The sequence below is a fragment of the Choloepus didactylus genome, chromosome 5 (assembly GCF_015220235.1).
Source record: "Choloepus didactylus isolate mChoDid1 chromosome 5, mChoDid1.pri, whole genome shotgun sequence".
NCBI classification, from domain to species: domain Eukaryota; kingdom Metazoa; phylum Chordata; class Mammalia; order Pilosa; family Megalonychidae; genus Choloepus; species Choloepus didactylus.
The window spans coordinates 165772219-165844307 of NC_051311.1; the positions used below are offsets into that span (position 1 = coordinate 165772219).

The 72089-nt window shown below is 42.1% G+C and overlaps 1 protein-coding gene across 4 annotated transcripts; it reads right to left on the bottom strand.

Moving 5' to 3' along the window:
* Window positions 1-1539: 1539 nt before the first annotated feature.
* Window positions 1540-49145, bottom strand: LOC119534666 (up-regulator of cell proliferation-like). Of its 4 annotated transcripts, none has more exons than XM_037837273.1 (6): window positions 48802-49145; window positions 14925-14951; window positions 14549-14619; window positions 7629-7679; window positions 7365-7403; window positions 1540-5673 (listed from the first exon to the last, which is right to left on the bottom strand). In XM_037837273.1, exons 1-6 carry the CDS (start codon window positions 48813-48815, stop codon window positions 3086-3088), a joined length of 2790 nt encoding a protein of 929 aa, XP_037693201.1. In that variant the 5' UTR covers window positions 48816-49145; the 3' UTR covers window positions 1540-3085. The 4 variants fall into 4 exon arrangements, with proteins under 4 accessions (XP_037693201.1, XP_037693204.1, XP_037693203.1 ...); XM_037837276.1 differs by having other exon boundaries at window positions 14925-14946; window positions 48802-48900; XM_037837275.1 differs by lacking the exon at window positions 48802-49145 and adding an exon at window positions 46606-46827 and having other exon boundaries at window positions 14925-14946.
* Between the last annotated feature and the right edge of the window lie 22944 nt (window positions 49146-72089).

Here is a 72089-nt window from a genome sequence, read left to right on the forward strand (position 1 = left end):
CAGCCCAATTTCCATCTGAGCAAGGGGAGCTGGACAGTTCACTCCCTAAGCAGCATGGACTTAGGCATCATGATGCACCCATCTCTGTCCAGGCGCCAGGAGCTGTTGGCATTGGGAACCTACGGACATGGGACTGTCCTGGATTCAGTTCCAAAGTCAGAGGAAGGCAAAGGATCAATTCTGGACTGGCCAGCAAGGCTGATAGCTAAACAGACCTGGGCAGTCAAGCCAAAGGGCAGAAGTCCACAGAATGGGGCAGCAGGGACCATTACAAAGATGTCCTAGTGCCTTAGCCCAGCCATAAAAGAATAACGGCAATGATAAAGGGGGGACAAGGGTCTAAGCTGATTGGTCTGATTACTCATTACTTCAGAGAATACTGTCAACAGAGGAGACTGGTAAGAGATAAGTGAAGGTCCTTTATGCCTTGAGAGGTTGGCAATGCAGGTCAGGACCCAAAGAAGTCCTAAAGTCATCCTGGTTAGCAGATGGTTTTTTTGTTTGTTTTTTTTGTTTTTGTTTTTTTGAGACGTCAGAACAGCCTGGTCGTGAACTGTTCCTGCATGCTGAGATCATGGATGCCTTAACCTTCTGACCCAGAGGCCTCACCAGCTAAGATGCAATTCTGTTCCACCGTCTGACTCCAAGGGGACCTCCCCAGCCATGCACGTGCCCTCTTTCCTGGGTGACTTTATCCTGATGGTGCATGTTGTCAGGCATCCACTCAAGCAGCACCCAGCTGAAACAGCACCTAGAGGAGGAACACTCAGCAACAAGCCAAGAGTCCAGGCAAGAAGCCTTTAGATTACGCTAGCAAGAAAGTTAAGTGGAAGCCAAGCCGAAAGCTGTCTTTCTGATTCAGCAGGTCTTCGGGTATCTCTTGCCAAGGTCCTAACTTGTTTCAGAGTATGGGGCTATCTGGCTTGTGAGGAAGAGACACTGGACAAGGCAAACCCTAGAAGGTAGAAGAGGACAGAACCCTGAAGCTCTTGCCAGACACTGGAGACAATCATATAAAAGTGAATCAGCTATGGATGGCGCCCCTTGAAGACCACCGTTTTTAGGGGAGATCAGCCAAAGGCAGGACCCCTATGGCCAGAGGAAGGTGACAAACAGCCTAGGAGCTGGCTTCGAGAGCCACCTTAGAGGGGTCCTGCCTTCCGAATCCAAGAAGTGGTGAGGAGGGGTGGCATCTGCAAAGAGAAGAGTGGTGAGCTTGGAAGCTTGAGGAAGTGGCTGCAGCCATTTGGGGAACATGGGGTTTCAGGGCAGAGGCAGCATGCTGGCCTTTAAAGTGGTGTCTAAAATGTAGCAAGTGGGAAGAGATGGAGGGCCAAGGAGGTGGGAAGTGTGCGACTTCTATGGGGGAATAACAAGAAGTTCTTTTTGGCTGGATCAGGACTCAGCAAACCATGGTCTGTGGACCACCCCTGGCGCACACTGGCCTGCAAACTAAGAGTGCTTTTTACACGTTTAAATAGTTGAAAAAAAAAACCAGAATAATATTTCATGACACGTGAACATTATATGAGATTCCAATTTCAGTGTCCATAAATGAAGTTTTATTGGAACACAGCCACGTCCATCGGTTTACGTGTTGTCTGTGGTCGCTTTCGCACTGCAACACAGACCGGACAACCCGTGAGCCTAAATATTTATTATCTGGCCCTTTACAGTTGGCCTGCTCCTGGGCTAGATGATGGTTATAGAAATAAATATTGACGTAGGAGCATCAAGCCACTTTGGCGGATGACACCGAGTAACTCTAGCATGACAAGAAAAATTGTACCAAAGTATTCAAACCATTTCCTTCAGATCTGAGTCCAGCTTGGTTTGTTTTAATTAGGGAAAATGTCCAGAGGCCCAGACTTTCCAACGTCCCGGTGAGGAGGCCTGCCAGGAGCAGTCCTGAAATCTGAAAACTACAGAGTAGGGAGTGGTCATGTATTTCTGTCTATGCGTTGTTTCAGTATGGATCTGTAATTGTGCATAAAAAAATATTCCCCGTCTGGTGCCCCACTGTACCGTCAATCATATCCTGTTCTAACTGATCCTACTACACCTTTTCTTGGCATTGTGCTTCCCTCCTCGTCCCACTGAGCCTGCCTCTGTGATGCAAGAGTGAGTGCAGCTTCGGTCTCCCAGGAGAGAAGAGGGGACCGGTGCAGCGTGACTCCTTCTCTGCAGAGTCCCCCCCTTCTGACACTCTATGAGGCAGGTGCTGGTGCCCTCCTTGAGGAACAGGAAAACTAAGGCACAGAGAGGTGGGAAGACCCCATGGCTGCCACCTGTGCATCCATTCATTCCATTCACTCACCAAATATTTATTAAGCGCCCACAGTGCCAGGTGTGGTCCTGGGTGCTGGGGGGTACAATGGTGGGTAATGTGCAGTCAGTCCCTGCCCTCAAGGAGCTCACAGTCTAGGGGGACAGACATGTAAACAGATAAATCACAACGCGCCATGTTGAGTGTTGTCCTAGAGGTAAAAACAAAGTGCTGTGGGCATGACAGCGGGAGCAGCTAACTCTTCCCGGGGTGGGGGCTGGGGGCGGCTTCACCGCTCAGCCAATAAATACTGTGCCAGGACTGCATCACCCAGACGCCTCAGGAGCTGGCAGGAGCCCCTGGACTTCCCCAGGACAGCCTCACCGCCTCCACCCTGGGCATCCTCCAACCACCTCGGCGTGGGGAGATGGAGGACAGTGACACACCACAGGGGTCAGTGGGAGACGCGACTCAGAGGGGCCTGAGAGGGGCTAAAAACCAGGGAACAAATCAGCGCTCCTGTGTCTTCCCCCCACCCCCCAGCCCCAGGCACTGGGGGTTTCCAAACGTCTCTCACTGGGAGCCTTTTACACCCCCGATAGCATCTCTGAACCCATTTAAGAGGCTGTTTCTCTTTTTAACACTGTTCAGCAGACCCGGAAATCCCGATCACTCACTTGTCTCCCCTTCCACGCTGGACCAGGCACCAGCCCCTCGTTCGGCTGCACCATCCCTGCCCCGCGGAAGGTCCCCAGGTGGGCACGCCCAGTCCCCCGCTCATAGCGGGTTTCCTGCAGCTGAACCACTTCTCTGCAGCGCTCACAGCCGTCTCACCAGCTCGATGAGCTGCTGGATGTTCTTGTTCTGGTTGGAGAGACCGTTCCTGATGTTCTCAAGCAGGCACCTCTTGAGTTCGAAAATGGCTTCGCTGTAGCCCAGGCTCACGGAGGCCATGGGGGGCGTGCCCTGCCACAAGCCGGGGATGTGCCACACGTGCTGCTTCGTGGGGTCGCAGAAGGCCCCACTGGCCGGCGTCCGGGCGCTTGCCCCCTGCTTCTCCATGTGGGCTGCAGCTTTGCTCACCTCACTCAGCTGCTCCAGGAGCTGCCTCCTGTCTGTCAGCTTGGGGCTGGGGGCAGCCACGTCATGGAGGTTCTGGTACACGAACTGGTAGCTGGGCAGGTGCCCCGTTTTCTCCAGCCTCAAGAACGCGTGCAGGATCGCCAGCGGCACATCCCTCGTCTCGGCCAGGCTGACCACAGCGACGTTGCTCAGGCCCATGATCAGGGTGGCCAGGGACGTCTCCAGCTCAAAGCGCTCCCCGGCCGCGGGCGAGGCCCCGCCTATCAGCCCCCCAGAGTCTATCACCAGAATGTGGTCGCAGCCCAGGTCCTGGCCGAAGCCCTCGGCCACCCCAACGAGCTGCATGAAGGCCCCTCGGGGACGGCAGCTCCGGCCAGCGGCAAAGCGCAGGCCGAACATGGTGTTCAGGAGGGTGGATTTGCCGGTGCCGGGGGCTCCCAGGGCCGAGAGGACCACGAGGCGCGACCTCCTCTCCAGCCGCACGTGCAGCTCCTTCAGCAGCCCGGTGACCCAGCGGAGGGGGACGCTCAGCGCGCTCCCATCGACCAGCTCCAAGGGCAGGCCCCTCAGCAGCAGCTCCAGGGCCAAGCCAGGGAAGTGGGCAAAGCGCCTCTGGCCTGCCGGCAGCTTCCCGGCCTCCACGAGGTAGCTCTCGGCCTCGAAACACTGCCCCATCTCCCGCAGGAAATGCTCCACCCCCATGGGCTCTGGCCGCTCGGGGAAGTCCACGGCGGCGCAGTATTTCGGCCGCAGGGTGAGGCGGGTCTCTGGAGGCGGCCTTGGCCTCTGCTGGGCCACGCGTGCCAGCCCCAGCTCCATCCACCTCAGGAAGTACTGCTTCTCGCCCACGGAGGGGCTACTGACACCCGCAACGAACTCCTGCAGGGCCCCCGCCGGCGCCTGGCGGTTCTGCTGCAGCCGGAGCTCCAGCAGCCGGCCCCTGAGCTCGGCCCGCTGCCTCTCCGGAGGGTCCCCGGCCCACGGCAGCCGGCCCAGCTCCCTCTCCACTTGCGCCGCCTTCCGCCAAGGCTCTCCCTGCAGCCTCAGCTCCTCCCTTCTGTAGGCCTCGGGGTCTTTGACCTTCCTGGTGATTTTCTCCGCCCGCTCTTTCGCCTTCTGGCACTCTTCGCAGTCCTCGTCCACCTTCAGGCCCAGCCGGCGGGCAGCGCTGGCCATGTCCTCCACGGACACCCGCCTGCAGGGGGGCCTCATCGCGTGGCGCAGAATGGCCTGCACCCTGCGCACGAAGCGCTCGCCGTCCGTGCTGCTCACCTTCACCAGGACGTGCGAGTAGTCTATTTTCAGCACGGGGACCAGTTTGTTCAGGAACCTCAGGTTCGTGTTCCGTTTCCCACGGTAGGGGCTGAGGATGAAGTAGTATTTCGTGGCGGACTCCTTCATGGAGTAGAGCAGTTTGTATTCCTTCTTACTGATGTTGTCGGTCAGGATAAACACGGCGGAGGAGATTTCCGTCAGGAGCTTGAACTGCAGCCAGTGGGACCCGATGTCGCCCCTCAGGTTCAGGAAGGCCACGGGCTCCGGGAAAACGTCCGCGTCCTCCCTGCCGCCGGGGAAAAACCAGGAAATCTCGACCAGCCCATCCGCGATCTCCCGAGGGTTGGCGCCCAGGTTCAGATCCCGGTGCCAGAAGCAGTCGCGCTGCCTGGAGCCTGGGCTGAGCATGGCGTTGAGGAGCTGGGACTTGGAGTTGCTGCTGACATCCATGCGCACGAAGGCAAAAGTGGGCATTCTGCAGAGAACCACGCCGTCTTCTCGGAGGCCTCCCAGCCCCCGCGGGGGCTGCGACCACCACGTCCTCACGACGCCCCGCATGGCCCACAGCAGGAACGTGTGGTAGTGGTTCTCCGAGTCGGGCAAGACGAGAGGGAGTGCAAACTGGCAGAGGGACATTCTCAGGAGGATCTCCTGCTGCAGGAAGCTGTCTGAGGAAAGAAGAAGGGCGCAGAGGAGGTCCAAGGGGTTCACTGGTGTGTCGGGGGTCGGCAGCTCTGAGAAAGAGTAGATGTCAGCTGCGAGCTCCTCAGCCGTGTCCCAGTACACGGTCTCCTCCTCCATCCAGCTCTCCTTCTCCACGGCCCTGGCGTCCAGCTGCACGTCCAGCAGCATTGTGGTGTTTCTGGCCTCGGCGTTGAGGGCCTGCAGCTTTCTCAGGAAGTTCCAAGGCAGGTCCTTGGGTACCTGAGGGGCCCAGTTCTTCATGCTGTCAAAACTGATCTGCAGAGCATCCTGCAGGCTGAGTTTCTGGATCTGGTACATCTCTAGTCCCAAAAGTGACAGCATTTCTTGAAGTCTGCTTCTCTCCACTGCAGAAAGAAGTGAAGATGTAAATGCTTAACCTGTGTTCCTGGCGCACAGGGGCCCCACACAGAGGGAGGGTTCCTGATGGCCTCACACAGGGACACTCAGAGCGTGCCCAGGTCAGAGGTGGTCAGAGACAGGCCTGTGCCAACACCTGACTCTACCTGAGACCAAAGCAGGGACTTTTAACCCACACACCAGAGGTAAAACCAACCCCAGATGTGTGTGGCGATAAACAAGAAAAAAATGGAAACTGATCAGCCAGATTTAAGAACTGGGAGATTTCATGTGAAAATCTGGATTTCTGAGTTCTCTTGGGAAAAAAAAGCAAAAAACTGGCATATCCTAATTTAGATGGCTGGACTGAGCAGCCTGTACCTCCTACATTGCACACTCACTCTTGCACGAAGCTTTCTACGCTTCTGCCGCCCTAGACCCTGAGGCCCAGCAGAGGGCTCAAAATCAAAGCTAAACAACCATTTTGCCCATCTGACACCACAGTTTCAAACTCCTACTGTATTAAAAATACAGTAAAAAAAATTTTTTTCAGTGCAGGCTGTTCATAAGTCTGCACTCATTTGTGCAAATCTCCAAATATCACCCAAATACAATATAAAATCTTACAACTAGTAAATGTTCAGAATAGCACTTTTACTTCCAAAGGCATGATGCCACCATTCCCAGTTCTTGCCTGTGGCATTTTACCAATGCCATACTGTGTATAATTAGTACACGTTACCCGTTAATACACAGAATAAATAAATACAAATCTCTCTGAGCTCTGGGCTTTGCCCAGCTCCCTCCTCAAAAAGAGGTTGTAATATTTGTGATCTGCTACCTTGATGTGCACTTAAGTAAACCCCTGGATAAGCAAGGGCCAGAGAGCCATTTTCTGATCTTTCCCTGGAAAGTCGAGTGACTGATTCCCTGGCAGGGCCTCCATCAACTGTTTTTTCTTAAATTTGCTTCACCGAGGGAATCAGAGTTCCGAGGTCAGTGTGGCTGCTGTACAGCCTCTACAGAGTACCGAGTACCAGGGAACTTGGGGCAAAAACCAAAAAGAACTGCACAAGGAAAATCACAGAATCCTTTAAATGTATTCCTCAGGTTTCTGAGTTTTGCCTTAAAGAAACCAGGGCCATTGTTTTTTTTTTCATCCAGGCCTGGGACAACTGTTTTTATTTATCAAGAGCATGGAAGTGAAGGGCAATGAGGAAAAGGCACAGTACACAAAACTTGTCTCTATAGAGCCATGCCAGAGGTGTGACCCCAGGCAGGTGTTGGTGGCTCTGGGTCTGGGGCTCCTGGTCTGTCAAAGAAGCCGCTGAGCCAGGTGGATGGTTCCCAATCCTGGCTGGGTGTGAGAATCGCTTTCAGGAGCTTGGTAAAAGTAACAGCTTCCTGGATTTCACCTCCAGAGATGTTTATCATCATGTCTGGGTGGAGTCTGGTTACTCTTTGTTGTTAACAAGCTGCCCGGGGGTAGCGGCTGTGGTTTTCTGGCAATAGTATTAATTATACATAAAGGGTTAGTTTAGTGGCCTAGGACATCCTAAATTGGAGTGGTGTGCAGCCCCAGGTGATTTTCATGCATAGTCAGGTTTGGAAAACACCAGCCTAGATGATAACCCTTTTCAACAGAGCAGGAAGCTAGAACAGAGGTAGAAAATAATGAGAGAGAGCAAAAACGGCCTACCTGTTGGAAAGTCATTGTCCTGAGCCTCATTTGTACCATCTATGGAAAAAGCAGAGGAAAAATGAAGTGTGTCAATCAAACAATGTGCCTTTGATAATGAGCTGAATTCAGAACCCTTCCTCTTTTCTTACTAAGATAGCAAAGATAGGCAACTCCTCTCAAATGTTCAAACTACAAAATTCCAGTTATTTTTCACTTTACCCATTCCTTCTCTCTGCCCACAGTCCAATCTGTTGCCCCCCCCCACACACACACAGTTTCTACCTCCATAATGAAATTCACAGTCATCTCCTTCCATCTCTCTCCATTCCAAATCTGGAAGAAAAAAAAAACACACAAAAAAACCATATACACACATGCATTTAATTTCATCAGCAAGTTAGCACTTTTTAATCAAAAGGCTCAAAGGCTCAAGGGAAGCTTCAGTGGTGGAGTTTTACTTTTAGTGCTATTACTGGCTTCAGTTATTTTTTCCTATATATATTTTATTTTTTCAACCCAAAATATAACCAAACAAAGGAGTAACAGCTACCATATAGGATAGGGCTTTGCTCTAGGAGCTACCCCTTGTAGAATTTACTAAACTTTGTGAAAACAAAATATAAATAATTTGGTAAAACTTCTATAGATTAATCTTTGATTTTAGAAACTACTCAGAATTTAAGTTCATACAAATTCCCTGGCTCAATCTGAAGATTCACCATCTGCTATGAACATTATTTTTATTTTATCATAATGAGTTTTGTGATCACTTAAAATGATATTTATATCTAAGTTTGAACACAGTGGTGAGGGGGAGTTTGCAGAGTAGGAGAGGGGTTGTAACTTTACAAGTACAGTTTATTTGTCCAGAGTCTTTAATACACAATATTTTCATTACAGAATGTATAGTGTTATTCAAGTATTTACATTGAGGGTGAAAAGATCTTATAACTCCCATATATTTGCTTACTAATATATAAAAGACAGAACAGATGGCTGAGTATTGTGGGAAGGCAACTTCTCTGTATATCCATTTTTCTTGTTTTGACTTTTGATCCAGACAAAAGTATTACCCATTCCAAAATTTATAAATTTAAAAGTTTATAAATCAAGAAGAGATTCTGGTTCTAGCTAGAGCAATTAGGCAAGAAAAAGAAATAAAAGGCATCCAAATTGGAGAGGAAGAAGTAAAACTTTCACTATTTTCAGATGACATGATTCTATATGTAGTAAGTCCAGAAAAATCTACAGCAAAGCTACTAGAACTAGTCAATGAATACAGCAAAGTAGCAGGCTACAAGATCAACACGCAAAAATCTGTAGTGTTCCTATATACAAGTAATGTGCAACAAGAGGAGGAAATCAAGAAAAAAATCCCATTTACAATAGCAACCAAAAGAATCAAGTATTTAGGAATAAACTTAACCAAGGACACAAAAGACCTTTACATAGAAAACTATAAGAAACTGCTAAAAGAAATTGAACAAGACCTGAAAAAATGGAAGAACATACCATGTTCATGGATTGGAAGACTAAATATAGTTAAGATGGCAATTTTACCTAAACTGATTTACAGATTCAATGCAATACCAATTCAAATCCCAACAACTTACTTTACAGAAATAGAAAAACCAATAACTAAATTTATTTGGAAGGGTAAGATGCCCCGAATAGCCAAAAATGTCTTGAGAAAGAGGAGTGAAGTGGGAGGTCTCACACTACCTGACTTTGAAGCATATTACAAAGCTACACTGCTCAAAAGAGCATGGTACTGGCATAAGGACAGATATACTGACCAATGGAATCGAATTGAGTGTTCAGAAGTAGACCCTCACATCTATGGACAACTGATCTTTGATAAGGCAGTGAAGCCAAAGCAACTGGGAAAGAGCAGCCTGTTCAATAAATGGTGTTTGGAGAACTGGATATCCATTACCAAAAGAATGAAAGAGGATGTCCATCTCACACCTTATACCAAAATTAACTCAAAGTGGATCAAAGACCTAAACATTAGCACCAAGAGCATAAAACTCTTGGAAGAAAATGTAGGGCAATATCTTAAAGATCTTATGAAAGGAGGTGGTTTCTTAGACCTCACACCCAAGGCATGAGCAACCAAAGAACAAATAGACAAATGGGATCTCCTCAAAATTAAACACTTTTGTACATCAAAGGACGTTGTCAAAAAAGTAAAAAGGCAACCTACACAATGGGAGATGATATTTGGAAACCACATATCAGATAAGGGTTTAATATCCTGAATATATAAAGGAATCCTGCATCTCAATAACAAAAAGACAAAGAATCCAATAAAAAAATGGGCAAAAGACAGGAACAGACATTTTTCTGAAGAGGAAATACAAATGGCTCAAAAGCATATGAAAAAATGCTCAACTTCACTGGCTATTAAGGAAATGCAAATCAAAACCACAATGAGATATCACCTCACACCTACCAGAATGGCCATTATCCAAAAAACAGAAAATGACAAGTGCTGGAGAGGATGTGGAGAAAGAGGCACACTTATTCATTGTTGGTGGGAATGTAGAATGGTGCAGCCACTCTGGAAGACAGTATGGAGGTTCCTCAGGAAGCTAAATATAGATTTGCCATATGACCCAGCTATTCCATTGCTGGGTATATACTCAGAGGAACTGAAACTTAAGACACAAACAGACATTTGTAAACCGATGTTTATTGCAGCATTATTCACAATTGCCAAGAGATGGAAACAGCCCAAATGTCCATCAAAGGACGAGTGGATAAACAAACTGTGGTATATACACATGATGGAATATTATGCAGCTGTAAGACAGAACAAAGACATGGATCATGTAATAATGTGGATGAACCTTGACGACATTATGTTGAGTGAAGTTAGCCAGAAACAAAAGGACAGATTCTGTATGGTCTTACTAATATGAACAGACATTAATGAACAAACTTTGGGAGTTAAAAGCTGACAACACAGGTGACCAGGAGATAGAAAGAGGGCAGAGATCAGCCATTTGATGCTGAAGGACTACAGAATGTTTAGGATTGATTGCATAGATCCAGAAATAGACAGCATAATACTGTGTGATGGTAGCACAGTATTGTAAGTACACTGAACATAGATGTCTGCAAGTAAAGCTGAAAGAGGTGGGATAGGAGAATGTATGACACCAGAGGTAAAGATAGATGATAAAGACTGGGACTGTATAACGTGGCAAAACTGGAGTGGCCAATGACTGTTACTAAATATACAAATATAAAAATGTTTTTGCATGTGGGAAAGCAAATGAATGTCAACCATGTAGAAATTTGAAAAAGGGATGGTATTCAGGAAAAAACATAATCAAAGCAAACTGGAGTCTATGGTCAACAGTAACATTGTAATATACCTCCATTAAATGTAACAAAGGCAATACGCCAATGCTAAATGTATATGAGAAGGGGATATAGGGGAGTAATATGGGATTCTTGGTAGTGGTGTTATTTGCTGTCCTTAGTAGTATATTGTCTTGTATGACATGTTATTTTTCTTTTTATCATTTTTTCTTATTGCTAAAAAAAAAAACAATTTTTCTTGTAGTAATCAGTATGTTCAAATGCTGATTGTGGTGATAAATGTACAACTTTATGATGATACCATGAACAACTGATTGTACACTGTGGATAAATGTATGGTATGTGAATATAACTTTATAAAATTGTAGGAAAATATATATATAGGAGTAAAAGTGTTGGAGAAAACATGGTGAGAGGGATGATGCCTCACTAATATGGACTAACTACAATGTGTAAACTCAGAATTGAATCTTAGAACATAGCCTAACGTGGACACAATAATTGTAATAGTCCCAAGATTGTAAGCTCTTACAGCAGTTAACTCTATCCCTGAATTGTAAGGCCTATCTCTAAACTTTAAGATGCTGATCCCCTAGCATATGTTGTCACAAACATTGGGACTGGCAGTTTGATGTGCTGAGCCCTCAAGCATGGGACTTGCCCTTATGAAGCTCATTACCACAAAGGAAAGTCTAAAGTTGTATGTAATGGTGCCTAAGAGTCTCCCCCTGAGTACCTCTTTGTTGCTCAGATGTGGCCCTCTCTCTCTCTAACTGAGCCATCTCGACAGGTGAACTCGCTGCCCTCCCCCCTACGTGGGACCAGACTCCTAGGGTTGTAAATCTCCCTGGCAACGCAGAGTATGACTCCCGGGGATGAATGTGGACCCGGCATCGTGGGACTGAGAGTATCTTCTTGACCAAAAGGGGGATGCAAAATGAGACGAAATAGTTTCAGTGGCTGAGAGATTCCAAATGGAGTCGAGAGGTCACTCTGGTGGACATTCTTATGCACTATATAGATAACACCTCTTAGGCTTTAATGTATTGGAATAGCTAGAAGTAAATACCTGAAACTACCAAACTCCAACCCAGCAGTCTGGACTCCTGAAGACAATTATACAATAATGTGGATTACAAGGGGTGACAGTGTGATTGTGAAGACCGTGTGGATCACACCCCCTTTATCTAGTGTATGGATGAGTGGAGGAATGGGGATAAAAACTAAAGGACAAATGGGGTGGGATGGGGGGATGATTTGGGTGTTTTTTTTCACTTTTATTTTTTATCTTGTTCTGGTGATGAACGCATAACTATGTTATCATACTGTGGACAATGGATTGTATATCATGGATGATTGTATGGTGTGTGAATATATTTCAATAAAACTGAATTTAATAAAAAAAAAAAAAAAGAAGAGATTCTGCTATTTTCAGATTTAGCAATTCTCTCATGATTTCCATAGAATCAAGTAGTTAAACTTAACATTTCAGTCTTCTCTGATGGACAATGTCTCAGGGAGCCAGACATGTGAAGAGTAGGAAAAGGAAACGAGAAAAACAAGAGCGGGGAGGTGGGGTTTGGGAAAGTAAGAGAATGTTAGAAAAGACACAGGATTGTTTGCATTGCTCAAACTGCAGTGACAAGCAGGCAGAAGATTACTTTATTCCAAGTGGTGAAAAACCATCAGAAGACTTTTCCCAACGAATTCAATGCCTTATGAGAAGAGGAAATGGTTGAAGAGAATAGGAAAATCTAGGGATGCCAGAAAGGGGGTCCGAGTGGCTCTGAAGGAGGAGTTCTGACCTGGAAACAAGGAGTAAGCTTTAAACCCAGAGAGGACTGGGCCCTGCTTGGCCAGGGATGATTGGGATTTGGACAGATAACAGGTGGAGGAGGCAAGGATGGATAAAGCGACAAGAGTCAGGGCTACCAAACTAAGGAGACCCCAACTTGGTGAGGGAGCTGGCAGGCCAACAGTGGTCAAATAAGAGCTTGCAGTCTGGGAGGGGAGAAACCCATGTTCCACAGGCAGAGAATACTGGGAGCAAGACAAACAGCAGCCACTGGCAGGGTAGGGAATAAGTAGGAAAAGACGAAAGGACACAGTCAGCAAGAACTAGAGTGGAATCAGCTTGGTACCATCAGTCAAAGGCTCCAATTTACTTCCTTTGGGCAAGAATTGGTCTGAGGATTGGACAGGTTTGGGCCATGGCCAAGCGAGAGCACTGGGCTCAAGTGGAAAATAAGGGGGCAGCACTCAGGCCTGTCCCTACCCTAAAAATGAGCAGCCTACTGTTAAGATAAATCAAAGAGGGACAAATTAAAACTATTTTTGCCCACCAGATTGAATGACTACCCCCCCCCAATTGTTATAATGCCCAGTACTGAAGAGGTCCTATAATTTTTCACCAAATCTTGGAATACTTCTGATTAGGCAATAAATGGGCATTTAGGACACAATTTCACAACTTGGGGCTATTAGTGTTAAGAATGAGCGATGGATATCCACATACAAAAGAATGAAGTTGGGCCCCTACCTCACACCATATAGAAAAGTTAACTCAGAATGGATTAAAGACCTAAAAGCATAAAACTCTTAGGAGAAACGGGGAAATCTTCATGACCTTGGATTTGGCAATGTATTCTTAGCTATAATACCAAAAGCACAAGCAACAAAAGAAAAAATAGCTATGATGGACTTCATCAAAATTTAAAACTTTTGTGCATCTAAGGACATTACAAAAAAGAGCAAAAAGACAACCTACAGCATAGGAAAAAATATATACAAAGCATCAATTGCACAAATATATCCAGAATATGTCAAGAATTCTTGCAACTCAACAATGAAAAGACAAACAATCTAATTTAAAAATGGGTTAAGGACTTGAATAGACATTTTCCCAAATAAGAGCTATAAATGGCCAACAAGCACATGAAAAGATATTCAACATCAGTAGTTCTTAGGAAAATGCAACTCTAAACCAATTCACACCCATTAGGATGGCTATAGTCTCTCTCTCTCCAGCAATTCCATTCCTAGGTATACACTCAACAGAACTGAAAACAGGGGCTCAAACAAGTACATGTACAGGAATGTTCACAGCAACACTATTCATGATAGCCAAAGGTGGAAACAGCCCAAATGTCCATCAATAGATGAATGGTTAAACAAAATGTGGTCTGTCCATACACGGAATGTTATTTGATGTCTGGCTAATTTCATGCAACATGGTTTATCCATATTGTGGCATGTATCAGAACTTCATTCCTTTTTATGGCTGATTGGTATTCTACTGTGTATATACCATATTTTGTTTATCTATTCATCTTTTGGGAAGCAATAAATTAGTGAAAGATAGATCCAAAATGAGTTTCTAAGATAAATTAAGGTGTCTGGAGTGTGACCCCCACACCTCAAAGCTGAAATAAAAAGCATAAAAAAGCAATTACAGCCCCACCCCCAAATCCTCAGAGAAAGAAAAACCGGCCTCTGTAGAAAAGAAATAGAGAGACCACCAGTCCCAGTCTGCCCCCAAACAATTCCAGTTTAAACCTGTTGTCCCAACATAACTGTCCTTTCACTCTAAAGATGATTAAGCATGGCAGTTACAACACGCTCAAATTGGGGTGCTGGGTTCCTGATAAGTCGTGTGATAATCATCAGTTTAAAACTGAATCCTAACTTGAATATATAAAGGATGCTTAAAAGACCCTTAGATCGAATCTTCTTGTAAAAGGAAAAACAAAAGCCTTGAGCTTACACATTTGAAAGGCCCATGAGTTCCGGCCAAGTGTTGTGCTGATATCCCAAATCCCAACAGGACAGAAGAAACCCATCTGCTTCAAAGAGGACCCATCCGCCAACTTTACCTGCAATGGCCAGGGCTGTTCGTCTTTCTGATGCTTTTATTTCTGGGGCCACTTCTCCCAAATCTGAATGTCTGAAACGATTTCGGAAGAAAAGCATAGTTAAAATAATGAAATACCACTTCCACCTATCAAACCGGCTACATATGAAAATCTCTTGGGGAGCTTTTAAAAACTACAAACCCCGGGTCCCACCCCAGATCCACCAAATCAGAATCTCTGGGAGCTAGGCCTGGGTCTCATTGTTTTAAAAGTGCCCTCGATGATTCTAATGTGCAGCCATGGTTGAGAAACACTGGTCTAGAAAAGCCAGCTCTTTCACAGACTGCTGGCCAAAGCATAAAGACAGTCATTCAGAAAGACATAAAAATGTACATACCCTTTGGCCAGTAATTCCACTTCTATCCTAAGGAAATAATTAAGATTTAATTACAAAGATGTTGTTGCCAGCTTTACATATAATAGTGAAAAACTGGATGCCTTTTAAAAATCAAATACCAGCGATAGGGCCTCATGGTAAGTCTTAACTCTGTCCCACTACAAAATAGCCTGTGAATCTCTTTTGGTGGATATGGACAGATATTAATGATATGCTAATCAATGGGATGGAAAGTCAGGTTATAGAAAGAATATATAGTATGATTACAATTTAATAAAATGGTGTATATTTATCTCTATGTGTACAGAGATCTAGAAGCATGTCCATCAAAAGTTAACAGAGTGAGCAGGGAGGGGTGAAGGCGGGGCAAACTGCAAACAAATCCTGAGCTCTATTAAGCAGGTTTGATGATCATTATAGTGCAACTCTTAAACTATTTAAGGCATATTATAGGAATAAGCACATGAGTAAATGAGTTGATGATGCCAGGAGCCAGGGTTCTGTCTCCCTGTGGAAGAAAGGACACAGAAGTATGGAATGGAGGAAGTCAAGGAAAGGACAGGCTCCACAGAGGTAGATGAGAACTGGAGGCATGAGAGTGAACTCATGATTTCCAGATGCATGTTTATGTGCACATGTACGTATGTGGATGTGTGCAGGCGTAAGTGTGCACGCATGTATTTATATGGGTAACGCAAGCTTATGTTTCCCAGCTCTGTCCAGTGAAAGGGCCAAGAAGCAAAGAAACTACAGTAGCACCGAGTTCCCCGAGTGTCCTTTAACACCCTTTTCCATAAAATGGAACCAGGTCTCCTCAGAGAAATGGCTGATTTGAGACCTGGGGATAAGTACAGAATGAGCCTGAGCATCTTATTTCAGAAAGTAAGGAAGTGCAGAAAAAAAAGTGACACAGGAGCCAGTCTGAAGGGGCTCCCACTAGCCAAATCTGGGACCATTTGAGTACCCGAAGAATTAAATACAATACTTAGTCATAAACCATTGAAAAATGGGAATTAGTGAGTCCATATAGGCAATAAATAAATAAGAAAATGGGGGAGAAGGGAAGACTCTTGCTTACAACAAAATGCTAAATGAGGAGGGAAAGCTGTGGTTGGAATAGTGTCATTTTGCAACCATCATAAGTACTGATTCAGGCTAGAAACTTCTACCAATGCTAACTCCTAGAGGAAAACATTGATGAGGAGCAAGACATTTACTCAGTCTTAAAATGTTTGCCCATGTGGCTTACTAGGTGCAAGGGAGAGAGAAAAACAAAGAATAATTACACAAGGAGAACTCAGACAACACCTTAACTGGGTGGTCAAAATTAACGTCTCCACTGGGGATAGAAGGACATCACGGGCTTCCAGCTGTGTTATCTGAGTGAGGACACAGCATGACCCATGCGGTGTTCTGCAAACACAAAACCCTGCTTGGAGCAGGCCGACAAGCCCAAAGCAAAAACATTCCATTAGAGCAGGAGAACTGCACTATTCTAAAATGTCAATGTCACAAATGACAAAGACCGATGGAGGAAATGTTCCAAGTGAAAGGGTTCGAAAAAGAGACATGAAAACCAAAATGCAATACCTGTCCTTAGTCTGGGTCTTGAACTGGAGGACGAAATTTGGGGGTCACCGACAAAATTGAAATATGGGTGCTATCAATGTTAAATTTACTGACACAACTGTGCTGCAGTAATGTAAGAAAACGTCTCTATTCTTAGGAAATAGACACTGAAGGATTTAGGGATAAAGTGTCTTGATGTATGCAGCTTACACTCAAATGGTTCAGAAAAAAATTATGCATGTTGTATATATATGTGTGTGTATATTATACACACAAATGCACATATAGAGAGAGCAAGACAGTGTGACAGAAAATAAGTGAGAATGTAAATGAGGTAAAAGGTTAAGAATAGGAGATATTTTTATTTTTGTAACTTATCTATAAATGGATTCTAAATGAAAAGTTTAAAAAGTTAACAGTAGTTAGTTATGTCTGGACAGTATGATTTCAGTTTATTTTTGTCTTATTTGATTTTTTTAGTAGAAGACGTGTGTTAATTTCATAAAACCAATAGAGCAATTAAAATGATGCAAGTGGGGGTCAGGGCCAGGATGACACATATGGGGTGCTTCAAGAAGACTTGATAATTTGATGCCCCTTCAAACCAAGATTCTTCAGACACCAAACTTTGGTAAATCCCAGGTCCCAGGGACTGGCAGGTGGGGTCAGAGCTCAGCCCCCCCCAGAGCATCCTCAGCAAAACACGAGTTTTGCGTTAATCAAATCCAGTCTCCCAGAATGAATGTTTAAGGTCCCTTGCCTAGTCCTTGGGAATCGCATCCTCCTGCCTCACTCACTGTCTCAGAAAGGTTTCAGATAACCTACAATTACAGCTAGGAACTGGCAGGGGGAACCAGCCAAACTGCCGCCTGCCAACCTAGCCTTTGTTGGAGCACCCAGCCCTGCTGCTTTGCTGTAGCCCAGGCAGAGCTGGGTAAGGACAACTGACACCAACAGAGTGTCTAAGTAACCCCAGACACCAGCAGAAGGGTCTTTCTGCAAAGTGGTTTTTATTGAAAATTACTAGCATCACTAAATAAAAAAAATGGAAACTATTGAAAATTACCAAGATAATGCCTTTGTTTTTTTTCCATCACACATTTGAAAATTATGCAATATATCATCCCATCGTCTCCCTTTTTATCTATTCCTATTGCCCCAGTTCATTCCTGTTACCTGATATAGGGGACTGTATGCACTCCATTTTACCTCTCCAAAGCTTTCCAGTCTTTTTCTGGGGGCACATGCACTAGCCACATGCCCATTTTCTTAATTAGCACATTTTGACTCTACATACTGTTTAGCAACCTTCCTTGATCATTTAACTAATCATGTCCTCATATTCTTAACCACTTTTGAAAAATTCCATTGTTAATATCAGAGATCATTTCTTAAAGACCAAGATTCTCCGTGGCACTCAGAATATATGTTAAGGTGACCCCAAAATTATGGGGGAAAATGTAGCTCTCACAAAGTGAAACTAACAAGAATCTACACTTCCCGTGTGAGCTCTACCCTTTGCAAAAGTAACCTGACGCAGTCTCAGAGATCTGCTTAAGATCAACAAACAGACAAGTTAAAGTCCCCTCAAGATTCCAGGGTGCAGAGGCCCCTCCAGGGAGGGAGGTATCCGGGCAAGCAATTGTGAAAATATCTGTCCATAAGATGAAGGAAAGGATCGTTATAGGGAAAACCTGGCAGAGCTTATTTGCTCAACGCTTCAGGTGGTATGCTGGTTTGAAGCTGTTATGTACTCCAGAAATGGCCATATTCTTTTAATCCTTTCTTGTGAGAGCTGAACTATTGTGAGTGGGACCTTTTGATTAGGTTGTTTCAATTGAGATGTGACCCACTTCACTCAAGGTGGGTCTTAACCCTTTACTGAAGTCCTTTATGAGGATAAGAGAAACACCAAGGAAGCTTAGCGGAAAGCCCCCGGTGGAGCTGAGAGTGCCTCCGGAGCCATAATCTGAAAGCAACAAAACCCAGGAAAGAAGGATCAGAAGACGCCAGCCATGTGCCTTTGCATGTGACAGAGGTGTCCCAGATGCCATCAGCCTTTCTTCAGAGAAGGTATCGTCCTGTTGATGCCTTAATTGGGACATTTTCAAGGCCTTAAAACTGTAAATTTGTAAGCTAATACATTCCCATTGTACAAGCCAGTCCATTTCCGGTATATTGCATTCCGGCAGCTTTAGCAAACCAAAAACAGGTGGAAACCAGCTGGAATTTAACATTTAGAAGGTGGATCCTAATTTTGTTGTTTCCTCATCAGCTCCAAAATGGATTCAGTATCATCAATACCAGTCACTTCCCTAACCAGTTTTAGCTTGTGACCCCCATATCCACAGAAAAGGAGAGGCTGGTAATATTTTACTTGTTCCCTTTGAATATATTATTTTCTTTTCTATCAGGGTGTATTGTCAAGACCAGAGACTATGGAGACAGGAACTGAGTGGCCCGCATGGGAAACAACTCAGCCTGTGCCCAAGCTCCCAAATACTCAGAGACACTTCCCAACCCACACTTCTCTCCAGAGCCTGAGAATCCATCTGTCTGCCAGTTCCTCTCACTGAGTTAATAAGTGGACAGTCACTAATTAGCTCTCAGGAACAGGCACCATCCAGCCTGGGACCTGCCAGCCAGGGCCCCTCTTCTCCTGCATCACCACTGTGACAGGTTCGACATCTCCCTTTCTGGAAGATGGGCCCAGGCCACCCCAACCACGATGCCACCTGCCACACCGATTCTCTGTCCACAGGAGAGGGTGCACAGCAAGGTTTCCTTTGCTTGATTTATTTTCTTTTTTCTCCTTTTCTTTCTTTATTTTCTAACTGGCTGTGTCAGTTTGGATGTATTATGTCCCCCAAAACACCACATTCTTTGATGTAATCTTGTGTGGGCAGATGCATTTAGTGTTGATTAGATTGTAATTCTTTGATTGAGTGTTTCCATGGAGATGTGACCCACCCAACTATAGATGATGACTCTGATTGGGTAATTTCCATGGAGATGTGACCCCATCCATTCAGCATGGGCCTTGATTAGTTCACTAGAGCACTGTATAAGCTCAGGCAGAAGGAGCGAGCTTGCTACAGCCAAAAGGGACACTTTGAAGAATGCACAGAAGCTGAGAGAAGAGCTGCAGCATACAGAGACGTTTGGGAAATGGCCGTTGAAAGCAGACTTTTGCTCCAGAGAAATTAAGAGAGGACAAACACCCAAAGAGCAACTAAGAGTGACATTTTTGAGGAGCTGCAGCCTAGAGAGGAACATCCTGGGAGAAAGCCCTTTTGAAACCAGAACTCCAGAGCAGACGCCAGCCACGTGCCTTCCCAGCTAACAGGTTTTCTGGACGCCACTGGCCATCCTCCAGTGAAGGTACCCGATTGTTGATGCCTTATCCTGGACACTTTATGGCCTTAAAACTGTAACTCTGTAACCAAATAAACTCCCTTTATAAGAGCCGATCCATTTCTGGTGTTTTGCGAAAAGGCAGCATTAGCAATCCAGAACACTGGCCAACAGAGCTTTACTACTTAGACCAGGAGATTGTGATTCAGGAGACCTGGGGTGTTCAGTGCATAAGAAATTATCTGTGCCACTTGGGGTCAAATGTACCTCCTCCTTGCTCTTCCATTCACCCAACTCTGAAAATAGAAGGCACTTTCTGCCACTTCTGAGCCAGCCACTCCTTTGACAGTCTCCATCAATGTCCAAACAAATAGGGCAAGCACCATAATCAGGGCTGGGATTTTGTTTCACATTTATCACTACAGGGGATGGAACTGCAAACCCAAGTTTGTACATGGTCTTGGTCTTGGTCCACATTCTGGTGGGTGTGGACCCAATTGGAAATAAAATCTCTTCAAGATGTTACTTCAGGTCAGGTGTGGCCAAACGGAATCCAACTGGCCTTTAATCCAGATTACTGGAATCATTTATGAGCATAGTGAAAGTCAGATGGAGAGAGTAGCCACAAAGAGCAGCTAGAAACTGGGAGTCAACAGGACCCAGAAGAGAAAGGAGAAGATGCCACCGTGTGCATTATCATGTGATGGAAAAGCCAGCCAGAAGGTATCAACCCCAGGAGGAAGCACGCCTTCCAGCCCCTGAACTTGTGAGACAATAAATTCCTACAGTTAAGCCAGCCCACACTGTGGTATTTGTTTTAGCAGCTGGGAAACTGAAACAGTTTTTGGTAACAGAAAGAGGGGTGCTGCTATGACAAATACCTAAAAAAGTGTGGAAACGACTTTAAAATTGGACAATGGGTAAAGGCTGGAAGAATTGTGAGGTGCTTGATATTAAAAGTCTGGATTCCTTTGAAGAGATTGTTGGTAGAAATATGGATGTCGGAGGTCCTTCTGAGGAGGCCTTAGAAGGAAATGATGAATGTGCTATTGGAGATTAGAGGAAAGGTGATTCTTGTTTTAAAGTGGCTGGGAACTCAGCAAAAATTCTGTTCTGATATTGGATGAAAGGCAGAACTTGAAAACAATGAACTTGGACAGTTAGCTGAGGAGACTTCCAAGCTAAGTGTGGAGGGTGCAGCCTGATTTCTCCTTGCAGCTTATAGCGAAATGCAAGAGGAAAGAGATAAACTGAGGATTAAACTGTTAAGCAGAAGAAAACCAGCAATTAATAATTTGGAAAATTCTCAGTCTATCCTAACAGACGAGGGCCCAAAGCAGCTCTATCAGGGACCTCCCTGAGCTTCTGGGAAGTGAATCTCCAGAGAACAGGTTTTCAAGTGAGGGTTTACTTGAACAACCCTTTGCTAAAGACAGTGTGGCTAAATATGGATCCAGTCAGCCATTTCAGAGGAAGCCAGGTTTGGAAATGCAGTATCCAGGAAGGATCCGTGGAAGTCCTTCTGTCTGTGAACTGCACATAAAGTCAACAAGGTTTTTGCAAAATTTGTACGAACCAAAGTAATGACTGAAAGGGACAGAGCAGGGAAGAAATGAAAGAAGAATGATTTCAAGGACAGAACACGGTAGAGGCCTAGACTAAAGAGATCTGGGGCCATAAGAGGGGGCCCCCCCACCCACATGCATTTAACAGCAGGTCTGCCCCTGAGCTTGGAGGGGACAGGTCTTGCACCCCATTGTTTGGGGAGGGTGCTGCCACCCCAGTGCTCGGAGATGTTGGAGCCTATGCCCCGGTTATCAAGGAGACCCTGGCTACCATTCCGATGCTCGGAGAGGGGGGCTTCAACCAGTGTTTGGGGAGAGCAAGGGGGCTGAGCAAGTGCCTGGAAGGGGTGAGGCTGCCACTCCATCAGGATTGGAGGACAAAACATTGCTCCATAGATGACTGTCAGACCTTGAAATCTAATGGAGTTTGTCCTACCGGGTTTCAGAGTTGTTGGCACCCATGACCCCTGTTTTCCTTCTAATCTCTCCCTTTTGGAATGGGAAGGTTTATCCCATGCCTGTCCCACCACTGAATTTTGAAATTAAATAACTGTTTTCCAGGTCTGATGGGTCCACAGATGGAGAGGAATTTTGACCAAGGGTAGATCACATCTTTAATTGATTTTGATTAGCCTTTGTCCTTAGCATTGTTACTGAGATGACTTAAGGCTTTGGGGATAGTATGATGAAATGAATGTATTTTCTGTGTAATAATGCTATTCTAATAATTCATAGAAGACATATATGTACACTCAATGAATTTTTCTCTTTATTGCATACTGCTATTTTAAAAAAAATGTACAGTCTCATAACACACACAACATTTTTTTCTTGGTACTATAACAACAGTCTTGCACCTAAAGACTAAGCGGTTCCAGCTACTAAGCTAATAAAATTCAAGACATAATTAAGTTTACAAAGTTTAATGCTTTTTCTTTTTGGCATTAATTTAAAAAACCAAACAAACAAAAAATTTAAAGATACACACCCAAGAGAGAAAAGTGGCTACTTATACAAGCACCAATCTATAAAAGTATTTTTTTGGTTTTTCAACAATGGCACATGAATTACCTGCACACAGCGTTTTGGGGAAAAGAATCAAAAAATGTAAATGGCAAAGGAGGCCTACCAGGATGGCCATTTCCAAATGCAGATGAGTAAACAGGGCAGGTAGGGCGTGCTAAGCAAACTCGCTCCTTTATGTGACTCTTCCTCCACCCGTCCTGGAATAGAATGTATTTTGTCTGTGGGAAGAACATGTCTTTCTGAGGTTCAAAGGACACACTGTGGTGGATTGTGTATCCCAGTTTGGACATGTTCTTGGTCTTGGTGGGTGTGGACCCACGGTAAATAGGATTTCTTCAAGGTGTTACTTTAGTTAAGGTGTGGCCCAACTAAATCAGGCTGGGCTTTAATCCAGACCACCGAGTCCTTTATAAGCAGAGTGAAAGTCAGATGGAGAGAGAAGCCACTGGGAGCAGCCAGAAACTGGAAGTCAGTGGGACCCAGAATAAAATGGGGAAACTAAAACAATCACTGATTCCCAGCAACAAACTTAGTTCTCTCATGGGAACTGTGCCAAAAAACAAAAACAAAAATAACATGCTACAGGAAAACCATGCTGAATGGATAAGCACTACACAAATACAGGGTGGGATCACTAGCTGTATTATGGCCAACACTATATTATTAATTGCTTTGCGTCATAAAGACTCCCATTTTGAAGTTTAACTGCTGACAAGTTTTCAAGCTCCACCATCCCCACACCCCCTTCTGCCACACATGTACTAGGTAAGCTGACAAGGAAGGTCAGGGGCTCCCTCCTTTGGGGCCAGCAAGAAGTTTGAACCATGCAAGCCCCCACCCCTGCAATGGAGGCTTCACCCCAGTTGTACTTTCACCCCCAAAACACCCCCTGACCACCACAGAATGCCAAGCCAGCCACCTTGTCCAGCTCTCCCCCAAAAGACGTATTATGTAAGTAATAAACCATTTCAAACCCTCTTGGTGTGTATGTGGCATCATCAGTCTCAACATCTGAACCACATTTAGAGTGGAGAGGCATTGAAAGTACTTTGAAAAGTCTAAAATTCATTGTGCAGCATTGTGAGAAAATGTATGTGAAAGGGCTCCATCAAGTCACAACACTAGAACAAATAAATGTCAGCTATTATATAACACAGGCAATGTACAAGCACTGTGCAGCCTGGAGATTTACAATCTGTGCTGGTTTGAATCTATTATGTCCCCCACAAAAGCCACATTCTTTAATGCAATCTTGTGGGGGCAGACTTATTAGTCTTTTGATTAGGGTGGAAACTTTTGATTGAGTGTTTCCATGGAGATGTGACTCACCCAACTGTGAGTGAAACCATTGATTAAATTATTTCCGTGAAGGTTAGGATCCTGCCCATTCAGAGTGGGTCTTGATTAGTTCACTGGAGTACTTAAGAGAGCTGAAGAGCTGACAGAGATGCTGATGCTGACACTTGGAGATGCTTAGAGATGCAGACAGAAAGATTTTTGGAGATGAAGCCCAGAGTTTGCCCCGGAGAAGCTAAGAGAAGACCCCCAGATGCTTAGAGAGAAATGCCCTGGGAGAACAAGCAAAGATGTACAGGAACTGAGACAGAGAGAAGCTAAGACAGAAGCGCAGAGATATTTTGGAGAAAGCCTGGGAGCAAAGGACCAGCAGACGCCAGCCACGTGCCTTCTCAGTGGACAGAGATGTCCCGGATGCCACTGTCTTTCCTCAGTAAAGATATCCTCTTGTTGATGCCTTACTTTGGATACTTTTATGGCCTTAGAACTTAGGTTATTTGTAATCTAATAAATCCCCTTTATAAAAGCCAATCCATTTCTGGTATTTTGCATAAAGGCAGTATTAGCAAACCAGAACACAATCCAAAAAATTATACTGCTTAACGCGACCCCAATCAAGATGGTGGGGTGAGAAGCTTCAGGGCTCCATCCCCAAACAGAAGCTTTTGAACAATCAATAAGAACTGGCAGAAACATCTTTCTCAAAGTTCCAAAACAGTTAAAGGACTGCAGTAACAAGACAAGAGACAAATCAAGAAAAAGGCAATGGTAGGATCTTGTGGCATCCTGGCTGTCCCCCTCCCACCCCTCACTAGCTCAGCATGGAACCATTCCACTCTCCCAGTGAAGACCCCTGGTCCCAGTTCCAAAGGGCAGAGAGTAACCCTTGTGCGCATACTGGAAGCATATACATCTGATCCAGGGTCTCTGGTTGCAGCCTGAAGGACTGAACCAGAACACTTGTTGCAGATTCTCCATCCCAGAACTTGCCCTGCATGTAGAAGGCAGCTCAAGAGCTCTCCTTCAGATTGCTGTGGAAGAGCAGTCAAGTGCCTGGGAGAAGGGATTTCCGGCTGTAAGATAAACAACGCAGAGTCTGGGACTGTACGGAAACTGTTTCCTAGGGGAAGAGTGGACGTTCATATCCATGTAAATGGGGGAATTTTTCAGGCCACATATGCATGCCTGAGACAAGATGCATGCACAGAAAGGACAGGGAGGCCCTTATGCTTTGGTTTGGAGCTATTCTCTAAACTCACTGTATGGGTAAGCTCTGAAGGAAAGCACTTACACAGGTCAATCTGTAAAGCCTGGGAGAGGCTTGTACTTTTTTTTTTTATCTTCTTTTTGTTTATCTTTTATTAACTCCTGACAGTCAAAGGAAAGCTCTGTCATAATACTAGCTGGAATCAAGCTTAAGGAACAGACACCTCAAAGTCTAAATTACGCAAATAACACATTAAATTAAGATGTCCAGGTTTTGGCAAAAGATTACAAAACATACAAAGGAACAGTGATGGTGCCAGCAAAGAAGAAGATTAAAGCATCAGAAATCACCAGTGAGCAGGATCAGACCTGGGACATATTAAACAAAGGCTTTTTTTTTTTTTTTTTTTTTTTTTTTAATGCTTAACTTTTTTTAAAATTCAGTTTTATTGAGATATAGTCACATACCATACAGTCATCCATGGTATACAATTAACTGTTCACAGTACCATCATATAATTGTGCATTCATCACCCAAATCTATTTTTGAACATTTTCCTTACACCAGAAAGAATAAAAATAAGAATAAAAAATAACAGTAAAAAAGAACACCCAAATCATCCCCCCACCCCACCCTATTTTTCATTTAGTTTTTGTCACCATTTTTCTACTCATCCATCCACACACTGGATGAAGGGAGTGTGATCCACAAGGTTTTCACAATCACATTGCTAGACAAAGACTTTTAAAAAAAAGTCCAAAAGATGTTCAAAGAGCTCAAGGAAAATATGGACAAAGGACTAAAAGAAATCAGGAAAACAACAGATGAACACAAAGAGAATACCAATTGAGAGACAGAAATTATGAAAAGGAACCAAATAGAACTAAAGACTGTAGTAATAGAAATGGAATGTTCCCTAGAGGGCTTCAGCAGCAGACTGGAGCTGGCAGAAAGGCAGAAGAATCAGTGAAGATAAAGACAATTGAAATCATCCAGTCTGCAAAGCAGAAAGACAAAAAAAAAAAAAAAAGAAAAAGAAAAAAAAAAAGAAGAAAAGTGAACAGAGCCTGTATCATCTGTGGGACGCCATCAAGTGTACCAATATACAGATTGTGGTAGCCCCAGAAGGAGAAGAAAGAAAAGGAGGGGTGAAGAGAATATTCAAAGAAATAATGGCTGAAAACTTCCCAAATTTAACAAAAGACATGAATATACACATCCAAGATGCTCAATGAACTCCAAACAGAATAAAGCCATGTGAACACCATCACACATATTATAATAAAACCGGTGCATGCCAAAGATAAAGAGAGAATTCTGAAAGCTGCAAAAGAGAAGCAACATGTCACGTACAAGGGAGCGTCAATAAGAGTAAGTGCCAATTTCTCACTGGAAACCATGGAGGCAAGAAGGCAGGGGGATGACATATTAAGGTGCTGAAAGCAAAAAGTTGCCATTTAAGAATTCTACATCCAGCAAATTTGTTTTTCAAAAGTGAAGGATAGATTAAGACATTTCCCGATAAACAAATGCTGATAGAATTCATCACTACTAGACCGGCCCTACAAGAAATACATGTTGAAAAGAAAGAACACTAGACTGAAAAAAACTAGATTGAAGAACCAGATTGCAGAATAAAGATCTCTGGTAAAGAAAACAATATGGGTAAATATAAATACCAATAATATTATATTTTTGATTTGTAACTTCACTTTTTACTTCCTACAGGGACTAAAAGGCAAATGACCAAAATGTAATGGTAAAACAATGATTTTGGACTCAAAGTATAAAGAAGTAATTTATGGCAAGAGCTACATAAACGTGGGGGGGGAGGAGGTGGAAGGGTATAGGAACATAACATGCTGTGCAGTTAATATCAAAGCAAAGGAGACTGTTATAGACCCAGGAAGTTACATTTAAACCCCATGGTTACCACAAAGAAAATATCAGAGAATATGCAAACTCATAGAGACAGAAAGCAGAGTATAGGTTACCAGGGAGGGGAGCAGGGACAATCAGGAGTTAATGCAAACTGAGTGTAGTTTTCATTTGGGGTGAAGGGTAACTGATGATGAGGGCACTGCAACACTGTGAATGCTATGAATTCCAAGAATGGTATTCTTGGGAAGGGTTGGGATGGGAAGATTTATGTTGTATATATGTCCCACAATTAAAAAAAAAAAAAAAAGAAAAAAGAGAAACTGAAGAGATAATGACAATTAAATAAAAAACATGGCATTGGATGGGATCTAGGAATGGAGGAGAAAAGGCTCAAAGTGACATTACTGGGACATAAGAAAAAATTGGAATATAGAATGTAAGCTTTAGATCAAAGTTAAATTGCTGCTCTTTTTCACTCTAATTATTATTCTTGTTATTTTTGTGTGTGTGCTAATGAAGGTGTCAGGGATTGATTTAGGTGATGAATGTACAACTATGTAATGGTACTGTAAACAATCGAAAGTACAATTTGTTTTGTATGACTGCGTGGTATGTGAATATATCTCAATAAAATGATGATTTAAAAAAAAAAAAAAAAGTTAAATTGCTTGAATTTGATAACTGCAATTAAACTGATTACATAAGTGAAAATCCTTGTTCTTAGGAAATGCGCAAGGCTGTATTAAGTGCTCAAAGAGTATGACGTGTACAACCTGCTCTCAAATGTTCAAAAAATAGAAAGAAAGAACAATATGGCAAAGGTGGCAAAATGTTAAAAATCTGGGGGATGGGGATATGTTGGAGTTCTCTGTATGGGGTTTGTATTGTTTTTGCAACTGTCCTTTAAGTTTGAAAGTATTTCAAAATAAAAATTCAAAACAACAACAACAAAGGACATTACTAGGACATATCAAAAAATTGGAGCATGGACTGTAAACTTTATACCAATGCTAAATTTCTTGGACTTGATAACTGCACTTAAAGTGGTTATGTAAGTAAACGTCCTTGTTCAGAGGAAATGTACATAACAACATTAAGAGTTCAAGGAGTATATGTGCAATCTGCTCTCAAATGTTCAGAAAATAGAGACGGGTGGATGGATGGATGAATGGATAGAAGGAAGGAAGGAAGGAAGGGAAAAGGTGGCAAAATGTTAAAATGGGTGGTTCTGGGTATCTGGGGGATGGGATATGTTCGAGATCTCTGTGTGTGGTTTGTATTATTTTTGTAACTGTCCTGAAGTTTGAAAGTATTTCAAAATAAAAAAGTTTTTTTTTAAACTGTGCTGGAGGGTGCAGGGAGTGTGATGAAGAAATCCCAGTGAATGCCCCACTGCTGCTCTCTCACTTTTCTGCAACTAGAACTCCCCCGGGAGGGCAGGAGAGGCGCCTCCCTGAGCTGGCTGCCCCTGCTCTGTGCGCCTCGGGCAGTTGGTGATGCTCCCGGAAGGAGGGGCGGGAGTCAGCCACGTGGCCCCTGGGGGGAAGAGCCTTCCATGGGGAGGGAGCAAGCAGGGGCAGGAGGCAGGAGCACCCTCAGCAGGGAGACCAGAGTGGCTGCAGTGGAGCAGAAACAAGGCAGTAGGTGAGGTCACGCAAGACTGAGCTTTACGGGGCACAGAAGAGGCTCTGGCTTTTATTCTGGAGCAAGCAGGGTTCTGAGTAGAGGGTGGCACATCTGCCTCGTGTCACTGGTGGCTGGGCTGAGGACAGACAAGAGATGACAGAGGCTCAGGACTTGGGGGGGTGGGGCAGAGCAGCACCAGAGGTATGAAAGGTGGTTAGATTCTGAAGATGTTATCTGAAGGATTTCAACAGACTGGACACAGAGTGTGTGAGGAAGACAGGAGCCAAAGGAAACTCCAAGATTTTAGGCTTAAAAGAACTGCTACTGTCTGAGGGCTTGAGAGAATCACTGCATCTGGATGGAGGAGCTTGAAGGGCTTATGAAAATCAACCCTACACTATGCACTAGAAATACGACCATCTGCTGTTTTCATCAAGACACACAGTCTACAATTTCTACCTAGCAACAAGGTTTTAGCCACAACAAAGACGGAATCAACTTGCTACTTATCCACGGTACCAGAAAGAAATTATGGTGTCTAGAAATTATGGTCCCTGGAAAACCCAAAAGAATACATTGGAAGACCACTGCAAAAAACTAGAGAATTCAGTAAGCTGTGGAACATGAAAATTAAAATACAAAACTAGTTTCTGCCTATATAAATAGCAGGTTAGAAATGCAGAAGGAAAATGCCCACTTATAATAAAAACAGCAACAAAATATTTAAGAACAGATGTAATAAATGTGCAAGATCTATATGAAAAAAATTTAAATACTGAAGAATATAAAAGACTTGAACAAATGAAAAGGCACATGCTGTTTAAGAAAGTAAAGTTTAGTTAATATAACTTTTAAGTCCATTCTCCCCCTAAATCAATCTGTTAATGAATTTCAGCTAAAAAACAGATAAGCTGAGTCCATGGAAAAATATCTGTACAATAACAATTACAATTCTGAAAAAGAACAACAATTAAAGAGGACAAAACTTGCCAGATAATAGAACATTTTCAAGCTACAATAATTTAAGGTTTTAGTTACTGGTTCATGAATATACAGAAAATTCAGTAAAATGAGAGCCAAGAAATAGGTCCAAATATAATTGAAAATATAGTCTATGACCCAGGTGGCTTTGAACACCAAGGGATTATTCAATTACAACAACCTAGGAAAAAAAAAAAAATAAAGGTAGACTCCTACTACTCTTTCACCAAAATGAATACCAACTGGGTCCAAGACTTAAATGCAAAAAACAAAACAAAAAAATGTACTGAAAGAAAACATTAAAGCCTTTAAAAAATAGTCAAGAGGTGAATGACCAACTGAGGAAAACTATTTGCAACACCATGACAAAGGGCTCATTTTATTAAGCTATAAAGATCTCCAACAAATCCACAAGAAATGTAAAGAATCAAACCAGAAAAAAAAGTGATTAAAGGATACCTCTAAAATATATTTTGAGTTAAAACACACGCACACACAACAAGGTGGAAAACAGACAGATCAGTCTCCTACTCTGTGTTGCACACGCACTGGCTGATTCTGGCAGGATCCACAGACTCGGCTATGGTTTCTCCTCTCTAGAGGGGGAAAGGTAGGAGGCGCCTTAATTTTCATTTTAAGTCCCTTGTATACCTTTTGAAATTCGGACCATATGCACATATTGCTTATTTTAAAAATAGAGCAACTAACAATTTTATAAAAAGTTACAATACAGAGAATCTAAAACAGAGGTAAAAGGCTGCATCCGCACACAGGGTTGAAAGCGTTCCTGCACTGGGAGGTGACGCTAATGTAAGGCACTCAGCAGGCTCACTGTATCAAGCCGTGCTGCTGTCACTCCTTTTTAAAAGGAAAGTACTGCTTCTAATTTATTCCATTTTCAGGCATCTCTTGTAGAACCATCATCTGCTCTGTTAATACAGATTCTTACTCATGAGAACACCGGTGAAAATTCCTGTTTTAGCCTAATTCATGTGCTTGGCGATCAGAAGACAAAACTACACAACCCAACATAACCCAGCAGCTAAATTTAAAACTGCAATGATCCTGCTCAGTTGGGCCTCAGTTTTCTTGCCTGTAAGATAGGGATAACATCTTGCCTGTAACATAGGCTTGCCATAAAGACTGAATAACGTATTATATGCAAAAGCACTTAGAGCAGTGCCTGACAACATAGTATTAGGTGTTGACTATTATTAAATTATTATTGCTATTACTTCAAGACTTCTTGGAACTGGTCAGGGTCTAAATTTAAAACACACACACACACACCTCCAACATTCCCTAGAAATGTCCCGGCCCTGATCGTTCTGGGTAAGAAGTGCACTGCAGCACTGGGATGAGCTCTTCGGATATCCTTCTGTGGATAGCTCAAGTGCAGGCCTTCCCATCAGATGAAGCTTTAGCACACTGCTACCACAGGGAATAGCGAAGTTTGGTGAGCCCTTCTCTACAGAGCTAGGGAGGTTTCTGGCCTACTTCCCCCTCCTAGTTCTCCCATCATCTCATGTATGGAACACGGTGGAGTGGCCACTGGCTCAGCTTGGTAGACCATCCTAGATCCATGGGAGGAAAGAGCCACTGTCCTATTGACAAAGACATGTCCCTTCTGCAGAAGTCTCAGCAGATACTTGGTAGCTAAGGTTCCTGTTGGACTTCTCCAGGAAGCAAAGATATATATTGTTTGAGCTCATCAGCATTTCCTCCCCAATGTGTGGTTTACTGGGCCCCCTTCTGTCCTTTACCCAGCCTGGCCAGAGGAATCAATCTTTCACCTACAGTAAAGAGTGCCTGTGGGCACTGGGTGTCTGGTCCAAGCTAAGCCCTTCTAGGAAGGTGAAGTCCAGGCTCTCCCACCTTCCCCAATGATGGCATTGGAGGAACCTCCATAGATATGGAAGAGAAAAGGTTAAAACAGGGTTGGAAAGCATTCAATCAATATGGTGGTGTAAGATGCTCAAGGGTGTTGCTCCCCCACTCCCTGCCCCAGAATCCTTGAGCAACTAGCAAAGACTGGCAAAGCCACTTTCCTCAAAACTCCAGAAAACAGTTAAAGGGTTGCAGTGACTGTGCAAGTGCTGAATCAAGAGAAGGCAGCTTTAAAAATGGTTGGGAAACTCATGGCACCCTTGCTGGCCCCACCCTCAACCCCTGTGAATGGTATGGAATTAGCCTGTGCTCCTACTGTGGGTCCCTGGCCCTGTTCCAGAGGGAGCAGAGTAAACCCTTTGTGCATATTGGGATGCCTGTTGTCAATGCCAGTATAGCAGGTGACAGCATGAAAGACTGAACCAATACCCTCAATTATGGCTTACCCTCCTGGAACCTGCCCTGCAGGTAGAAGCAGCTTGCTGACAGCTAAAGCAGTGTAAGAAACAATTAAGAAACAATTAAGTCAAAGAGACCTGGGCAAAGGATTACCAGCTTTAAGACACATTAGAGCACCTGGGGGATGGGGGAAGGGACAACACGTTTATTTCATAGAGACTAGAGGGGGTATTCACGTTTCTGTAAATGGGCTTTTTAAGACCAGAAGGTCAAGCCCAGGTCGAGACTCAGCTCAGAAAAAGACAGAGGACCCTGCACTTCACTTTTACTTTCAGGCTGATCTTGATAGGAGGGTTAAACTCTGGAGAGCAACAGCCACAAAGCCAATATGCAGAGGCAGTGAAAGGTGTTTTTGCATGGGTGTGTTTGTTTTTGTTAGCTCCTGGCTTCAAGGAAATCTCTGTCAAAACACTAGCTAGAAACAAACTCAAGGAACAGGCAGCTCAGGGACTACATCCCAGAGTTAACATTTAAAAATATTAACATGTCCAGTGTGCAAAAAAATATAGCAAGACAGAGGAACATGAAATGATGGTCCTCCCAAATGAAGATAAAAATGCAGAAACCAACAACAAAGAACAAGACTTTGAACATACCAGATAAAGTTTTAAAAAATGATCTTCAATATGCCCAAGGAGAGAAAAGAAAACATGGAGAAAGAGTGAAAGGATATCAGGGAAATGATGAATGAATATTATGAGAATATCAATAAAGAGGAATTTTACAAAGAAATGAAACAAAAATAAATACTGCAGTGGAAGACCACAATAACTGAAATGAAAAATTCCCTAGAGGGCTTCAACAACAGACTGAAGCTAGCAGAAGAAAGGATCAGTGAAGTCAAAGTTAAGACAGTTCAAGTGATTTAGGATGAGGAGCACAAAGAAAAAGGATGGAAAAAAAATGGAACAGAGCCTAAGAGATTGTGGAACACCATCAAATGTACCAATAAACACAATATGGGTACTGCAGAAAAAGAAATAAAGAAAGGAGAAGAAAGAATATTCAAAGATATTATGGCTGAAAACTTACAAAAAGTAATGAAAGACATGAATATATACATTCAAGAAGCCCAAGTGTCCCTAAACAGGACAAACTATAAGAGAACATGCTCAGACACACAGTTGTCGAACTATAGAATACCAAGGATAAGAAATTCTGAAAGCTGCAACAGAAAAGCAATGTATTATGTACAAGGGAATCCCAGTAAGATTAAGTGCCAATTTCTCATCAGACACCATGGAAGCAAGAAGGCAGTGGGACAAAATATTTAAAGTTCTGAAAGAAAAAAAACTGCCAACCAAGAATTATTTAGGTTGGTATCAAATAAAATGTGATATAGATTTAGAATATTAAATTTTAAGCCCCATGGGAACCACAAAGAAATACCCCAAAAAAATACACAGAAGGAAATGGGAAGGGACAAAAAATAGTACACTACAAAAAATCAAACAAAAATGAAAGTAGGCATTAATGGAAGAACTAAGGTACATAAAAAAATTATAAGACTCACAAAGACCAAATAACAATTGGGGTGAAGAAAGTCCCTCATTATCAGCAGTTACTTTAAACGTAAATGGATTGAACTCTGCAATCAAATGACAGAGATAAACAAAATGGATACAAAAGCATGACCCAACTATATGCTATTTATAAGAGATTCACCTTAAATTCAAAGACACAAGTAGGTTGAAAATGGAAAGACGGAAAAAAAAAATACACCCTGCAAATAGTAACCTAAGAAAGCTGAGGTAACTATACTAATACGTACCTAACAGCAGAGCCCCAAAATATATGAATCAAATATTGGCAGATGTGAAGGGAGAAACAGACGGTTCTATATTAATATAGTAGACTTCAAGAAAACACTTTCAATAATGGATAGAACAATTAGACAGAATATAAATAAGGAAATAGAAGACTTGAACAATTTTATAAACCAACTAGACCTAACAGATATATATATATAGTACATTTCAACCAACAGCAACAGAATACACATTCTTCTCTAGTGCACATGGATCACTCTCCAGGATAGACCACATATTAGGTGACAAAACAGTTCTCAATAAATTTTAAAGTATTGAAACGATATAATGTATATACTCCAACCACAATGTAATGAAACTACAAATCAATAACAGAGGGAGAACAGGAAAATTCACAATTATGTAGAAACTAAACAAGACACCCTTAAACAACCAATGAACCAAAGAAAAAAATCACAAGGGAAGTATCTTGAGGTGAACAAAAATGAAAATGCAACATACCAAAGCTTATGGGATGCAGCAAAGACAGTGCTGACAGGGAAATTTATAGCTCTAACATTGCTTTTTTCTTACATTAAAAAAGAAGCAAGATCTCAAAACAGAGATCTAACCTCACAATAGATGACCTGCAAAAGAAAGAACTAAACACAACGTGAGCCAAAGGAAGTAAAACCAAAAAAAGATTTAAAAACCAAGAAAAGATTAAAACAGAGATAAATGAAAGATGAATAGAAAATAACAGAAAAATAATAGAATCAATGAAACCAAAAGTTAGTTCTTTGAAAAGATCAATAAAATCAAACAAAATCAACAAACCTTTAGCTAGACTGACAAGGAAAAAAAGAGAAGATATAAATAAATAAAATTGGAAATGAAAGGAGGGACATTACTGACCCCACTGAAATAAAAAGATCTATAGAAGGATATATGAAACAATGTAAACCAATAAATCAGATAACCTAGATGAAACAGACAAATTCTTAGAAACACAAAAACTACCTACACTGTCTTCAGAAGAAAAAGATCTCAACAAACCAATTACTAGTAAAGAGATTGAATCAGTAATCAAAAACCTCCCAAAAAGCAAAAGCCCAGGACCAGGGAAATTTACCAGACATTCCATGAAGATTTAACTTCAATTCTGCTTAAACTCTTCCTAAAAAATGAAGGGAAAAGAACACTCTCTAACTCCTTCTATGAGGTCAACATCACCCCTAACACCAAAATGAGATAAAGATATCGCAATAAAAAAAAATTATAGACCAATATAACTTACAAATACGGACGCAAAAATTCTCAACAAAATACTAGTGGACCGAATATAACAGTACATTAAAAGAATTATATACTGTTATCAAGTGGGATTTATCCCCAGCATGCAAGGGTGGTTCAACACTAGAAAATCAATTAATATAATATACCACATTAATAGAATGAAGAGAAAAATAACACATGATCATCTAAGTTGATGCAGAAAAGGCATATGACAAAATTCAGCTTCTCTTCTTGATAAAATAGAAAATTAGAGACAGAGGAATAATTTCTCAACACAATAAAGGGCATATATGAAAAACCCACAGCATACATAGTCAATGCCTTCCCTCTAAGATCATGAACAAGACAAGGATGCCCACTGTAACTAGGTGTGCTGGTTTGGATGTATTGTGTTCCCCAAAATGCCATGATCTTTGTTGCAGTCTTGTGTGGGCAGGAAACATACTGGTATTGATTGGGTTGGAGACTTTTGATTGGATGTTTCCATGGAGATGTGATCACTCAATTGTGGGTGAGATCTTTCAGTGGATAATTTTCATGGAGGTGTGGCCCTGCCCATTCAGCATGGGCCTTGATTAGTTTACTGGAGCACTATACAAGCTCAGACAGAAGGAGCGAGCTTGCGACAGCCAAGAGGGACACTTTGAAGAACACCTGGGAGTTGAGAGAGGAGCGTCAGCTTACAGAGACATTTTGGAGACGGCCTTTGAAAGCAGACTTTTGCTCCAGAGAAGCTAAAAGAGGACAAACTCCCCAAGAGCAACTAAGAGTGACATTTTTGAGGAGCTGAAGCCTAGAGAGGAACGTCCTGGGAGAAAGCCATTTTGAAATCAGAACTTTGAAGCAGACACCAGCCACGTGCCTTCCCAGCTAACAGGTTTTCTGGACGCCATTGGCCATCCTCCAGTGAAGGTACCCACCTGTTGATGTGTTACCTTGGACACTTTGTGGCCTTAAGACTACAACTTTGTGATGAAATAAATCCCCTTTATAAAAGCCAGTCCATTTCTGGTGTTTTGCATTCTGGCAGCATTAGCAAACTAGAACACTAGGGTTAGTCAATGTTATATTCAATGTTCTAGCCAGAGCAATTAGTCATGAAAAGAAACAAAACATTCTCTACTTGAAAATGATATGATCTTATATAGAGAAAATCCTGAAAAATCCACAAGAAATCTACTAGAGCTAATAAATAAATTCAGCAAACTGGTGGGGAACAGGATCAACTTGAAAACATCACTGAAGTTTCTATACACCAAGGACGAAATCAAGAAAAAAATTCCATTCATAATAGACTAAAACAATCAAATATATAAGAACAAATTGTACTGATGATGTACATGAAAAGCTATAAAACACTGCTAAAAGAAATCATTAGCTAAAATGATAAAAGAAACTATAAAACACTGCTAAAAGAAACCTAAATAAATTCAAGGACATGCCATGTTCGTGGAGTGGAAGATGAAATACTGTTATGATGTCAATTCTGCTCAAAGTGATTTACAGATTTAACACAATCCCAATCAAAATTCCAACAGTCTTTCTGCAGAACTGGAAAAGCCAATCACCAAATTTCTGTGGAAGGAAAAGGGGTCCTGAATAGCCAAAACATCTTAAAAAAGAAGAATGAAGTTGGGGGACTTCATTTTAAAAGGACTAACTTTCAAAAACTTATTACAAAGTTATAGTAGACAAAACAACATGGTACTGGCACAAGGACAGACATAGAGACCAATGTAATGGAACTGAGAATTCGGAAATAAACCCTCACATCTATGGCCAATTGATTTTTGACAAGGATGCAAAGTCCACTCAATGAGGAAAGAATAGTCTCTTTAACAAATGGTGCTGGGAGAACAGGATAGCTATATGCAAAAGAATGAAGGTGGCCCTCTATCTCACACCATATACAAAAATTAAGTCAAAATAGCGAAAAATCCTAAATATAAGAACTAAAGCTATAAAACTCCCAGAAGAAAACCTAGGGAATCACCTTCAGGACCTTGAGTTCAGCAATGGTTTCTTAGGTTTTACTCCAAAAGCATATGCAACAAAGAAAAAATAGATAAATGGGACTTCATCAAAATTAAAACCTTTTGTGCATCAAAGGACTTTTATCAAAAAGTGAGAAAACAACCTATGGAATGGGATAAATATTTGGGAACCATATATCCAATAAGGTTTTAATATCCAGAATATATAAAGCAATCCTTGAACTCAACAACAGAGAGGCAAACAATCTAATAATGGGCAAAAGACTTGAATAGACATTGCTCCAAAGAAGACATACAAATGGCCAATATGCACATGAAAATATACTCATCACCATTAGCTATTAGGGAAATGCAAATCAACATAATGAGATATCATCTCATACCCACTAGAACGGCTACTATTTAAAAAAAAAAAAAAACGGAAAGTAACAAGTGTTGGAGAGGATACGGAGAAATAGGAACATCTGTCCGTTATTGGTGAGAATGTGAGACGGTGTAGCTGCTGGGGAAAACGGTGTAGCTGCTGGGGAAAACAGTCTGGGAGTTCCTCAGAAAGTCATATGGTACATATAAACTTATCATATGACCTAGCAATTCCACTTCTAGGTATAAAACTAAAAGCAGGGACTCAAACTGTTATTTGTGCACCAGTGTTCATAGTGGCATTATTCACAATTGCCAAAAGATGAAAGCAACTCAAGTGTTGCCTGGGTTGCCAATGAATGGGTAAATAAAATGTGGTATATACACACAATGGAATATTATTCAGCCATAGAAAGGAATGAAATTCTGATACATGCAACAATGTGGATAAACCTTGGAGATGTGATGTTGACTAAAATAAGCCAGATACAATAGGACACATATTGTATGATCTCACTGATATGAAGTAATTAGAATAAGCAAATTCATAGAGCCAGAAACTTAGACTATAGTAGCTGGGGTGGGAGAAGGGAGTGGGGAGTTAATACTTACTTGGTTGAGTTTCTGTTCACGATGATGGAAAAGTTTTGGTAACGAATGGTGGTGATGGTAGCACAACATTGTGGGTATAATTAACACCAGTGAATTATATATTTGAATGTTATTAAAAGGGGAAATTTTAGTTTATATATATACTACAGGATTAAAAATTTTTTAAAAATCACAGGACTATACAACACAGTGAACCTAAACTATGGACTATAGTTAATAGTATAATTATAACAATATTGTTTCATCAATTGTAACAAAGGTACCACACTAATTCAAAGGGTTAATAATAGTGAAAACTACGTGTGTGAGGGAGGGATATGGGTCCTTTGTATTTTATGCATGATTTTTCTGTAAACCTACAATTTATCTACTAAAAACATTTATTTTTATATATAGCTGGAGGGTCTTATAACTATCCAATGAATGTTACTGGAAATGCTTTTTCTTGTCAAAGCAGAATGAATCCTTGTGAACTGCAAGCTGCGGTCACGTTGAGGTGGATGGAAGGGTAGTGGCACTGGAGGACATCCTCAGGTCTTAGAGGTGAGGCGTTAGGTGCTAAGGGAAGGGGGTGGGAGGGATGTGCAGAGCATAGGGTCTGATGGGTCACACAAGAGGAAAGAGGCCATACCCCATCTCCCACACTGTGCTCTCCTTCCTTCTGGGTGCCCAGTTCTTGGTCCAAAAGTCTTTTCTTTCTGCCAGAGAGAAAACCACTGACCTTGGGTTTGTCAACCAGTTTGATGACTCATCCTTGATCAGTCACACAGTCCTGGTGTTTCAATCACTCAGTGATCTCGTCCACTGCCATGGGGTCCCTTCCAACCAGCCAGTCTTTCTCCCTAGCCCCACACACAGACAGGCAGTTCCTTCTGTGAACTTGTGTCTTTGACACCTTCCCTCTCCCCAACTTAGATCAACTTCCTCCTTTCCTTCCCTTTCCATTCTAGAACAGCTCTCATTCTATCACTCCTGGCCTTCTGTAGGAACTACTTAAGTGCTACAATGACCATATTTTTTGAAACAAAACTCTGAGGCATATGAGTTTACTTATGGGGATCAGATGTCACTCATGGAATGTGGGTGGTTAGAACTTGATGTCACTGATCAGATCAAAGAAATTAGGACTGAATATTTCTGAAAGAACATAAGGGGTCAGGAATGAACTTTCTACCTTCAAAAACTGGGTGAATGAAGATGCCAATAGCTTCCAATTCTTTGACTCAATAATTTCCTTTTATTCTAAGGAAAGAACTGTGAACCAAGAGTTTGCATAAAGATGTTCATCAGAGTATTATGCATAAACTTTTTTCAGAAACAATCTAATTGTACAAGAAAGAATGGATAATTTAAGTAAATTATACAATACAGTGGAATATTATGCAGGCACTTAACTCCCATTTTAGATTACGTAATGGCATAGGAAAATGGCCACAAAAAATTAAAAATGACAGAAGTTGTTTCTAACCAGTAAATTGTTCTCAGTTTTAAACTCTCTCTCACACATATGCAACAGACAAAGATTATAAGAATAAATTCATAAATTAAATTCAATCCCAAGCAAAATTCCAACAGGATTTGTCATGGAACTTGGTAAGCTAATTCTAGAATTTACATGGAAGAATTAATGAGCAAGAACAGCTAGCAAGAAAAAAAGAATGAGGGAGACTTGCTTTATCAGACACTAAAAGCTTCTATGATGTAGAGAAATTAAACAGAATTAAATTTGCACAGAAATAAAGATCTAAGGATCTGAAGAGGTACAGAAACAGGTTTGCTGCTGCCATCAGACCTAAAATCAAGGAGCAATATCATGTGCTGACTTGACATCTGGGGAATACCAGGAGGGCCTCAAATGGCCTCATCGCAAGTTCTCTTCTTCCTCGGCTCCCACAGATAAGGGCCCCCAACCAAACCACCCCCCTTATCAAATGGACTAGGCACAGTTCCTACTTATCCCCAAGTAACTTAAGTTCCCTGTCAGAGCAAAGAGTTATTCAAACAAGTCAATCACATCCTCCTGTGGGAACCAGGGGGCACCCCACCCTTTTGATGCTACAAAGCCAGCCTCCTACAGCCCCTGGTTGTTTTGTTTGTTCTGCAATCCCATGTGGCCCTGCACAACATGTGCTGAATTCCTCCCCTGGAGTTGTGAGTATATGTAACTAACAAACTGCTGTCAGTCTTGTCTGTCCAATGTCAGGTGTCATATGCTCAGCTATCCCCAGAACCACAGGGCAGGGTGAACAGGAGGCAATTAAGACAACTGGTGTCACCGAAGAGGATGCCCAACCATGACCAAGGATGCCCAACACAACCAAGGACACAAAACCACAACCAAGGACACCCAACTATGACCAATGATGCCCATCCATGACCACCATAAAACACTTTCACCCCCAAATCAAGATTTGTTGTAAACTGACTATATCCTGACATGCCATGCCATCTGTTTCAGCCTGTGTTTGGCAGGTGATCTGTGAGGCTGTAAAGGTGGCAACTTCACGTAACCTTCCTATCAGAGTACCGCTTACCAAAGGGCTAGCCAGAGCTCTCTGGTGACTGTGTCTGGCCTAATGACTGTCAGTGGCTGCTTGGGGCTGCCATATGGACACTCTGATTGTGCACTCCCAGGATGGGCCCAGGGATGCCCTTTGTGAGGTTTACAGAAAGAAAAGAGACCTCCGCCCAGGGAGAATGATGCATGACATCCCAATTGCCTGAGTTGTTAAGGAAAGGGTAGCAGCCTTGCCCATCTCCTGTGCTACTGCTTCTCTTGCTGCTGACAGCATGCTCTCCTGATCCCCCCAAGGATACTGAGGTGCACAGTCAAGGCAGCCCATGGCCTAAGCACTGATGACAGAGGAAGGAGCATTTGGTACCAGGCCCTCCCAAAACATTGGAGGTAATACAACTGCTCTCCCGTTGCAAAACCCCTAGCCAACAAGCCTGAGCTTTGCTTGGTACTGCTGCTTACTGGCATGCCCCAAAGGGCTAATCTTACGGTCACAGGGCTTGATGGCTGCCACCCAGGCCATGGACAGGACAGAATCGCCTTATTGAATGTGGACCCTGACCTGGAGGAGACAGCCTGTCACTCCCTGGATGAGGAGGCAGCAACCCACAAGGTGAGTCGCCCATCTTCCAGAAGGTCCACACTACAGGTGATCAGATGGAGACAGAACCTGAAAGAGGCAACTTTACAAAGTTAGAAATCCAAAATACCCTGAGGGACTTCGTACAGAGAGAAAAGAGGGGGCAGAGGTAGAGCAGTCATTAGGTGATTTGCTGAGGTCCACACCAGGGTCCTTAAAAACCTCAGCTGCCCCTGTAGCAATGAAGATCCTGATCCTCAGGATTATAAGGGAAAGCAACCATGGGTACCCCTGTGGCACAGCCAAGAGGTAATTCAAACCTGACTTAAACCCAGGGTCCTTAAACGCTATAAAAGCAAACACTGCTGTGGCGGAGGCTGCTGACCCAATGATACTGATTAAGGCTCTCCGGAAGAAGAAATCTATAAATATGAGCAGAGTAGATTGGCCCTGAGACACATCCAATGACTTAGAAAGAAACCTGGATACAGGAGGAGGAAACAAACAACAAAAAAATTTTAACTGAAACAAAGTCAACAATTTAACCCAACTGGAAATCCAAAATTTACTCAAAAAATTTATAAGACAAATGTGCACCTTTACAACACAGGTTCTCCATTAACTTTTAACTTCTGCCGAAACGCACCAACTGGCAAGCCTTCATGCACTCAGTAGATACCGAGGCTCAAATTAGTGATACCCGGGGAGCCCACTAAATTTAAACCTGGTACTCTCTGTAATTTAAGAGGACAAATAGGTAGTCCTCATCTTAACCATCAGAACTACTGTCTGGCCTAAATTACCATCATCATAGTACCCGTTGTACTAATATACCCCAAAGTGGGTATATTATAATGAGTAATAAATTGTAATTAAGTCTTTGGCACTTACACATTGGCTTGACAAAAAGGGACCTCGTGGGCCCTCCAGTTAAAATAGTTATGGCAATATAAATTAAAACAGGGTCTTCAAGGATTGAAATCCAGTGTACAAGACCTATTTAGTGAAGGGATAATTATCCCCCTGCTTCTTCATTTATCATCCCAACTGGCCTGTTCTTAAATTTGGAAAGAAGGCACCTCACAGTGTTAATGTGCTGGTTCCATCTACCAAATACTCATTATTACTGAAATTACTGACTCCATCCAATAAGCAATGAGATTTTTTTTTTTTTTTGCAACAACTATTTAGCAACAGGTATGTATCCGGCTATTATCAATTTGGCTAATATGTTCTGTTCAGTGCCTATTTCAACAGCCTCTCAGCCACATTTTGCCTTTACTTCTGAAGACGTGATGTACCTTTACCTGGCTATCACAGGGTACCTCAACAGGCTTGTCATGCATACACCTTTGCAGGCAAAATCTTGCCTACAACTTTCTCCAGGAGTACAGGTATGAGATTACATTGACGATCTCCTCCTCCAAGAACACTCACTTGACACACTCCTTCAGGACATAAAAATACTGCCAAAGAATCTCACCTCTGTAAAATCCCTGAAAAGTGCTTGATAAGCCAAGGACTACTGCATCCCTGAAACGGTCAAGAAAATAGCTACCGGCCCTCTCAGCACTCACAGCGTTAATACAAGCCCAACATCCTTTGGGCTTTTTTGGGTTTTGGAGGCAATACATTCCTCATTTACAAATTTTACTTAATCTCACTGATGCTGCTACTTGCAAATCAGTCCACCAGGCATGTCCAAATTGCCATACAGCAGGCAGTCTCTAGTTAATGCCCTTGAGACATCTTCATTGTGGAGGCTTAAGTAACCTCCACTCATGCTTCCTGGAGTCTCTAGGCCACTCACGATGGCCATGAGTTGCATGGACTTCTGATGCAAGAAACTGCCCTCCTGGGGCCCATGCTACATGCCAGTAAAGTGGCGACTGCTGGAAACAGAGGCTTTCTGTACCCGGCTGCCTGTTATGTCTTGGGTCAGGAAAGCAGTACACCACAAGCTCAGGCACCAAGCTAGCAAGGCCTCCTTGCTACAGGATGGAGCCAAGCTTGGGCACTCTGACATACCACACCTGCAGGGGAGGCGCTGCCCTCCCCCCCACATCCTTAGCCCCTTGCCAGATGCCCTGATGGTAGAGAAGGGCCGCTTGGCTACTTGGCGGTCCCTTGGGATCCAATGAATGGCCAGCACTGGGAGTCTACACTTCATGTACACATCACCACCATCATATATGATGGAGCTCAGTGGAGAGTGGCTGCTTTTCATTCCTTAACCACGACAGTCCTGAGAAAGGATGGGACCTAAGGGTCCGCACAATTGTCCAAACGTAGCACTGATGCCCTGGTCAACAACTGGTCCCATCTTGAGCCACTGCCTAAGAGTTGTCCATTTTGTGGTAAAGACCTCTGGTAATCTCTTGCCTCACAGATATCCAAAATATAAATCCAGGCCACACATAGCTCTCTAGATATATCCTAAGGCTGCAACGCAAGGCCTCACCAGGACACACATTATCACCTTCAGAGTTCCAGACTTTACTGACAGGGACCAAGGCACTCGTTTCACCTCTCAGATCCCCAGTGCTGGGTTCTTGAAGGAAACATTCAAAAAGCTTCCCACAAGCCCCAGGCTGCTGATATAATTGAAAGGCTTCTCAAAGAACTCCTATTAAAGTTACAAAGTGGCACTGGGTGTCCCTAATGCCACAGGCATTAATTAGTCTCAATTCACGCTCCTTAGGGACACGCACTCCCTACACCACCACCACCCACCGCACAGGTCCCTCAATTGGCTTTATTGGCTATGAAGGGGAGCACCTCTAAAGTTCATGTTTTTGGTGACCACCTCATCGTGTGGTCCACAAATACCTACTCTGCTTCCCAGGGAGGCACTTCACCTACGCCCTGAAAGTCTCAGTTGTCACCAGGGTTTAAATTGACATCATCAGGTGTAAGGCCTAAAATTAAGGTCCAATATCATATGCTGTCTTGGCATCTGGGGAATCCTGGGAGGGCTCTGAGTGGCTTCACTGCAATTCCCTGCCCTACCCCTCACCCCAGCTCTCCTAGATAAGGCCCCTTAACCAAACAACCCCCCTTGTAAAAGGGACAAGGCGCAGCTCCTGCTTATCCCTGAGTAGCAGGTTTCACTTCCCTGCCAGCCCAGGGGATTATTCAAATAAGACACTCACCTTCTTCTTTGGGAACCAGGGGGCACCCCACCCTCTTGATACTACAAAGCCTGCCTCCCACAGCCCTGGGTGGCTAGCTCTGTTCCCAAGGGCAACCCCCTGTGTGGTGGGCAGCACACCTCCTCCTCCTTCATTTACCTCCAGGCTGTGAGTCTATGTGACTAATAAACTGCTGTCAATCTCATCTGTTCAGTGTCACATGCCCTGGGCTTGGCCATCCCCAGAACCCTAGAGGGGAAATCCCTCCCTCACCAATGGGGTGAATCAGGTCAGTTAAAACAGCTTCTGTATGACAATTTGCACCTATTATGAAAGAGGCATTTCAAATTAGTAGAGAGAGAAGGAACTAGTCAATAAATTGGGTCAGAGCTGGTAGAGGGTAGAAGGTAGAACACTTTCTCTCATCATTCATTACAACTAATTCCAAGAGGCTTCAAGACTAAATGTAAAACAAAACGACAGAGACAAGCAATCAATCACATAAGGAATGCCGGCAAATCAGTAAGAAAAGGAAAGCCACAGAAAATTCAAAACAAGGACATACGAAGGGCCAAAAACTGTAAAAAGATACTCAGCCTCATCAATAAGCAAGAAAAAATGCAAATATAGAAGAGATCTAAGTTTTCACCCATCAGACAGGCAAAACTTTTAAAGTCTCATGTCATGTGTCAGGGGGTGCAGGAAACCCCTCAAATCTGGTGATGGAAGAGTAAGATAGTACAACCATCTATTAGGATAATTTGATAGTTTCAATTAAAAAATGAGCAGGTCATCTGACCAAGAAGTCCAATTTTTTTGTGTCTAGAGGGACACACACATGTTCAGCATTACCTTACAGAAAAAAAAACCAGAAACATTCTTAGTTAAATAATAGTAACCATTCATGAAATAATATGCAACTGTTAATATTTACGTAGATCTGTTCCTTGTTCTGATATGTAAAATATTCCAAGGCATATTGTTGAGCGAATAGACTGCAGAATAATATGACAGCATTTACACACACACACACACACAAAATCCACACACACTAAAAAACAAAAACAGAGAAATAAACAAATATCTAAATGCTAAGGAAAAAGTCTAGACCGGGAGGGAGGATTTTGTTGTGTCTACAAGGCTGTCTCCAAGACAAAATGAAAAATACACCAAGATTTTAAGAGTGACAGCCTCAACTCACTCAGATTACATTCTATTTTTATTTTGTTTTCTACTTTTTTTTGTTTTTCAAATTATCTATTAAACAATCTGGAAAAACAAAACAGTATTTTTTGCATAGGTAAGCCAGGTTTGTTATGGAAACTGCAGGAACTAGCCCTCTAGGGAGGGGCAGCTACTGCAGGTGGAAATGCAAACCTGGAAATTCAGGAGTATGGATGGTTGTAACATTAAGGCTAAAAGCTCCTTCCAGAATCTGATGAAGAATTTTTAATAAGGTTGATTGTAAATGTTGGAAAATAGATGGAGGTGATGGTAGCACATTACTGTAAGGGTAGCTAACAGTGCTGAATTATGTGTGTGACTGTGGGTAAAAGGGGAAGTTTAGGGTTGTGTGTGTCACTAGAAGGAAAGCTGGAGGATAAAACATGGGACTGTAAAACAGAGAACCCTGTTGTGGACGATGACTGTGGTTAACTGTACAAACATAAGAATGTTCTTACATGAACTAGAACAATTATATGTCACTATTATAAAATGTTAATAATAGGGTGGTATATAAGAAAAATACATCTAATGCAAACTATGGACTATAGTTAAGAATAACTGTAATATTCTTTCATAAATTATAACAAAGGTACTATATCAATAAGTGTCAATAGCAGTTATAAGGTGTATGGAATTTTTCTTTTTGAAGCAATGAGAATGTTCTCAAATTGATTGTGGTGATGAATGCACAACTGTGACTATACCAAGAGCCACTGATATACGGTGTATATTAAAAACTGGTTAAAAAAAGAAAAAGAATCTGATGAAGGCTACAGACCTCGGTCCTAGGAAAACACGAACCATCTCCAAAAATGTAGGGAACACAGGGATCCCAGAAGCCCATCCATGAACTGTAGACCCTAGGGATAAGAATACCTAATTTTTTTAGATGACAGTTCACGCCACAGAAATGGATGCCATTATGCAGACACAGAATGTTGAGATTAGCGGACATTGACCAGAGAACACAACAAAACCCCACAATGAAGGAGTGGGCAGAGGAGCTGGTCAGGCAAGTAAGGGGCAGTCTGAACAGTTGCAAGAAAGCCAGGCAAGGGTGAAAGACAAGAGAGGAGGGCTGTACGGAGTGGGAGCCGGTAAACAGTGTAACATTCTTCTGAAATTGCAGGAAGAGCAATGTCAGGAGAGGGCAGGGATGGAAACCAGATGGTAACAGGTTGATGAGCAGATGGCACTTGTCCTTCATCTCTCCTGACTTTACTGCCTCCTCCAACTGCTGTCAGGTGGATTTTCCTAAAGTTCCCATGTGATACGCTGTTCCCCCTGCTTAAAAACAGCCTCAGTGACACCTCGCTGTCCACAAAGGAAGTTCCAGTGCAGCCTGCAGGCCAGGTCCCACGCACCTGCCCAAGCCTCCTGGCTCCAGACTCATCTTCACTTAGCTCCAAATGACTGTAGATCCTTTCTCAAATATGTCTTCCTTCTTGCCATTTCTTTTAGCACAAATTGGTAGGGTCCTCAGAAGATGTCAGGATTTCTTCTTTCCTTCCCATCTCTCTCATGGAGATGATCATGGAGGAAAGAACACTGGTTTTGGAGACTTCTTCTTTATTAACAGTCCAGCCAGAAATCATCATTTCCCTCCCACCCCTGCCCCGTATCTCTGTATTTGTTCCCCGTAACACCTAATCAAATCAGCTTAATGTTTGCTGATCAATTGAGTGAGACAGACAAGGGGACCTCAAGAGGGAAGCCAGTCCAGTGGTTATGTCCGTTCCAGTCCCAAATTTCTATACAACATAATAAATGCTTACTTTCCCCCATAAACTGAAATAAAGCATATTGAAAGTTTTGTGACCCCAGCTTTCCAATGGATACGAAGAAAATTATAGATAGTTATAGATTGTGGACACATGAGGTAACTCACAAATCTTAAATATTAAATCTGCACTAATGCCACCTACTACAGGGGCATAACTTAGGCCCTAATTGAGAAGGGGACCACCGAGCATTAAGTTTACCTCCGAGCCACGTCCAAGCAGTGTGCTTGGGTGCCAGATGCCTAACTGACTTCACTAGCCAAAATGCATCACAGTTTTGAAGAAAAGCATCAGGTCAGCCCTACACAGGCTCTGATGCCACGGTTGCTGTTGTCACAAGGTCCACTGTGCCTCACCCTTCCCTGACAAATGGGGCAGGAATGCAGTGAGACCTTGAACCCCTGGGTGAATTGGCCTGACCTTTCTAGGGATGGGCTGTTGTTTATTCGGTTTATATGCTCAAAGTACCAGGTACTCGGCTGGCAATAAAAGACCCAGTATGAGGAGTGATGACTATCCCCCCCAAGCCCAGAAAGGCAGCTGGCAGATGTCAAGACAGGGGTGGCGCATGGAGGTTGGGATTCAAATCCTTACATGCTCTTTAAAGTTCATTTCCCTGAGCCAATCCACTCCACAGCTCTGGTCTCATCTGGGAAAAAGCCATAATCCCACAGTGATCCACAGGCTAGCTGGTAATAGCTGGAAAAGCCCTTGTGGACTGTAAAGACTTTCATTGCTATCACAGTCACCAGGTCTAAGACCCTCTGAATGGGGGACCACAGTCAAATGAAGTGGTGACCTTGGGGTCTAACGTTCCTCCTCGGTAAAATGATCTTCTTGGATTAAAATCTGTCAATCCCAGATCTCATGACCTAGTAAAATTACCAAAACACAGAAAAGGAAAAACTGATGGCTTTAGTTTTATTTTGCCAAGGGAGAATTTTTTTTTTAATAACAAACTATGTTTGTCATCATTTCCTACAATAAAAAAACAAAACAAAACAAAACACATTAACCAGTAAAAAAGTAGAATGGAGACGATGTCAGAATAAAGCACAGCCCCCCTGAGGAAGGGCCGTGGGTAACAGCGCAGACCCCAGGAGATCCTGGAAGCGACTCGTGACTGATTCCGTGACATTCAGGATACGTCCTAATGTCTGTGAAAAGCGGGCATCAACTCCCAGTGAGCGCAAGTGAAAAACTGAGATAAATGTCAGAAGCAGGAGGCCCTGCGTATTCGGCGCCCGCGGTGAAGCCGCTTCCAGGCCTCCGCGCAGCTCCCCAGGGGATGCGATGACACATCTCCCCGCCCGCCCCGAGGCCCCGCGCCAGGCCCCAAGGCCCGCACCCTGCCAGCCCGGCCCCGCACCCCGCGGCCCCCGCCCCGGACGCTGCACCCCACCAGCCGGGCCCCGCAGCCCGCGGCCCCCGCACCAGCCCCGCACCAGGCCCCACACTCGCCCTCCGCCCGGGGCCTGCCGCGCCGCTCTCCCTCGCTCCCCTGCCGCGCCGCCTGCGCTCCGACCCCGGCCCGGGCCCTCCCCACCCGCACCGGCGCGGGGGCCGCTCCCACACCCGGGCCCACCCGACGGCTCCCACCCGGCAGCCGCCCAAGGTCGGCGGGGACGGACTCCGGCCGGAAGGGCCGGCGGGCCAGGGCGGGCGCCCCTGCGGTCGGGGTCGGAGGCCGGGGTCCGAGACCCGCAGCTTCCCCGGCCCGTCTGTGTCCCGGGTCCCGCAGGAGATGGCGCGGCCCGACCCTGGGATCGCCACACTCACCCGGGAGACGCCATGAGCGCGGCGAGGTCTCGGCGCGGCGCCTCCTCCGCTTCCTCCGCGCGGCGACTCCGCGCCGGGGAGGGGCCTCCGCCCGCCAGCCTGTGCGCCCCGCGGCCGGCCGCGCTCCAGGCGGGGTGGGGGGGTGTCGGGGACAGGCGGGGATCGGGCCCGGGCGGGCAAAGGGTCAGGGCCTGGGGTGCGGGTGGGTCGGGCCGAGAGGTTCCGGGGCCCGGCGAAGGGTCGGGGGTCCCGGGGCCGGGCAGGTTTGGGGAGGATCCCGGGCGGCCTGGGGCCAGGGTCAGCGCACCGCCCCAGCCCGCCCGGGCGCCCGAGTCCGAGCTGTGCCGGGGCCACGAGCCAGCTGCGGACCGGGGCCAATTCCACATCTCTCTGGGATTCGGGTTTAATTTCCGTAAGAAAAGCCTTTTGTTGAGTCCTGGAATGTAAGGCATTGTTATTACTATTAAACTACGCTAACCTTCCTGGTTCATTAGTTACTGTGTGGTCTTGGACAAGTTTCCTCTCTGAGCCTCTGTTAACCTTTGTAAAATGTGTGTAATTCGCATTGTGAAGCCCTGAGGAATGTAAGACATTTTTATTCTTCTTTATATCGTATTGGTTAGCAACAGTAATAATACTATAATACAATAACGATGAGTCTAGAATTCCAGTGGGGGTGGAGGAGTTCATAAAGCCACCCACGAACTGTATGTACTTGGGCAAGTAATTTTTGAGCCTTAATTCCTGTCTTTGCAAAATGAGATATTCAGAGATAACTGAGCTCTCCTAAGTGAAAACACTTAAGAAAAAGCTCTGGACAAAAAAAAAAAACAAAAATGAAAAAAAATCTCTGTACAAGTGTAAACCACTGTTAACATTTTTGTGTTATTATATTGTTGAAAGACAAAACAGAGTTGAGTTTGTAGACCACAGCATTTTATTTGGGACACCAAAGTTTTGCTGCAGCAAGATACCTAGATCACTTGCAAGAACAGAAGTAGCTTCCGGGTTCTAGGGACAGCAAATGATTTTTATGGACATAAAAAGGAAGTCAGGTTGACTCCTATTGATTGGATGGAGAGTTTGTCTGTCTTATAGGGATGTGTTTAGGGCAGGTGGGCTTTACTTTGAATTGGGTCAAATCTAATGAACTAGGGGCTTCATCAGCTACTGGGTAAGCTGCCTTGGAGGGGATTTCAAATTTCAAAAGATTAAGAGGAGACTTGAGAAAATTCAAAGAGGAAGTAGGGCGTGGATTTTTTTGTTTTTGTTATTTTTGTTTTTGTTTTAGCTCTGAGGGCTCCCCAGGGCTTTCTCTATACATTTTTATCAATATTAAATATTATTAATAAATTTTTTTTTACTCTTAATTATAGCAAAAAGCAAACCAGGGATTGAAATCCTTGACACTGGAGCCAGAAAACCACTTACCAGCTCTGTGATCTCAGGCAAGATAGAACCTTCCCAAGGCCACAGTGTCCTCACTTGAAAAATGAGGATAATAATAAGTCCCTTCCTCTCTGTGAGGATTAAATAAGTTAATATTTGCAAAGTGGTTAGGACTTTGCCTGTCACATGGTCTCTTTCCCTATCTGGAGAAGCCATTCTACTTTTCTGAGCCTCCTGGTCTCCTTCAGTATAATGGAAGCTCACAATTGCTTTCTTGAGTTCAGAAAATGATTAATGCTCAGTATATTAGAGCTGATATATACAGCCAAAGATCCAAATCCCAAGAAAACCAGGATTAGGAAGGGTTTTGGGAGTAGGCAAAATCTAAAGTAGCCTGATGGAAGGCTGGAATGTGCCACTGGAATATCGGATGTTATGATAATTTTTTTTTTTTTTTTTTAATAAGCTGTTTTTGCTTCCTAGGCTGCTCAAGCAAATACCATGCAATGGATTGGCTTAGGAATTTATTAGCTTATGCTTTTGAGGCTAAAAGAAAGTCCAATCAAGGCATCATCAGGCAATGCTTTCTTCCTGAAGACCGTCATTCTGAGGCCAGCTGCCAGCAATCCTTGGCTTCTCTGCCACATGGCAAGCCACGTGGCGGCATCTCCTTGTCTCTCTCTTCTCTTCTGGGTTTCTTTGATTTCAGCTTCTTGCTTCTGTGACTGGCTCTCTCTCTCTCTCTCTCTCTCTCTCTCTCTGTCTGAATTTCATTCTGCTTATAAAGGACTCCAGTAATAGGAGTAAGACCCATCCTGAATGAGGTGAGTGACACCTTAACTGAAGTTAGCCTTATCAAAAGGCCCTACTTCCAATGGGTTCACACCCATAGGAATGGATTAAATGTAAGAAAAAATTTCTGGGCTACATACAGCTTCAGATCACCACATTCCACCCTCTGGATCCCAAAAAGACATGTTCTTTATGCAAAACACATTCATTCCATCACAATATACCAAAAGTCTTAAGTCATTTCAGAAACAATGCTTAGTACAATGTCTTATCAAAATCAGTTATAGGTATATTCTGTCCTGGGGCACAATTCCCCTCCATCTGTGGACCTATGAAAACTAGAGAACAAGTCATTTGCTTCCACTATACAAGGGAGGGATAAGCATAGAATAAAAATTCCCATTCCCATGGGGAGAAGTCAGAAGGGAAACAGGGGTCATGTTCAAAAAACAGTTCCAAATACCAGCAGGGCATACTCCATTAGATTTCAAGGTCCAATCATCTAATAATTCCAAGAGTCATCTATAGAATGATGGATTGTCCTCTGAGCCTGGTGTAGTAGCAGCCCCACCCCTTCCAAATGCTTGCCCAGCAGCCATGCTTTTCCCAAACACTAGGGTGAGGGCTCCACCCTCAGAATGGAGGCCAGGCTCTCTGCAATCCTCGGGACACAGGATCAACCCTCTTGGAACACTGGGTGGCAGCATTCTTCCTGAAGAAACAGGGCAGAAGACCCACCCTCTCCAGGTGCTGGGGCAGACTCTCCCTCTCCACACACATGGGTGGGCCTGCTCTCTTGATCTGAGAAGATGTCTTTGGTCCAGAACTCAACTTCCACAGTTCTGCCCTTAAATTGATTTTTCCTTCAGTCTGTCCCTTTTAGTCCAGGCTGGCAGTAGTTCTGTTCATACAAATTATGCAAAAAGCCTGTCGATTTTGCATGTAGTTCACAGGGGTCCAAACCATCAGACAATAGGACTTTCCATGGATTCTTCCTGGATAATTTCACCTCTAATCCTGAGTTGCTTAGAAATTGCTGACTGATCCCATGTTCAGTTAAACCTTCACATGAAGCACTGTTCTCTGGGGACTTGCTTTCTGAAAACTCAGAATTTTCCAAACATCATTTTCTGGTTTATTTGTGCCCAAGAGTCCAGTTCTCAGCATATCCCTTTCCTCTCACATTTTACTATAAGCTGTAAGGAGAAAGCAGGCTGTTTTTTCCACACTTAGCTTGGAAATCTCCTCAGCTAACTACCCAATTTCTTTACTTCTGCCTTCCATCCAATATCAGAACTCAATTTCACCAAGTTCCCTGCTGCTTTAAAACAAGGATTGCCTTTCTCCCAGTTTCCAATAACACATTCGTCATTTCCTTCTAAGGCCTCAGTGGAAGTACCTTTAGCATCCATGTTTTATGAACAGTCTCTTCAAAGCAATCAAGGCCTTTTCTATCAAGCCCCTCACTGTTTTCCGGCCTCTACCCATTACCCAATTCCAAAACCGTTTCCACATTTTTGGTATTTGCAATAGCAGCACCCCACTCTCCTAGTACCAAAATCTGTTTTAGTTTCCTAGGCTGCTCAAGCAAATATCATGAAATGAGTCAAGTTAGACAATGAGAATTTATTTGCGCATGGTTTTCTAGCTAAAAGAAAGTCCAAATTAAGGTGTTATAAAGGTGATGCTTTCTCCCTATAGATGGGCTTTCTGGGGCTGGCTGCCAGTGATCCCTGGCTCCCCTGTCACGTGGCAAGGCGCATGGCAGCATCTCCCCAACTTCTCCCTTCTCGTCCAGGTTCCAAAAATGTCCAGCCTCTTGCTTCCTCTGGCTCTTTCTCTCTCTGTGTCTGAATTTCATTCTCTTTTAATTATTAGAGCATGACTCCAGTAATAGGATTAAGACCCATCCTGAGTGAGGTGGGTCACAACTTAACTGAAGTCACCTCTTCAAAAGGTCCTCCTTAAAATGGGTTCACACCCATAGGAATGGATAAAATTTAAGAACATGTATTTCTGGGGTATATACAGCTCCAAACTACCACATAAGCTTGTTGGTTTTTAAAATACATTTTAAAAAATAAGTCATACAAGTTCAGTAAAATTAATTGTCCTTCCTCCACATGAGTTTCAGTGCCTATGTGAGATTCATTGCATGGTATTATTGGAGATAAATACTGCTGCCAGTATTTGTTTACAGGGAATGTGGGCAATAAACATCCTTGTGGCCAAAACTCCTATATTCTTCCATGATTGTATTCTTAACCCAAATTTCAAGGAGTTGAGTTTCTGGGTCAAAGGCTATCAGTATATATATATAATCTGTATATGTGTACACCGATTGCTCTCCCAGCATGCTCACTAACACTGAATGACAGTGCCAGTTTGCCAAAACCCCCTTTATCTCTAAATTTTACAATTATTTTTATCATTGCCAATTTGATACATTAAGATCAGTATTTCACTATAATTTTAACTTGCATTTTTCTGAAGAAGGACTATCGCAGTAGAGATGAAGCTTTAAACTCAGGAACTAACTGCAAGCATCTCAAAATCAAACAGAAAAGGCTTTTCTTTTATAGGTTGGGAGGTGGAGGCAGGAATTTGGGCAAGCAAATATATAGATCAGTGGGGTCTCACATGAAAAGTGTCTCTTTTTGGTCAGCTGACTCTCAGGATAGTGGAAGAGGGCACATATCCAGCATTTTAGTGCTTGCTCAGGCTCGGAGGAAAATAGAGTTAAGGGGCTTGTGGGGAGGAGAGAAGCCTGGCTAAAGTTTATTTGAGAAAAAGCAGAGGGTAAGAAATGAGCACTTGGTGAATGTTCAGACAGAGAGAAAGAGCCAGAGGAAACAAGAGAGTGGACATTGATGAACCTGGAAGAGAAGTGAGACAATGAGGAGATGCTGCCATGTGCCTTGCCATGTGGCAGGGGAGCCAAGGATCACCAGCAGCCAGTCCCAGAAGGCCCATCTACAGGGAAAAGGTATTATTTAAGACAGACAAAGTCCATAAACATGATTAGGAATGGAATAAGAATCACTGTGAGATTGAGGTTGGTAGGGATAGTTTCCAGGAGTGGGCTGGCCTTTCCATTCCTTTGGCTTTGAAGGACTTGCTGTTGAGAACGCTGCTAGACTGACAGCTGTTGGAGGGTTTTAGAGAACAGGCATTTAACAAGAGATAAACCCAAGACTACCATAGAAGAAATAGTTATTAAAGAGAGTAAAACCAAGGTTTGAAGTTTGGAGGGAGCAAATGGAGAAAATTCTAAGGTATTGGACCAAAGCATCTTTAGATGTTGGCCTGAGACAGCAAAGGCAAACCAATGAATGTTTCAGTTTATGGTCTAAATATTTTTGGTGCTGGCATAGACATCAGAGAGGTTTCAGGGAGCACATGCACAGCAGTCACTTTATATATATATATATATATATATATATATATATATATATATATATATATATTTGTTAATAAAAATGATTCTATTAGACTTAAAGCACTTGCTATGAAATAAAAACTTTTTGTTACAGTGCTTAATTTTAAAAAGCTTACTCTATATTTTATCAGGTAATTAAAGCTTTTCATTAAATGTTATTTAATTAATTTCCCATTCACTGCATAACTGCATTGTCTCTCCAGTACATGTATAGTTAGTCCTACTTGGCAATCCAAGAGGCTGTACTCAAGTACCCCCGGCATAAACAGTATGGCGGAAATATCTTCTTGCTTGTCTGTGTAAGACAATCTCTTTTATGCCAGGGGAATTATTTTGGGAAAATGATTCATATCACATTTTGGCCTCATTACAGTTTTGTTTTTTTTTTATTAAATTCAGTTTTATTGAAATACATTCACACACCATACAATCATCCATGATATACAATCCACTGTCCACAGTATGATAACATAGTTATGCGTTCATCACCACAATCTATCTCTGAACATTTTCCTTACATCAGAAAGAACCAGAACAAGAATAAAAAATAAAAGTGAAAAAAGAACACCCAAATCATCCCCCCATCCCACCCCATTTGTCCTTTAGTTTTTATCCCCATTCCTCCACTCATCCATACACTAGATAAAGGGAGTGTGATCCACAAGGTCTTCACAATCACACTGTCACCCCTTGTAATCTACATTATTATATAATTGTCTTCAGGAGTCCAGACTGCTGGGTTGGAGTTTGGTAGTTTCAGGTATTTACTTCTAGCTATTCCAATACATTAAAGCCTAAGAGGTGTTATCTATATAGTGCATAAGAATGTCCACCAGAGTGACCTCTCGACTCCATTTGGAATCTCTCAGCCACTGAAACCATTTCGTCTCATTTTGCATCCCCCTTTTGGTCAAGAAGATACTCTCAGTCCCACGATGCCGGGTCCACATTCATCCCCGGGAGTCATACTCTCACAGCAGTCACTTTTAAGCATTGCACAGAGGCCTCTTGTGTAAGCAGAACCATGTCTAATCTCAGGTGATTGTACAGGTCCACATGCTGGATTTCCCGGAGTTCTCTGAAGATGATGTTGGTGATTACAGTAAGATTGTCCACAGTTCTGGTTATCTCCCAGAGCAGAGCATGGGAAATGTAGAAGTTTGGCAAACTTCCTGGGTGGCCCACACAGCTGCAGCTTCAGACACGAAGGTTGCCCATGCGTGTTCTGCTATAGCAGTAAAGTCTTTTAAGGTCAATCTTGAGAAAGGAATGCTGCAGCCTCCTTCCAGGGCTGGGATTCTGAGCTAAGCTTATAGATGTAACAGAGACCTTAAACAGGGAGCCTCCATGTAAGGTTTTCAGTTGGGGTGGACTTCCATTCAGACTAGCTTTTGTATCTTTTTAGTTGAGAAACATGAATCCATAGTGGGGCCCCCTGGAGTTTGGCAGCAGTGTTAGTGTTATAGAGGATGATGTAAGGACCTCTCCAATGGAATTCAAGATTAGTTTTTCTGGTGATGTCACTTCCAGAGAACTAAGTCTCCAATATCTAGGTTGTGGAGTGGTTTGAAGGGAAGAACTGGAGAAAAGCATCCTGAACCTATTGATGATAAGTATGGGCATAATTAAGAAGTGCCTTGCGGTATTTCAGAATGTCTGATTTAACCAGGTTAGAATCATTGAGGGCCTAGGAAGAACAGGGAATTTTCATAGGTTGGTCAGTTATTATTTTAGTATGGGGACAGCAGGAGCGGACCAGAGGGCAACCACGGCTAAGAGTAAAACCTTATTCCATGGGAGGCTGAGTTCTTTGATCAGTTTAACAAGCTTTACTTTTTTTTTTTCCCACACTCATTCATTGTTTTTTTTAACTTTAACAAAAAATTAAAAAAACAAACAATAAAAAACAACATTTCAAACAAAACCAAAACAAAGGAATAAGAAGAAACAAGTAACTTAAAATAACGACATTGCTTCCAACATGTTCCTACCCTACCCCAAGAAAATAACCAGACTATAACCCAACAAAGGAATAAGAAAAACAAATAACCTAAAATAACTACATTTCTGCAAAATTATTCCTCCCATATCCCCCAGAAATTAACAAACAATAGTCATTCCTGAGCATTCCCATAACAATAAGTTTACCCTCCATAACTTATCTAACAAGCTCTACTTTTAATAGTCTACTAGCTGTCTCAATCATTCCACATGACTGGGGATGAAAGGACAATGTAATTTGGGGGATAAAGGAAGAACTTGGATTCTCAGTTTATCAGTGAAATGAGTCCCTCAGACACTTGAAAGAGCCAGTGAACTCACCATGTGGAGAACATTCATCTGAATAAAAGTTTAGCAACGGTAGTGGAAGTTGCCCCTGTTATAAGGCAAAGCTTCAAGCTAATGACAGAATATATTATATGATGGTAAGTACATATTTATAACCTTGAAATTTAGGAGGTAAGTAAAATATAATTGCCAATGGATAAAATTTCCTAAACATCTGTATATTAATAAAGTTTTTTAGATAAATGATGTGAATCCCCAATTGAAAGCCACTGACCTAGAATACACTGGATTTAAATTAAGGAAGTAAATGGCAACCAAGTTAGCATTTTAAAAAATAGTTGAAATTATGACTGAAAACATTATATTGCTGGTGCCTAATATCAGGCAAAGCAGCACCAAGACTTCAATAAACAATAGACAAGTGAAGACACTGACAAATCTCTAGGAAATTTACATAATTTTTGCATAATTAAATAGTTATATTAACATTTTACCCATATAAGTTTAAACTAGGGAAGGCAAGGCAATTTTTTTTTTAATTTAGCAATACTTCCCATGCAATTTATACAATTTTAAATAATCCTAAATTTTTTTGGCACCTCTCTTGTCTTTGTGAAGGAAATCCCAAAGTCACTTTTAGGAATAAAAGATGCAGTTTAGGATTAGATCTTTGGAAGGCAAATTGTCAAAACTTGTCAGGAGTTTGAACACTTGGTTAAATAGGACCAGGGTCACTGAAAAATGGAACTTCACTACTTATTTAACCAAAGTGACAATAAAAGATTATAAAAGTAAATATAGGAAATAACATGATTGTTAAAAAAATGTTTTTAAACAAAAACTTTAGCTCTTTTAAAAGTGAGAAGACTTGGTTCTTTTAAATAATCAAGGACATGATAAAGTCAACATAAAGCACAGAAAATTATTCTGATAAGATGCAGAATCTTTGGCTTCTAGGCAGATGACTCAGATGGTGAAGAAAAATCTTTTAGAACCTCTTATTAAGAGCAGACAAAAATCAAAACAGCATGGTACTGGCATAAAGATAGACATATTGATCAATGTAATTGAATTGAGAGTTCAGAAATAGACCCTCACATCTATGGTCAATTGATTTTTGACAAGGCAGCCAAATCCACTCAACTCGGACAGAACAGTCTCTTCAATAAATGGTGCTCAGAGAACTGGATATCCATATCCAAAAGAATGAAAGAGGAGCCATATCACACAACTTATACAAAAATTAATTCAAAATGGATCAAAGACCTAAATATAAGAGTCAGTACCATAAAACTCCTAGAAGAAAATGTAGGGAAGCATCTTCAAGATCCTGTGATGGGCAGTGGTTTTTAGACCTTAGGCCCAAAGCACAAGCAATGAAAGAAAAAATAGATAAACGGGACCTCCTCAAAATTGCATACTTTTATTTTTCAAAGGACTTTGTCAAGAAGGTGAAAAGGCAGTCAACTCAATGGGAGAAAATATTTGGAAACCACCCGTTTCAGTTTGCTAAAGCTGTTGGAATGCAATATACCAGAAGTGGGTTGGCTTTTTCAATGGGAATTTATTAGGTTACAAATTTACAGTTCTAAGTCCATGAAAATGTCCAATTTAAGGCCTCAAGAGGAAGATGTCTTCTCTTAGGAAAGTCTGCTGGCATCTGAGGTTCCTCTGTCACATGGGAAGGCACATGGCAATGTCTGCTTGTCCTCTCCAAAGTGTCTCCGAGCTTCTATGGGTGTTTTCTCCTGGGTTCTGGTTTCAATGGCTCTCTCCAAAATGTCTTTGCCTTTTATCCTCTCATAAAGGACTCCAGTAAAGGATTGAGACCCACCTTGAATTGGGTGGGTCACATCTCCATGGAAACAACCTAAACAAAATGTCACACCCACAATAGGTCTGCACCCACAGGAATGGATAAAAGAACATAGGCGTTTTTGGGGTGCCTAACAGACTCAAACCAGCACACCACCTATCTAATAAAGGTTTAATATCCCAAATATTTAAAGAAATCTAAGAACTCAACAGTAAAAAGACAAACAACTCAATTTAAAAATGGGCAAAAGACATGAATATATATTTTTCCAAAGAGGAAATACAAATGGCTAAAATCACATGAAAAGATACTCATCTTCACTAGCTGTTAGGGCAATGCAAATCAAAACCACAATAAGATATCATCTCACACCTCTAGAATTGCCACTATTAACAAACAGAAAACTACAAGTGTTGGAAAGGATGTAGAGAAACAGGAACACTTATTCACTGCTGGTGAGAATGTAAAATGGTACAGCCTTTGTGGAAGACAGTTTGGTGGTTCCTCAAGAACCAGAATAGAACTGCCATATAATTGGCAATCCTGCTGCCAGGTATATACCCAGAAGATCTGAAAGGAAGGACTCAAATAGACATTTGCACACCAATGTTCATAGCAGCATTACTCACAATTGTCAAAAGATGGAAGAAACCCAAATGTCCATCAACTAATGAATGAATAAACAAAATGTGGTATATGCATACAGTAGAATATTACTCAGCTGTTAGAAGGAATGAAGTCCTGATGCATACAACAACATGGTTTAACCTGGAGGACATTACACTGAGTAAAAATAAGCCAGAAACAAAGGAACAAATATGGTATGATCTCACTAATATGAACTAAATATAATGAGCAAACTCAGGGAGTTATTACCTAGAATATAGGTTACCAGAATAGAACGAGTATAGAGAATGGGTAACTGATGCTTAATTTGTACAGGATTTTAAAGTAAGTTTGATTGAAAATGTTTGGAAATGGATACAGGGGATGGTAGCACATTATCATGTAAATTACAGTGATGACTCATGTGTGATCTTGGTTGAAATGGGATGATTAGGGTCATGTATTGTCACTAGAAAGAAAGCGAGAGGAGAAACTAAGAAGGCGGCTAGGTGAGACAGGGCAAAAAAATACCTCCGTGAAAAACACTAGATAAAAACCAGAAAGTGACCCAGAATACCAGCTACAGCGATGCGCCAGCTGGATGAGGTCTCCTAGTTCCAGAGGGGCTGTATACTGGTGAAACTGGGAGTCTGAATTCTGAAACGAGTGAGTAAGCTGGCTGGAAGACACGCAGACACGCGGCAGTCTGGGGAAGCCAGGGTTCGGTGTTTGGAGACCAACTGGCTCTTTAAAAAAAATAATAATAAAAGGGAAAAACCCAGGAGCGGCTGCAGCTGCAATAGTGGGAACCACGCAGTAAAACACAGCAAGAAGGGGCTGGGCCGGCCTCTCGGTGTCTGGCTGGGAAGATAGCCTGCTGCAGATACCCTTGGGGCTGGGGGAATGGAGGGGGGAGCTGGAAGCAGAAAGAAACCCCACAGCTAGCAGCTAGCTCCCCAGAGGGCTGGATAAATTCCTGCCCAGGGCCGTGCCCACAGCCCAGAGCTCCGCCAGTTGTCCCAGAGCTGGGAAGGAGGAACTGTGCGAGGAGGAGGGGGTTGAGACGCCCTGTTCAGCCATTTTTGCTTCAGGCTGAGAGCACGCTGCTGCACAGCCAGCAGCCCGGGGCTTCCCTTGAGGGACGGTGTGCACTGGTGACATAGCACGGCATTCCCTCGGCTGAGCTCCTGGAGGATCACGGCTGGGAGGGGGGCCCTGCTCAGAGAACCCAGGTATGCTATACCAAGTCCAGTGGTTTGTGAGACAGTGAGAGAGAGGGGCTGGGGCTGAAATGAAATGAAGGCTTAGACTCTTGCAGTGGCCTTGAATCTCTGGGAACCTGGGGGATTTGAATATTAGAACTGCCCTTCCTCCCTGGCCACCCATACACGCGCCCCACATTCAGGGCGGACGGTTCCAGCAACACACCCAAACTGAGTTCTCCAACTGAACCCTGCAAGAATCATTTCCCCACACACCGCAGGAACAAAGTTGAGAACTGACTTGAGGGGTACAGGTGACTCACAGATGCCATCTGCTGGTTTGTTAGAGAAAGTGTACGTCACCAATCTGTGTTTCTGAAAAATTAGATTGATATCCTTTTTTTTTTTTTTTTACAATTTGAAAGAAACCTATCAAGCAAAACAAATGCCAAGAGGCAAAAAACAACAGAAAATCTTAATGCATATGATAAAACGAGATGACATGGAGAACCCAACTCCAAACACACAAATCAAGATATCAGAAGAAACAGTACCTCACACAATTAAAGAACTACAATTGAGGAATGAAAACATGGCAAAGGATTTAAAGGACATCAAGGAGACCATGGCCCAGGATATAAGCGACATAAAGAAGACCCTAGAAGAGCATAAAGAAGACAGTGCAAGAGTAAATAAAAAATAGAAGATCTTATGGAAATAAAAGAAACTGTTGGCCAAATTAAAAAGACTCTGGATATTCACAATACAAGACTAGAGGAAGATGAACAATGTCTCAGTGTCCTAGAAGTCCACAAAACAGAAAATGAAAGAACAAAAGAAAGAATGGAGAAAAAAATTGAAAAAATCGCAATGGATCTCAGGGATATGACAGATAAAATTAAACGTCCAAACTTAAGACTCATTGGTGTCCCAGAAGGGGAAGAGAAGGGTAAAGGTCTAGAAAGAGTATTCAAAGAAATTGTTGGGGAAAACTTCCCCAACCTTCTACACAATATAAAAAGCATAAATGCCCAGTGAACTCCAAATAGAATAAATCCAAATAAACCCACTCCAAGACATATTCTGATCAGACTCTCAAATACTGAAGAGAAGGAGCAAGTTCTGAAAGCAGCAAGAGAAAAGCAATTCACCACATACAAAGGAAACAACATAAGACTAAGCTGTGACTACTCAGCAGCCACCATGGAGGTGAAAGGCAGTGGCATGACATATTTAAAATTCTGAGAGAGAAAAAGTTCCAACCAAGAATACTTTATCCAGCAAAACTCTCCTTCAAATTTGAGGGAGAGCTTAAATTTTTCACAGACAAACAAATGCTGAGAGACTTTGCCAATAAAAGACCTGCCCTACTTCAGATTCTAAAGAGAGCCCTACCAACAGAGAAACAAAGAAAGGGGAAAGAGATATAGAGAATTTTAACAGACATATATAGTACCTTACATCCCAAAGCACCAGGACACTCATTTTTCTCTAGTGATCACGGATCTTTCTCCAGAAGGGACCATAAGCTGGGACATAAAACAAGCCTCAAGAAATTAAAAAAAAAAAAAATTGAATATACTCAAAGCACATTCTCCAACCACAATGGAATACAAAGAGAAGTCAATAATTTTTGAACTGTAACTCCACTATTTACTTCCTCCATGATATAAAATACACAAACTCTAATGACAAACCAGTGGTTTTGAACTCAATGTAAAATATGTAATTTTAGACAACTATATAAACGTGGGGGAATGGAGGAGTATAGGAACACAGTTTATATGCCCTATTGAAGTAAAGGTGGTATCAAAGAAAAACAAGATTGTTATGGATTTAAGAGGTTAATTTTAAGCTCCATAGTAAACACAAAGAAATTCCTAGAGAATATAACCATAGGGATGAAAAGTAGAGTATGGGTTAAGATAAATAGAGGAAGGGGCAATGGGGAGTTAAGAAATGAGTGTAGGGTTGCTGTTTGAGGTGAAGGGAAATTTCTAGTCATGGATGGTGGGAAAGAGCATTACAACATTCTAAATGTGATTAATCCCACTAATGGAAGGCTAGGGAGGGGGTGGAATGGGAAGATTTAGGCTGTATATATGTTTCCACAACGGAAAAAAGAAAAGACAGTCTAAATAGATGACAATTGAATGCCAAGGAAGAACTTTAATGAGATTGGAGGATGGAGGACAGGAGACTCAAAGGCACACTGTTGAGACATAAGGAAAAGGAAATATAGAATGTAAGCTGTGTATCATTGTTGAATCTCTTGTACTTCTTAGCGGTGCTCAATGGGATTCAATAAAAGAATGTTCTTGTTCATGGGAAATATATAAGTGAATTATACTGTTTGTTCAAGGATGTGTGCAGCCTGATCTCATATGTTAAGACAGAGCAATAGATGAAGGATGATAGATAGGGAGGGAAGGTGGGAGGGAGGGAGGGAAAGAAATAGCGATGTGACAGCATCTTAAAGTTGGTGGATTGGGCTATCGGGGGAGGAGGTCAGGGAATGCTGGAGTTCTGTGTATGGGGTTAGTATTGTTTTTTGCAACTGTTCCTATAATTGAATTTATTTCAAAATGAAAAAAGAAGAAAACTAGAGGATGAAACAAGGGACTGAATAACACAGTGAACCCTGTTATGGATGATGAAAGTGGAAAATAGTACAAATACAAGAATGTTCTTCCATGAACTACAACAAATGTATGTCACAATTATAAGATGTTAATAATAGGGTGGTATAAGGGAAAAAATGTACCTAATGCAAACTATAGACTATAGTTATCAGGAATATCTTAATGTTCTTCCACCAATTGTAGCAAAGGCAGCAAACAAAGCCAATTATCAATAATAGGGGGGTATAAGGGACATGAGGTTTTTCTTTTCGGAGCTACAAAAATATTCTCAAATTGATTGTGGTGATGTAAGCATGGCTCAGTAGAGAAGCACTGATTGCACCTGCTGGATGGATTTGTATGGTGTGTGAATAAAACTATGTTGAAAAAAAGAGCAAACCAAAAATCCAAGAATATTTTGTCATTTTAAAAGTAAGAAAACAAAATTCTAGTTTTACATCAGTATACTATTTGATACTAAAGCTCTTTTTTTTTAATTTTTATAAATAAATCCATCAATTTTCACCCAGCTTTACCATAAGAAATAAAATTTCTTTTGTGAACCTTCTACAGCTTTTTATATCCACTCAGGTTTTGTTCTACATTTTCCTCTTTTTCATTTTGGAACAACTAGTTAACTTACTGTAGGATAAAATTACTCTTTTTCATTAAAAAAAAAACACATCCTGCACACCTTGCATATTTAATATAGCATAAATCTAAGGTTTTACCAAAAGGATCTTGGAAACTGTCTTTAAGCCTGACATTTTATGAAACACAATTACCATTGAAATAGTTTTTCAGACTAATAACTCAATTTGATTAAATGCAAATTTTACATTTTTCATCATCTTAAACATCTAGTATAAGTAATACTGGCTTATTTGACTGGTAAACTTATATTAGTTTAGGAAGAACATACACAATTAGAATAAAAAAATGTATGTTTGCACTCTACTTAATGCTGCTATCTAAAGACACATAGCTGTTTCTATTAAACCAACAATCGTAAGCTAGTCCTGTTTGCCAAAGATTTACCTAAATTATGTGAACTTGATTTTTTTTAAAAAACATTTGGGTTTGTTTTTATAAAAGTCCTTTTATATCATTGGAAGTACTGCACATGAAGTTTCCTTAACTTCTAGGAATTTTAGGAATATTTAACTTCTAAAAGTGCTTATTTATCTCTAAGTCAATTAGAATAGAGCTCTGTTAGGGGATTTTATAAGCTAATTTGGTGACACTGGTCAGAAAGCAGAAAATTATACATACAAAACAAATGTACATACATAAACATGCAGAGACACACAAAGAGGGAGCTTATAGCTTCAATTCTAAAATTTTAGCCTTGAGTCACACATAAACATAGGAATATAAAACTGGTTTATTTAAAAGAGCTGATGCTCATCTTTGACCCACTGTATATTTTTACCAGGCAAATGGGACAGGTTGAGGTTACCTGCTCAAAGTGAGGGCTAAAGCTTCCCCACAAATATTTGTGGAGAACTAAGATTTTATTTTTTCCCTGATAAATAATTTTACAGAGGCTGAGGGCTAAATTTGGTGTGAGGAACTGAAGAGACATCAAGTATCTGTCTGGGTGTCTCCAAAGGCCATCTGAATGGATAAAATATCTAGTCTTAGTTCCATGTAGCTTTTTCCAGCCTCAGGTGGTTGTTTTTGGGGACCCTGAGCCTCTCAAAGCCCCCAATGGGGGCAGGGAGCTAAGGTTCTTGTGATCATAGGGAATTGAGGGACTGGAGTAGGAAGGAAAAGCTGGCAGAGGTGGACAAAGAGGTGGACAAAGGGGTGCAGGAGATACAGATGTTGAAGGAGCAGATGAAAAGATTCAAGGGAGGTGAAAGGAATGCCGAAGGTAGAAAAGGGTGGAAGGGAATGGGGGGGCAATGGAAAGGGAGAGGTCTTAGATGAGTTAATGTGGGGAAATATCAAGTTTCCCAAAGATGTCACCAAACTTCCAAATGGTCCTTTGTGAAATTTTTCCATTTTTTGAAATATTGGGCTAAATGAGTGCCATAGTGGCAGAGAACGTTGTCAGCAAGGGAAGAGAAAGGTGGATGCCTAGGAGATTGAGAATTATCATGGGAGGAAGTAGATCAAGTAGAGAAAGGAGCCAGAGAGGAAGAAGTCTTGCTAGAAAGTTGTATGCACAATCCCCATCTTGGAGCAAAGGGGTCTTTTGTGCAATGGTCTCAGGAGCCCAAGGACCTGCTTTGCACAGTCCCTAGATGAGGAGTTGGGAAAATCAAGGAAGCCTCACAAAAGAGCTGGGAAGTTCCTGCTTGAGAATCAGGGAGTATATCCCCACTTAAAAAGAGCCAAGAAGACTTCCATCCAGGAAGATTCTAGCTCAAACAGAACAGAGCCAGGAAGAGCCCCATTTAATAGAATTAAAGTAACTTCCTGCACTGATACCCCAGACAGATACCTGGAGCAGCGGAGTGGGACTATAATTCACCATCCTGGATCCCTACTTCTCCAGCCTGGAGGGACACAAGGGTCCAAGAAACCAGGAATATCTAGGTGAAGACAGTGGGCCTGAGGAATGATCATCCCTCCATCTGTGTCACAGCACAAGAGAACAACCAAAATAATCAAGTAAAAACAAACCCAGACTTAGATAAGGAGAGACTTGTTTCAGAAGAAAGAACCTTGCAATGAGGAGAATGCTTTGAACTCAGGAGCTAACAGCAAGTGTCTCAAAAACAAACAGGAAAGACTGGGCAAGGCTTTAGCAGACACTTTTAAGGGGGAAGTTGGGCAAGCAAAGGGAAAGACCAGTGGGGTCTCACTGTGGTCAGCTGATTCTCAGGATAAGCCAAGAGGGCATGTTCTGCATTTTAGTGCTTGCTCAGGAGAGGGGGCAAGCAGAGCTCAGGCATTCTGGGGAGGAGCAAAGCCTGATTAAGATTTGGTCAAGAGAAAGCAGAGGGTAAGAAATAGGGAGTTGTGAAATTTGGGCAATATATTAAAAATTTTATTGGCCGTAGGTATTTCTCCTCATTGTCTTGGTCCATTTTTATATTGTTCACCGTATTATCTATTTTTTTTGGCATTTTTTTATAGAAAACTTGTGTTTATTGTAAAAACAATTTTTAAATACAGAGACATTTAAATAAAAAACATAATCTTCCCACTCAGAGATATACATCCTTAGAAAAATGTGTCTTATGCATTTATCTGCTATTTTAAATTTTATTATAACTATATTATATATTATTAAATTGCTGTTTATATCTTACTTTGAAAAATATTTAGTTAAGTGAAAATAAACATGATTCTGTGTCCATAAATATGCATCTACTTCATTCTGGCCCCTTACTAGACTACCAGATCCTCTGTTGTTTGACAAATATAAATATAAATTTTCCAATTTGGGATCATTATGAACATATATGATGCATATATCTTTGAGCATTCCATTTTTTCCCTGATATAACATTAAAAGTGATATTACTGGGTAGGTCAAAGTATATGCAAATGTAAGGGTCTGGAGATTATATATAGCAAGAAGCATGAACTTTTGCATTATCCTCCAACTCTTCCCTTTCCCATGGGCCTGAGAGAACAGATGTTCCCCTATCAGTAAAACAGCAAATCTTAGCTTGAGGAAAATAGCAGTGTTGTCAGAAGCTATGCCCAGTAAGATAAACAGCACCATCATCAGAAGTTATGCCCAGGAGGAAAACATAAAGCATTGTAGAAGCTTGACAGGCCAACTTGGGATCCTTAATTTGAATGTGTGCAAAGCCAACCACACTGCACCAGTGCCTCAACCCCAGCTCCCTTCCTTCAAATCTTATAAATCGTCACCCTGTCCTCTGTTCAGTGTGGGCCCTCATAGAAAGGAACTGTGGTCTCTCCTTTGCTGCTGAGGATGAGGACCCCCATGTGAGAACCCAGTAGCTGTTCTATCTTACTTGCCAGTCTGAACTTGTCCAAGCCATCTGGTCTGTTATACCCCTTAAAGTTATCTTATTACATGGTCCCTGACTGTGCTGGTTTGGATATATTATGTCCCCCACAAAAAGCCATCTTTAATCCAATCTTGTGGGATACTGGAATTAGATTGTTTCCATGGAGATGTGACTCACCCAACTGTAGGTGAAACTTTTGCTTAGATTATTCCATGGAGGTGTGGCCCCACTCATTCAGCATGGGTCTTGATTAGTTCACTGGAGCCCTTTAAAAATGCTGGCACAGACCCAGATGCTGGTTGGCTTCGCTCAGAGATCCTTGGAGTATGGACCCCCAATGTTGGCTGATGCTTAGACATTTTGGAGAACACCATTTTGAAACACAACCTGGTAGCAAGCAGACACAAGCCACATGTCTTTCCAGCTAACAGGTTTTTCAGATGCCAATGGCCTTTCTCCAGTGAAGGTATACTCATGTTTATGCCTTGGTTGAGCACTTTTATGGCTGTAGAAGTGTAAATTAATAAACCCCCTTATAAAAATCAATTCATTTCTGGTATTTTGCATTCTGGCAACATTAACAAACTGGAACAGTAACCTTACTTGGAATAAATATAAATGTATATATATATATATACACACACACACACACACACACACACACATACATACATACACACATACATATGCACACACATAAAATAAAGACATTTTAAAAATTTCATCCATGTGAAGTTGAACTTACTATAAAATATGAAGTGAAAGAAGGGAATCTAATTTAATTCTCCCCTAAATGATTAGCCAGTTGTTCCAAAAGATCAATTAAGTTTAGGGTTGGGAGAAGCAATCAAGCCACTTTATGGGCTGGCAGGACTCAGCATAGCATCAGGTTGGCACCCCATTTGGAGGGGCCTAGCAGGGTGGCATTAAGGACAGGGAGGGGGCCTTGCTTGGACAGGGGACTTGGCAAGGAGGAATGAAGGCATGAATAGAAACTTTCTCCATGCCCATGTGACACCAGTTAGATCAGTTTTACAAACATGTCCACACAAACATGACCTGGATGAGGCCACACTTACAGGTGCGCCAACCCTTCTCCCTGTCCCTGTCCTGTCATCCCGCAGGAAATGTCCCTCTGACAACCAGCTGAGCTGGATCAGACTCTATGGCTTAGGCACTGAGAAACCAAAGATGCAGAGAATGAGAACCACATAACAAACCAGAAAAAAAATGGGCAAAAGAAGCTGGCAATTCACAAAACATGATATTGAGATCTTTGATCCACTTTGAGTTAATTTTTGTATAGTGTGTGAGGTAGGGGTCCTCTTTCATTCTTTTGGATATGGATATCCAACTCTCCCAGCCCCACTTGTTGAAAAGGCTGTTATGTCCCAGTTCAGTGGCTTTGGGGGTCTTATCAAAGATCAGTCAGCCATAGATCTGGGATCTATCTCTGAATTCTCAGTTTGATTCCATTGACCAATATGTCTATCTTTGTGCCAGTACCATGCTGTTTTTTTTTTTTTAATTCAGTTTTATTGAAATATATTCACAAACCATACAGTCATCCATGGTATACAATCAACTGTTCACAGTATGATCATATAGTTATGCGTTCATCACCACAATCTATTTCTGAACATTTTCCTTACATCAGAAAGAATCAGAATAAGAATAAAAAATAAAAGTGAAAAGAGAATACCCAAACCATCCCCCCATCCCACCCTATTTGTCATTTAGTTTTTACTCCCATTTTTCTACTGATTTTTTTTCAATTTTTTAACTTTGTTTATCAAAAAATTAAAAACAAACAGGCAAACAACAACCAAAAAACCCCCACAACATTTCAAACAAAGCAATGGATTAAGGAAAACAAATAACCTAAAATAACTACTTTGCTTCCAATATGTTCCTACCATACCCCAAGAAAATTAATAAACCATGTCCAAACAGAGGAGTAAGAAAAACAAATAATCTAAAATAACTACATTGCTTCCAACATGTTCCTACCATACCCCAAGAAAATTAACAACCCCTAAGAAAACAAAGGAATAAGAGAAAAAAAAACCTAAAATAACTCTATTGCTTCCAACATGATCTTACTATATCCAAGAAAGTTTACAAACCATAATCATTCCTGAGCATTCCCATAACATTGAGATTACCCTCCATAGTTTATCTGTTCTTATTAGATTATCATTCCCCCTCCACTAATTGGTATCTCTAGGTCCCCTACATTCTACAGTATAAAACATTGTACATTTTTCACAGAATTCACATTAGTGGTAACATACAATATGTCTCTTTTTGTGCCTGGCTTATTTTGCTCAGCATTATGTCTTTTTTTTTTTTTTTTTTTTTTCTTTTTAATCTTCATTTTATTGAGATATATTCATATACCACGCAGTCATACAAAACAAATCGTACTTTCGATTGTTCACAGTACCATTACATAGTGGTACATTCATCACCCAAATCAATCCCTGACACCTTCATTAGCACACACACAAGAATAACAAGAATAATAATTAGAGTGAAAAAGAGCAATTGAAGTAAAAAAGAACACTGGGTACCTTTGTCTGTTTCCTTCCCCTATTTTTCTACTCATCCATCCATAAACTAGACAAAGTGGAGTGTGGTCCTTATGGCTTTCCCAATCCCCTTGTCACTCCTCATAAGCTACATTTTTATACAACTGTCTTCGAGATTCATGGGTTCTGGGTTGTAGTTTGATAGTTTCAGGTATCCACCACCAGCTACCCCAATTCTTTAGAACCTAAAAAGGGTTGTCTAAAGTGTGCGTAAGAGTGCCCACCAGAGTGACCTCTCGGCTCCTTTTGGATTCTCTCTACCACTGAGGCTTATTTCATTTCCTTTCACATCCCCCTTTTGGTCAAGAAGATGTTCTCCGTCCCACGATGCCAGGTCTACATTCCTCCCTGGGAGTCATATTCCACGTTGCCAGGGAGATTCACTCCCCTGGGTGTCTGATCCCACGTAGGGGGGAGGGCAGTGATTTCACCTTTCAAGTTGGCTTAGCCAGAGAGAGAGGGCCACATCTGAGCAACAAAGAGGCATTCAGGAGGAGGCTCTTAGGCACAACCATAGGGAGGCCTAGCCTCTTCTTTGCAGCAACCGTCTTCCCAAGGGTAAAACCTGTGGTAGAGGGCTCAACCCATCAAACCACCAGTCCCCTATGTCTGTGGTCATGTTAGCAACCATGGAGGTGGGGTAGGCAAATACCCCTGCATTCTCCACAGGCTCCTCAAGGGGGCACTGCATCTTTTTTTTTCCTTGTTTTGTTTTTTTTTTTTTTTTTAACTTTCCCTTCTTTTTTAAATCAACTGTATGAAAAAAAAGTTAAAAAGAAAACAAACATACAATAAAAGAACATTTTAAAGAGACCATAACAAGGGAGTAAGAAAAAGACAACTAACCTAAGGTAACTGCTTAACTTCCAACATGTTCCTACTTTACCCCAAGAAAGTTACCTAATATAGCAACATTTCTGTGAACTTGCTCCTACTATATCCATCAGAAATTAACAGACCATAGTCATTCCTGGGCATCCCCAGAACGTTAAATAGCTTATCTGTTCTTCTTGGATTATTGTTCCCCCTTCCTTAATTGCTCTCTATTGCTAGTTCCCCTACATTCTACATTATAAGCCATTTGTTTTATATTTTCCAAAGTTCACATTAGTGGTAGCATATAATATTTCTCTTTTTGTGCCTGGCTTATTTCGCTTAGCATTATGTCTTCAAGGTTCATCCATGTTGTCATATGTTTCACGAGATCGTTCCTTCTACCATGCTGTTTTGACAACTGTGCCTTTATAATAAGCTTCAAAGTCAGGGAATGTAAGTCCTCCCACTTCATTTTTCCTTTTTAGAGTGTCTTTAGCAATTCAAGGCATCTTCCCTTTCCAAAAAAAATTGATAACTAGCTTTTCCAAGACTGGAAAGTAGGTTGTTGGAATTTTGATTGGGATTGCATTGAATCTGTAGATGAGTTTGGGTAGAATTGACATCTTAATGACATTTAGCCTTCCTATCCATGAACATGGAATATTTTTCCATCTTTTAAGGTCCAATTCTATTTCTTTTATTAGAGTTATGTAGTTTTCTTTGTATAGGTCATTTACCTCTGTGGTTAAGCTTATTCGTAGGTACTTGATTTTTTTAGTTGCTATTAAAAATGGTGTCATTTTCTTGAGTGCTGCTTCAATTTGTTCATTTCTAGCATTTAGAAACATTACTGACTTATGTGCATTAATCTTGTATCCTGCTGCTTTGCTAAACTTTTTTATTAGCTCTAGTATCTGTATCATTGATTTCTCAGGGTTTTCCAGATATGAGATTATATCATCTGCAAGCATTGACAGTTTTACTTCTTCCTTTCCAACTTGGATGCCTTTTATTTCTTTGTCTTGCCAGATTGCCCTGGCTAGCACTTCCAGCACAATGTTGAATAACAGTGGTGACAGTGGGCATCCTTGTCTTTTTCCTGATCTTAGAGGGAAGGCTTTCAGTCTCTCACCCTTGAATACTATGCTGGCTGTGGGTTTTTCAAATATGCTCTTCATCATGTTGAAGAAGTTTCCTTGAATTCCTACCTTTTGAAGTGTTTTTATCAAAAAGGGATGTTGGATTTAGTTGAATGCTTTTTCAGCATCTATTGAAATGATCATTTGATTTTTCTCTTTTGGTTTGTTAATGTGTTTTAATACATTGATTGATTTTTCTTATGTGGAACCATCCTTGCATGACTGGAATGAACCCCACTTGGTCATGGTGTATGATTTTTTTAATATGTCTTTGGATTCGATTTGCAAGTATTTTGTTGAGAATTTTTCATCTATATTCATTAGGGAGATTGGCCTGTAGTTTTCCTTTTCGTAGCATCTTTGCCTGGTTTTGGTATTAGATTGATGTTACCTTCATGAAATGTGTTAGGTAGTGTTCCATTTTCTTCACTGTTTTGAAAGCTTAAGTAAGATTTGTGTCAGTTCTTTTTGGAAAACATGGTAGAATCCCCCTGTGATGCCATCTGGCCCTGGGCATTTCTCTATGGGAAGCTTTTTGATGACTGATTGGATCACTTTGCTTGTGATTGTCAGTCTAGGTTGTTCATATGTTTCCAGGAAATTGTCCATTTCCTCTACATTATCCAGTTTGTTGCCATACAGCTGTTCAT

Bases quoted from the DNA above. Each gene is read 5' to 3' on its own strand.
- LOC119534666 (XM_037837274.1), bottom strand. From the start codon at position 46,634: ATGAGTCTGGAGCCAGGAGGCTTGGGCAG. The intron at 14,952-46,605 runs GTGCGTGGGACC...TTATTTCCTTAG, and splicing joins GAGCCAGGAGGCTTGGGCAG to GATAGAAGTGGAATTACTGG. The intron at 7,680-14,548 runs GTAAAGTTGGCG...TTTTTCTTCCAG, and splicing joins AACAGCCCTGGCCATTGCAG to ATTTGGAATGGAGAGAGATG.